Genomic DNA, 72,089 nt, shown 5'->3' on the forward strand with positions numbered 1-72,089 from the left:
CGTATAGGTTTTTTAGTAGTAACTGTAACCTGAATGGATAAAACCGTATGGCATAAGGAAATATGGCATAGACCAAGCTTATCTTAATACGTACAGTATATGTGAAATGTAAAGTGCCGTGATTTGTAAATATTAAACATCGTAGCCATACTGGTTAAATATGTATCAATCTTAACCCATTAAGTGCAGTATGTACAAGTGAAAAAGTGGTCTGTCCCCATATGTATGTTGTGTGTCCCCTTGCTAGGGGAAAGTCTGTTGTGTGGGCCGCGTGCTGTTAAAAATGTATGTGAACTATATTACCAGTTACGTATATACAGATGCATCTGCTACTGGGTAATATATGTATTTATACCAGATCTTTGATATAGTACTTGCTATGCGAATTGTTGTATGTCTTATTGAATGGTAGGGGTCAGTGAACATGGTGTTGCAAAATGCAAGTGCACTGGAGATCTGCCGAGTGCCCTATAGGTGGCAGTGTAGTTGGATACTGATTGGTATGTGAAATGTTGTTTGTCTATTGACCTATAGGTGTCAGTGTTTTGGTGTTTGTAAGACCCCATGAAAATTGCCAATGTACTTGACAGACCTGTAGGTGGCAGTGTTGATACAACCACTGTTGGTCTTGATGTGAAATTTAAATTATTGTGAATTAAAACTGAAGTTGAGCCCGTGCTGGAGTTTAATTTATGGTTATGTTTAAACCAATCTTATGTGTAATTTATATTGGCTGGTAAATTGTATATGAAATGTGAAGACAGTTTTACTGTTGACCAGTAGGGGTCAGAAATGCTGGTTGTACCCTTAAGGACCAAACTTCTGGAATAAAAGGGAATCGTGACATGTCACACATGTCATGTGTCCTTAAGGGGTTATCCTACCGTTTGACAGATAAGAGTCAATATAAAAGCGAAAATGTTGTAGTTAGTTTGTTTGCTTATGAAGTGAAATAAAGTCTGAGAAGCCTGTAGTATACAGATTGACCGGTAGGGGTTAGCATGTAGGCGAAAATGCCGTGGTTCTTTGGTTTGTACATGAAATGCAATAATGTCTGTGAATCCTGTAGTACACCGAATGACCGGTAGGGGTCAGTGTGTAGGCACAAATGCAGTGGTTCATTGGTTTGTACATGAAATGCAATAATGTCTGAGAAGCCTGTAGTACACTGAATGACCAGTAGGGGTCAGTGTGTAGGTGAAAATGCAGTGGTTTATTGTTTTGTACATGAAAAGCAAAAATGTCTAAGAAGCCTGTAGTACACCGAATGACTGATAGGGGTCAGTGTGTAGGTGAAAAAGGCAGTGGTTTGTTGATTTGTACATGAAATGCAATAATGTCTGAGAAGCCTGTAGTACACCGAATGACCGGTAGGGGTCAGTGTGTAGGCGAAAATGCAGTGGTTCGTTGGTTTGTACATGAAATGCGATAATGTCTAAGAAGCCTGTAGTACACCCACATTATAGGAGAGCCTTAGGATTGACTTCACTTACTACACAAGGATTGACCAGCTACCTGCTGATACAGTGTGGTGATCATCTCTACAACCATCAGGAACTGCTTTCATCCCCTCCAATCACACCATCTCTCACAGACTACAGGATCTTCCTACATGATACAGCATAAAGAAATATACGACATTGGTGAGATCAACCCACAGATAGTGGGGTATATATAGTGCACTATATACTGGACTGCAATTGATCAGGACTGTAGTACTTTGCATTTTTTTCATTGTTTTATTTTATTTTTTCTTTGATTTTTATTTTGTCTTTTTTTCCTTTTTTCTTTTTTTCTTTGCAATATTTTCCTTGATTGGACGTTTTTCCAATTTTTTCTTATTTTTCCATTTTTTCACTTTTTCATTTTTTCACATGATTTTTTCCTCATTTGTTTTTCTATCTTCTTTGCGCTTAAAATCACCAATTAGTGTGTACAGATATACAGACTTTGAACTGTTCATCAAACAAAGGAGGATTCTGTGTGTAGATATATGTAAATAGCTGGTGTATATAGGATGAATTATGTGTTACTTTGATGAAATACCACTATCTTTATGAATTATTCTAAAAACATCACAATAAATACTATGAAATCTAACACAGGTTTAACAATCAGATTTATTGCCTTTGTTTGAGTGCGGTATTCATATTTTGTTTATGATGTAGTACACCCAAAGACCGGTATGGGGTTTAAACGAATGATATGCATGAACATGCAATGGTTTTAGAACATACTTAGACAAAATGCAATTTTTTGTAATTATTTTTATTTATATATAGGTATTTATATATATATATATATATATATATATATATATATATATATATATATATAGTGATATTTTATGTTCAAGTGTGTGTGTGTGTGTGTGTGTCTGTATATATATATATATATATATATATATATATATATAAATTATTAAAGAAAAGAGGAGTCAGAAGTTGTAATCCAATATTTTTTTATTTAGAAAAGCAAGTGGGAGAAGCAACAAAGCAGAGATAGCCCAGGTTGTTAGGAGCAGTCCTGGGACGCAATAGTGTATATTCAGGGGAAGGATAGGGAAAACCAGGAGGAAATTGAGAATGTAACAACCTATAATGAACAGCGTCAGTTGTGTTCACATTTGTGGATGATAATGAGAAATAAACATCTGAGTGCATTCTTCCCACAGATATCTATTCATCATCATCATCCCTTCTGGGAAGACCCTGCGCACGTTGTTCAAGTACTAGGCTATCTACATCAGCAATGGTTATGCCCAAATTATGGGCAGCTTGCGCGCTCATTAAAATGCACTCTTCCTCCCTCATTTCCATAAAGCGCTGCATATTTTGCTGCAAGGAAACCATTGCTGATGTAAATTGCCTAACGCCCTCATTCAAAACGTTAGACATGGAGCGTACCTCGGTTATTACATTCTGCAATAGTTCTCGCTGATTCTCCCAATCCTGCTGTATGGACGTCTCCAATTCAGCTTGACGAGCCTGGATCATCGCATACAGTGCAGCCAACGGTGGAGGAAGTTGGGCCGACTGCATTTCTTCGGCCACTGATGTCACTGAATCAGGATCCAATGCTGTTAGGGTAATGGTACCCTCCTCTTGCAGGGGGAGAGTACCATCAGAACCTATAGGGGAGAACAGAGAAAGAACATTGTTAGCATGTGTCATATGTTGCAATGCTTACTATCATCTGTACAACAATATTATTTAAACTTGGAAATAAGTTATATGCAGTCATGCTATTAATTGATTATTTTGTCTAAGTATAGTTATGCATCTTTGTCCCCCCCTAGCCCTTTCTCCATCTGTTTGTGACCTCTCAACGCATGTCTTTGTGCCCACCTCCCTTTCGTTCTAATCTCACTACATGTATCGTGGCCGAGCGTCCCCAGGTAGAGAATCTTCTGTTTCTTCTGCATGACACGAAGCTGATCGTTGCACTCAGCTTCCTTTCAGGGCAAGTAGATGGTAGATAAGATCACACGTGGTCCACTCAGCCACAGTAAATAAAGTGAACAGAAGGAGAGGAGCGATGTGAGCTCCCCCCAACCCCTGCTGGTCACCCAGACATTGAGCCCCCTGGCCAGTGCGTGCTAGGCAGACGCTTAGTTTGCTTAGTGGTCGACCCGGCCCTGCCTGTTACATAAACTAGTATGCCTGCAAAGAAAATGTGTAGAGTTAAAGCATTTTTTACTTACGCTCAGCAGTGGATCCCTGTTCCTGGACACCAGTGGCCGGCTGTTGGAGGGAAACCACACTCATACGTGGTGAAGAAAAGTTGACAAGTTGCGAATGGTCTGAAATACATGTATGTGATAAATTAACTTCACATACAGTAAAATCACATACTTGTGTGTGTGTGTTTATGTTTAAATGCGCACGCACACACACACACACATAACATTTATCTAACAATGCTATGCAAGTACTTACGAGACGAAAGTGAAGCCAGGCGCATTTCCAGGGAGACAGGAGGTGAACCTTCTGCCCTGCTCTCCATGCAGACAGCATCTCCTGCAGTTCCTAGTGCCTCTTCTGGGGATTGAGGGGCTTGCACTGATGGCATAGAAAACACACATTGGAAGGTTAACACAAGAAAACTGATATATGTACATTTCGACTAACAAATATGAATTTAAAGGACCACTATAGGCACCCAGACCATTTCAGCTCAATGAAGTGGTCTGGGTGCCACATCCCTCTAGTTTAAAGCCTGCAGCTGAAAACATAGCAGTTCTAGAGAAACTGCTGTTTCACTGAGGGTTAATCCCGCCTCTAGTGTCTGTCTCACTGACAGCCACTAGAGGCGCTTCCGCGTTTCTCACTGTGAAAATCACAGTGAGAAGATGCTGGACGTCCATAGGAAAGCATTGAGTAATGCTTTCCTATGGGTGGTTTGAATGTGCGCACAGCTCTTGCTGTGCATTCGGAGCTGACGTCGGCAGAGGGAGGAGTGTTCCCCAGTGCCGAGGGAGCCTGGCACTGGAGAAAGGTAAGTGGCTGAAGGGGTTGGAGAAAGGTAAGTGGCTGAAGTGGGAAGGGGGACACGAGTGTTGGGGGTGGGGGACCTAATTACCCTATAGTGCCATGAAAATTAGTTTGTTTTCCTGGCACCATAGTGGTCCTTTAACAACGTACCTTCAGATGTTTCAGCGCCAGATGTCTCCTCAATCCCAAGGAGGTTGTCTCTTCCCAGGAACTGCAGGAGCTCCTCTTCATAGGGCAGCAGGTCCGGTTCTTGTGAACCGCCTCCTGTCTTCCTGGAGGCGGCTGCTGCCTTCACCTTCCTCTTCACCATCCGCCTGATGTCGTAGTAACTGCAATGACATGTGTAATTGATGAATTACTTTAATATGTTTCTATATATATGTTTACTGACATGTTTAAAGGGATACTATAGGCACCCAGACCAATTCAGCGCATTGAAGTGGTCTGGGTTCAGTGTCCCAGGTCGCTTAACTGTGTAAAGGTAACTATTGCAAGTGCAACTGCAATAATTATCTTTCTGTGTTAACTCCACCTCTAGTGGCTGGCTACCAGATGGCCACTAGAGGGACTTCTGGGTTGTTAGGCAACTTTTGGTCACCCCTCCATATCCCCCATCCCATATGTATCACCCCTATTAACCCCCTGTCCCTGTGTGTCACCCCCATTAACCGTGCATTTCCCTTATTCAACACCACATTCACCTACACTGTGTATGTTACTACACAGTGAAAGCTGTGGTACAGAAATCAGTCAGATTTGTAGATCAGATTGCAATATCTGATGGATGTGCTGCACGCATGCACAGTACACCCATCCGATTGCTATATCTGAAGGATGTGCTGTGCGCACATCCGATTGCTATATCTGATGGATGGGCTACACCCATCAGATTGCTATATCTGATGGATGGGCTGTGCGCATACGCATTACACCCATCAGATTTCTATAGCTGAAGGATGTGCCGAGCGCATGCGTGGTACACCCTTCAGATTAAAGGCCCAGCTGATCGCGTGTCATCAGAGGCGGCACACATGCTCGCGGTACCTCCACCAGAATTCTATACCTCGAGGCCTGCTAGCGCGCAGCTGATCTCGCGTCACTTCTGGTGACATGGGGGCACTGGAAGTGACGTCAATATAGAAATCTGATAGATATAGATATCTGATAGAACAGCTGCGTTTTGCAACATGATAGCCTCCCAATGCTTTCCTATGGGAAAGCATTGGATTTGCAGATCTTGTCAATTCTGAAGATCGCAGCCAAGGAGGCAGAGCACAGCTCTGCTATAAGGATGAGTAATTAAAGGGACACTCCAGGCACCCAGACCACTTCTGCCCATTGGAGTGGTCTGGGTGCCAACTCCCACTACCCTTAACCCTGCAACTGTAAATAAATATTGCAGTTTTCATAAACTGCAATATTTACCTTGCAGGGTTAACTCCTCCTCTAGTGGCGTCGCTGAAACCCCGATAGGAAAGCATTGAAAGCATTTTTCAATGCTTTCCGATGGGGAGGTCTAATGCGCATGTGCAGCATTGCCGCACATGTGAAGCATTGCCGCACATGTGAAGCATTGCCGCGCATACGCATTAGGTCTCACCCCGCCAGCATCCGCGCATGCGCAATCGGTCTCCCCCTGGGGTGGGGGGTGGGAGGGAGAGGGGACCTGCAGTGCCAGGGAAACGATTTGTTCTCCTGGCACTGGAGTGTCCATTTAATTACAGTTACATTGCTGAGAGGGAGGTTAAACTGTGTTTTCACAGTTATAGTGACAGGAATGCAAACATGTATTCCTGTCACTATAGTGTTCCTTTAAAGCTGAGCTGCACATGGTGTTCTTTTCCCTCTATGTGCTTAAGTGACCCAACCCTCACTTTTAAAAGACTTTAAAAGCATAGCTGCCACTGGTGGGGGTGTGTAGCAAAAGCACATGGAGGAAAAAAATAAGTTTAAAAAAAAACATGGCATAAAGAAAATTATTTTTTAGGAATATAAGTGCACTTACCGTTTCTTCACCACCTCCTGGGTGCGGTTGTTCCCTCCAACAGCATTCACCGCTGCCACAATCTTCCTCCACCGATTGTCCTTCTTTGCTCTTGAAGTCTTTTTGGCTGCTCCCCAAAACATACATTGGTAGTACTGGCAAAGCTTGTTTACCAGTACTGTATTCTCCTCTGCACAAAAGCTATCAGCGTACTTATTCTTCCTCCCAGGACATGCTCCTTTTAAAATTCTAGGCTGTCTTTGCTTCTTCTTGCTTCTCCCACTTGCTTCTCCTTCCTCCTGGCCGGAGTGGCCAATGCCCCCCTCCACTATATCCATGGCAATGTCACTTGAGGAGCTGGAGGAGGACATGACCACTTCTGGCAAGGTCCCTATCAAAGTGCCTAAAATGGCTGACAGGGTGGTGGGCTGGCTGACCTCCAAAATGGCTGAATGGCTGGCCTATAGAAAATCTGGATAGATTGTGCATTGAAGGACTGCCTTGAGTTGGTACTCTGGCAGTATGTAAAAGTATTTAATTGGCTACTACTTTCCCACTCTCTTATAAAATGATACTGTGTTTCCAGTACCACCTGTCAGGGAAGCATGATGATTCATGAGCCCAAGAAACTAAGCAAAAGCAATGCTTTGCATTTGCAATGTCATTCGACATGCGAATGACTATAGTAAGTGGTGTTCGGTAGTTTACTGATAGTGCCAATACATTTTCATGCGATTGGCAGCATTCACGCATTAGACGGTTCGGGAGTGAGTTCGGGAGTTTTAGGCGTAAATTAAAAGAAATACAACATTCAATGCCATGCTGTTAGATCAATATACAGCATTTTAAACGAATGGTTGTACTGAGTTCGGTTGAAGCTATTCGGTATTTAGGGATTAGTTAGGGAACATAGTTTTATGTATTCAATTCATTTGGTTCAATTAAATCGTGCTGAAGGAACAAATGAGTTTATCTGAAACGAAAATTGTAACGAATATCGTACGAAAACGAATGGAAGAATTGACGAATTTCAGGATATGACTAAACTAATTTCTTTTTCGTACGAATACATTCATACGAAACAAATATTTCTGAAGTGCCCAAGTCTAATGAGTAGTTTGGTTCGTTTTAGAGGTTTGTAGAGAAAGTATATAGTGATCATGATTTTTAGCAATATCCAATATTTTTAAGGTGCTCTCAAACAAACATAAAATGCTATATAAAATTTGTGGGAATATCAAATAGTCGTGTACAGTAAATCAGAGAGGGCTCAGAATATCGAACCATTGATTGGTAACCTGGATGAAGTAGGGGGTCTATCTGTTTTATTAAATATGCGGTAATATGCTTTTAATGGGATAGGACGTTAGGAAAGGTGTGTGATTGGGATAAGTGGTTGTGGCTGTATTTACCTTATCCTGGGACCGACCTGGCTCCTAAGCTTAAGTCGCGTGTGGCTGGATCGCTCCTGCCTCCACACGAGCCGCATGCGGCTTGATCTCCTCTTCTGACTTAGCAGCGTGGACTGACCGCAGTGATCGGTCACGTGGCCCGCCTGGCACTAGGAGCACAGCACGAGTCACGAGCTCGCTCTAAAAGGGGCAGTGGGAGCCAAAAGTTGAATCAGGCTCCCATTGGCCCACGTCATTCCAGCACCCCCACACACAAACGTTTTGGGGGCGTAGGCATGACGTGGGCCAATCACTGGTGTTACAGTAGTGTACATTACAAAAAAACTAGAAATTTGACTGTGAAATAATAGCAGTCAGTTTCCTTCACATGTGTGCGTTTCAGGGCCTGCCAGGGCACAGTGTCACACCAGTGCAACTCATATCTGGTGTAACAGTAGTGTACATTTAAAAAAAAAATACAGGGGGCTTGTTGTCACCTTTCGGGGACCCTTGGTGTTGTACATGGCTGGGTGGAGGAAGAGACCTTCAATGACATCAGTGAGGACAAGGAACGGGACATGGCTAGCTTGGTATCCAACCTTGTGCAAATGGGGAGTTTGCGGTTGTGCAAATGGACTGTTTGCAGTTGTTTGCGGTGCGTTAAACGGGGAGTTTGGTCTGTCACTGTGAAGCGGGCATAACCCTTACACTACCTGATCGATACAACATCATACCTGATGTTTTAAAGCACGTTATTCCAAACAATTTAGGAATGTTAGGTTATTTATGCCCTTTATGGATTAAAACCAAACTCTGCATCAACTATGTAATTTTCCATGGGAGTTTTGCCATGGAACCCCCTCCGGCATGCCACAGTCCAGGTGTTAGTCCCCTTGAAACAACTTTTCCATCACTATTGTGGCCAGAAAGAGTCCCTGTGTGTTTTAAAATTCGCCTGCCCATTGAAGTCTATGGCGGAATTTGTGGTGTTCACTGTTCGCGAACCGAAAATTGTCCACTTTTTTATGGTTTGGAAAGTTACAGTCAAATATAAGATGTGCCCAGTTCAGTTTTTACACATTGAAATTTGCCATATTGGTTATGTTGTCTCTGAGACCATATGGCAGCCCAAAAATTAGATTTACTCTAAGTGCATGGGCCACCCAATGGAACCCTTCAACATGTCGGCCTAGGTGCAGCGGCCCAGCTGCCCTGCATCAATTACCAAGTAAGGGAGCAATCTGCTAAATAGCACCCTAATTTGTTATCTTTAAACATGGCAATTCCATGTACGGGTACCCATTTGGAGAGTTATCCGCTAAAATGCTGAAAGAGCAAAAGTAAGAAAAGTCATTTTCTTAATTTTATTATTTCAGTTGTTTAGTATATATTATTAACTACACAATTTGTCATCTTTATCAAAACAAATGGATCTAAAATGAATTTCAGTTTCCGTCGATTTAGAATTTCAGCTGCAATAAAGTATATGCTGGATGGTGCTACCAAATGCCAAGATGGATCACAGGCCAACACTCCAGTAGGGGTGATTTTAACAACTAGAACTGGGCGCTCCTGCTATTAAAATCTCAAGTGGAGAACCGTTTGCGATATAGAATATACTTATCCACTTATTACGTGGAAGCTCTATTACCCCAGCTATGAATATTGAAATCTTTGAAGCAACCTTTAAGAAATCTTAAACGGTAAAACAAAAATAACAATGTATTTAATATAAACACTCTTGTACTCAAAGGGTTATAAATCTTAACAATCAAAACAATATAAAGTTTTTCCTGCAAAATATTTTTTTTTTTATTAAAGTCTTTAATATTTTTAAAAACAACGCATCCTTTGTTTTATTAATCCCCATCTATAGGAAGCAGTCTACGTATTTTAACTACACCGAACAAGGTTATTCTTTGTCTTGTACAGATCACATACAACTGCAGAGGTAAATGCAGCATTTCTTTTCTCCTCAGGGAACTGAATCAATATGCATGAAGGCATAAGGTTGTACATGGTGCAGCCATTAAAATATTAACCTAAGACTACGATCAAGATTATGGCTTGCAGCGATTGTAGAAGTGGCTATGTTTTTAAAATGGAAAGTGGGAAAAAATAATTTATTTCTTCAGATTTGTAGCCATAATGCTTAAGTCAACTAAAGCTGAAAATTGATTTTCAATTCAGATTGGACTGCTTTCTCAGTGTTGTGTCACTGCTGACTGCACAGAAAGATATTCAGCACTGCGGTATGAGGTTATGCACCATTGCTGCACAAAAGGAAATGTCTGTGAGGCACAAGAATAATACAGCAACATCCTCTTAAATGCATAGTTATTATATTCAGGCTTGGCTTATATTAGAGACTGCATTTAAAAACTGTGCAGCATTTCATTTCCTTTCAAAGCACAACACATCAACCATTTAAAAAAAAAAGTGCTATTTTTCCTGTTTTGTAAATATTTATGTTTGTGCATAGATTTGGTTGTGCATATATTTTTAAATGTCTATCTATCCATCTGTCTATCTATCTATCTATCTATCTGTGATACATGTATGTATCATGAAAAAATAATGTCATTGAAGGATTGTGGAGACAAGAAAATAGATGTGTAAATTTCCACAAACACAAGCTTCATCATGCTGTACTTCTTCTGCTATATTAATATTTATATATTTTATTATTCATTTTTAACCCCTTAACTCCTTAAGGGGTTCCTAGTACTTACCCTATCGACGGCGTCCCCCCGCCGGTGATCGGCGTTGCTCCCGGGCTGGGGGGACTGCGTGACAGCCCAGACAGTACCCCCTCTGTAAATTAGGCCCCCGTGGGCCATGTGATCGCTCCGGCACTCTACCATTAGTAGTTTAAATTAAATGGACCTTAAATGTGTTGTATAAAGCAATCAACATTTCGACCCAAGACATCTTGATAAAGGCCTTTTGGGTCGAAACGTTGATCGCTTTATACAACACAAATTTACTTTGAAAACCCTGTGAGTGCTCTCTTCATTCATATCTCCATATTTCCACACTATGCAGCACAGAGGTCCATTTAATTTAAACTACTAAAGGTAGAGTGCCAGATCTCCTTGTTTATATGTGTGTGTGTGTGTGTATATATATATATATATATATATATATATATATATATATATATATATATATATATATATCCAAATAGGTTATGGTGGGGAAAATTGTGTTTGAAAACCCCTTCCACCCCTTCCAATGTTAAACAAAAATCTGCACACCAGTCAAGCCATAAGACTTGCTTTTCCCACAGAAATCCCAAATCTGCAGTGATGTTACAACCGCAAAGGATTCTGGGCGTCATATGCAAATTAGTTTAACAACACATTTTTGCCTCATTCCATTTTAAACATGGATTCCTTTTAATCTGTGTTTGCAGTGTACAACTGCTTGGAACACAATTTAGGAAAAGATGCAGAACCAGTGAACCACTCAGGGACAGCTGTTTCGTTGTTTGCGGTTGTAACATCACTGCAGATTTGGGATTTCTGTGGGAAAAGCAAGTCTGACTGGTGTGCAGATTTTTGTTTAACATTGTGTTAACTATATAAATATATAAATATATAAATAAATAATGTTATTCTAACTGTATTTTGATATTAATATATATATTTATATCAAAATAAGAATGAATTATATGTATATATAAATAAATAAAAATAATATGAAATATACATGTCCATATCTATATATAAGTACATAAATAATTTCATAAATATACATGTAGACTTCAAATATATATATATTTAATTTCTATGTGCATATTTATGTAATATTTTTACATAATTAAGTAATTTTATTGATAGCAATTTGAGGGACCTGCCTGACAACCCAGGCCGAAAGTCCAGAGAATTTAATTTGCTAGCACTATATTTAACCCTGTAACTTTCCATGACACCCTGAAACCCATACATGGAGGATACTGTTTTACTCTGGAGACTTTTCTGAATACAAATATTAGTGTTTCAAAACAGTGAAACATATCACAGCGATGATATTGTCAGTGAAAGTGAAGTTTTTTGCATTTTTCACACACAGATGGCACTTACACTGATGATATCATTGTTGTGATGCATTTTACTGTTTTGAAACACTAATATTTGTGTTCAGCAAAGTCTCTTGAGTATAACAGTATCCCCCATGTACAGGTTTCATGGTGTTTTTGAAAATTACAGGGTCAAATATAAGGCTTGATTTTCCATTTTTTCACATTGAAATTTGCCGGATTGGTTATGTTGCCTTTGAGAGCGTGTGGTAGCCCAGGAATGAGAATTACCCCCATGATGGCATACCATTTGCAAAAGAAGACAACCCAAGGTATTGCAAATGTGGCATGTTCAGTCTTTTAGTAGCCACTTAGTCACAAATAGTGATGTTCCGAACGGTTCGCTGGCGAATAGTTCCCGGCGACCATAGCATGTTCGCGTCCGCCACCGCGGGCGAACACATGCGATGTTCGGTCCACCCCCTATTCTTTATCATTGACTAAACTTTGACCGTGTACCTCACAGTCAGCAGACACATTCCAGCCAATCAGCAGCACACCCTCCCTAGCAGACCCTCCCACCTACTGGACAGCATCCATTTTAGATTCATTCGGAAGCTGCAACCATTTTATTTTTTCAGTGCATATAAATGTCACAAGCAGATATTCCCCCCAGATACTCTGTATTACTGCAGATACTCCCCCCCAGACACTCTGTGTTACTGCAGATACTCCCTCCAGACACTCTGTGTTACTGCAGATACTCCCTCCAGACACTCTGTGTTACTGCAGACACTCCCTCCAGACACCCTGTGTTATAGCAGATACTCCCTCCAGACACCCTGTGTTACTGCAGATACTCCCTCCAAACACTCTGTGTTACTGCAGATACTCCCTCCAGACACTCTGTGTTACTGCAGATACTCCCTCCAGACACTGTGTGTTACTGCAGATACTCCCTCCAGACACTCCGTGTTACTGCAGATACTCCCTCCAGACACCCTTGTTAATGCAGATACTCCGTCCAGACACTCAGTGTTACTTCAGATACTCCCTCCAGACACGGTAATACTGCAGATACTCCGCCCAGACACTGACACAGAGCAGTCTACATAGGGTCACTTGGCAGATATGGATTGACACCTATCCTAAGGATCCCTGATACACACTGACACAGAGCAGAATAGGGACTGTTCCCCCTACATAGGGTCACTTGGCAGATACGGATTGACACCTATCCTAAGGATCCCTGATACACACTGACACAGAGCAGAATAGGGACTGTTCCCCTAACATAGGGTCACTTGGCAGATATGGATTGACACCTATCCTAAGGATCCCTGATACACACTAACACAGAGCAGAATAGGGACTGTTCCTCCTACATAGGGTCACTTGGCAGATATGGATTGACACCTATCCTAAGGATCCCTAATACACACTGACACAGAGCAGAATAGGAACTGTTCCCCCTACATAGGGTCACTTGGCAGATATGGGTTGACACCTATCCTAAGGATCTCTGATACACACTGACACCGAGCAGAATAGAGACTGTTCCTCCTACATAGGGTCACTTGGCAGATATGGATTGACACCTATCCTAAGGATCCCTGATACACACTGACACAGAGCAGAATAGGGACTGTTCCCCCTACATAGGGTCACTTGGCAGATATGGATTGACACGTGTCCTCAGGGACCCTGATACACACTGACACAGAGCAGAATAGGGACTGTTCCTCCTACATAGGGTCACTTGGCAGATATGGATTGACACCTATCCTAAGGATCCTTTATACACACTGACACAGAGCAGAATAGGGACTGTTCCCCCTACATAGGGTAACTTGGCAGGTATGGATTGACACCTGTCCTCAGAGACCATGATACACACTGACACAGAGCAGAATAGAGACTGTTCCCCCTACATAGGGTCACTTGGCAGATATGGATTGACACCTATCCTAAGGATCCCTGATACACACTGACACAGAGCAGAATAGAGACTGTTCCCTCTACATAGGGTCACTTGGCAGATATGGATTGACACCTATCCTAAGGATCCCTGATACACACTGACACAGAGCAGAATACGGACTGTTCCCACTACATAGGGTCACTTGGCAGATATGGATTGACACCTATTCTAAGGATCCCTGAAACACACTGACACAGAGCAGAAAAGAGACTGTTCCCCCTACATAGGGTCACTTGGCAGATATGGCGTGGTCGTGGGAGGAGGAGGATGACTTTCACCTCTTCCCCTGTTAGATTCCCGTTGTGCTGTGACATCACCCTTATACGCTGTGTAAAGCATACTTTTTAATTTATTTTGCAAAGCTGCATCCTTTCCGACTTGTAATTCGGTAACATTTCCACCACTGTTGGCTTATACCGGGGGTCTATTAGCGTGGACACCCAGTACAGGTCGTTCTCCTTCAGCCTTTTTATACGAGGGTCCCTCAACAGGCACGACAGCATGAAAGACCCCATTTGCACCAGGTTGGATGCCGAGCTACTCATTTCCCGTTTCTCCTCCTCACACAGAGCAGAATAGGGACTGTTCCCCCTACATAGGGTCACTTGGCAGGTATGGATTGACACCTGTCCTCAGAGACCATGATACACACTGACACAGAGCAGAATAGAGACTGTCCCCCCTACATAGGGACACTTGGCAGATATGGATTGACACCTATCCTCAGGGAACCTGATACACACTGACACAGAGCTGAATAGGGACTGTTCCTCCTACATAGGGCCACTTGGCAGATATGGATTGACACCTATCCTAAGGATCCCTGATACACACTGACAAAGAGCAGAATAGAGACTGTTACCCCTACATAGGGTCACTTAGCAGGTATGGATTGACACCTGTCCTCAGAGACCATGATACACACTGACACAGAGCAGAATAGAGACTGTCCCCCCTACATAGGGACACTTGGCAGATATGGATTGACACCTATCCTGAGGATCATTGATACACACTGACATAGAGCAGAATAGAGACTGTTCCCCCTACATAGGGTCACTTGGCAGATATGGATTGACACCTATCCTCAGGGAACCTGATACACACTGACACAGAGCTGAATAGGGACTGTTCCTCCTACATAGGGCCACTTGGCAGATATGGATTGACACCTATCCTAAGGATCCCTGATACACACTGACAAAGAGCAGAATAGAGACTGTTACCCCTACATAGGGTCACTTAGCAGGTATGGATTGACACCTGTCCTCAGAGACCATGATACACACTGACACAGAGCAGAATAGAGACTGTTCCCCCTACATAGGGTCACTTGGCAGATATGGATTGACACCTATCCTAAGGATCCCTGATACACACTGACACAGAGCAGAATAGAGACTGTTCCCCCTACATAGGGTCACTTGGCAGATATGGATTGACACCTATCCTAAGGATCCCTGATACACACTGTCACAGAGCAGAATACGGACTGTTCCCACTACATAGGGTCACTTGGCAGATATGGATTGACACCTATTCTAAGGATACCTGAAACACACTGACACAGAGCAGAAGAGAGACTGTTCCCCCTACATAGGGTCACTTGGCAGATATGGCGTGGTCGTGGGAGGAGGAGGATGACTTTCACCTCTTCCCCTGTTAGATTCCCGTTGTGCTGTGACATCACCCTTATACGCTGTGTAAAGCATACTTTAATTTATTTTGCAAAGCTGCATCCTTTCCGACTTGTAATTCGGTAACATTTCCACCACTGTCTGCTTATACCAGGGGTCTATTAGCGTGGACACCCAGTACAGGTCGTTCTCCTTCAGCCTTTTTATACGAGGGTCCCTCAACAGGCACGACAGCATGAAAGACCCCATTTGCACCAGGTTGGATGCCAAGCTACTCATTTCCCATTTATCCTCCTCACACAGAGCAGAATAGGGACTGTTCCCCCTACATAGGGTCACTTGGCAGGTATGGATTGACACCTGTCCTCAGAGACCATGATACACACTGACACAAAGCAGAATAGAGACTGTCCCCCCTACATAGAGACACTTGGCAGATATGGATTGACACCTATCCTGAGGATCATTGATACACACTGACACAGAGCAGAATAGGGACTGTTCCCCCTACATAGGGTCACTTGGCAGATATGGATTGACACCTATCCTAAGGATCCCTGATACACACTGACATAGAGCAGAAAAGAGACTGTTCCCCCTACATAGGGTCACTTGGCAGATATGGATTGACACCTATCCTCAGGGAACCTGATACACACTGACACAGAGCTGAATAGGGACTGTTCCTCCTACATAGGGTCACTTGGCAGATATGGATTGACACCTATTCTAAGGATCCCTGAAACACACTGACAAAAAGCAGAATAGAGACTGTTCCCCCTACATATGGTCACTTGGCAGATATGGATTGACACCTGTCCTCAGAGACCATGATAGACACTGAAACAGAGCAGAATAGAGACTGTTACCCCTACATAGGGTCACTTAGCAGGTATGGATTGACACCTGTCCTCAGAGACCATGATACACACTGACACAGAGCAGAATAGAGACTGTTCTCCCTACATAGGGACACTTGGCAGATATGGATTGACACCTATCCTGAGGATCCTTGATACACACTGACACAGAGCAGAATAGAGACTGTTCCCCCTACATAGGGTCACTTGGCAGATATGGATTGACACCTATCCTAAGGATCCCTGATACACACTGACATAGAGCAGAATAGAGACTGTTCCCCCTACATAGGGTCACTTGGCAGATATGGATTGACCCCTGTCCTCAGGGAACCTGATACACACTGACACAGAGCTGAATAGGGACTGTTCCTCCTACATAGGGTCACTTGGCAGATATGGATTGACACCTATCCTAAGGATCCCTGATACACACTGACAAAGAGCAGAATAGAGACTGTTCCCCCTACATATGGTCACTTGGCAGGTATGGATTGACACCTGTCCTCAGAGACCATGATAGACACTGACACAGAGCAGAATAGAGACTGTTACCCCTACATAGGGTCACTTGGCAGATATGGATTGACACCTGTCCTCAAAGCCCCTGATACACACTGACACAGAGCAGAATAGGGACTGTTCCCCCTACATAGGGTCACTTGGCAGATATGGCGTGGTCGTGGGAGGAGGTGGATGACTTTGACCTCTTCCCCTGTTAGATTCCCGTTGTGCTGTGACATCACCCTTATACGCTGTGTAAAGCATACTTTTTAATTAATTTTGCAAATTCTGCATCCTTTTCGACTTGTAATTCGGTAACATTTCCGCCACTGTCTGCTTATACCGGGGGTCTAGTAGTGTGGACACCCAGTACAGGTCGTTCTCCTTCAGCCTTTTTATGCGAGGGTCCCTCAACAGGCACGACAGCATGAAAGACCCCATTTGCAAAAGGTTGGATGCTGAGCTACTCATTTCCCGTTCCTCCTCCACACACAGAGCAGAATAGGGACTGTTCCCCCTACATAGGGTCACTTGGCAGGTATGGATTGACACCTGTCCTCAGAGACCATGATACACACTGACACAGAGCAGAATAGGGACTGTTCCCCCTACATAGGGTCACTTGGCAGATATGGATTGACACCTATCCTAAGGATCCTTGATACACACTGACACAGAGCAGAATAGGGACTGTTACCTTTACATATGGTCACTTGGCAGGTATGGATTGACACCTGTCCTCAGAGACCATGATACACACTGACACAGAGCAGAATAGAGACTGTTCTCCCTACATAGGGTCACTTGGCAGATATGGATTGACACCTTTCCTAAGGATCCTTGATACACACTGACACAGAGCAGAATATGGACTGTTCCCCCTACATAGGGTCACTTGGCAGGTATGGATTGACACCTGTCCTCAGAGACCATGACACACACTGAAACAGAGCAGGATAGTGACTGTTCCCCCCATAGGGTCACTTGGCAGGTATGGATTGACACCTATCCTATGGATCCCTGATACAAACTGACACAGAGCAGAATAGGGATGTGGAATAGTACCTGGGGAGCTGGGGGGGTGTCGTTGATGTGGAGCAAGACGCAGCAGCAGAAGAGGACTCAGCCGAGGAGGTTATGGAAGAGGATGGAGTAGGAGGAGTAGAGGAGGCAGCAGCAGGCCTGCCTAAATGTCGTGGCGGTGTCACCAACTCCTCTGCAGAGCCACGCATTCCATGCTTAGCAGCCGTCAGCAGGTTTACCCAATGTGCAGTGTAGGTGATATACCTGCCCTGACCATGCTTTGCAGACCAGGTATGAGTGGTCAGATGGACCCTTTCCCCAACACTGTGTGCCAGACATGCCATTACTTCCTTTTGACAGTCGAGTACAGGTTGGGGATTGCCTTTTGTGCAAAGAAATTTTGGCCGGGTACCTTCCACTGCGGTGTCCCAATAGCTACACATTTTTTGAACGCCTCAGACTCCACTATGGTAAAAGCTGGCGGGCTAATAGTTCAGACAAGCCAGGTGTCAGACTCCGGGCAAGGGGGTGACTTTCTGACGCTTGCAGACAACTAACTGCTATTCAATCTATAACAGTGAAAAAAGTTTTTTGGTTTTAAATGCACGCTATTGTAACACCAGATATGAGTGGCAATGTGCACTGGCAGAGGTCTGCAGAGTACACGCTGTAGGCCTGACACCCGCTTGCAGACAACTAACTGCTATTCAATCTATAACAGTGAAAAAAGTTTTTGGGTTTTAAATGCACGCTATTGTGACACCAGATATGAGTGGCAATGTGCACTGTCAGAGGTCTGCAGAGTACACGCTGTAGGCCTGAAACACCCGCTTGAAGACAACTAACTGCTATTCAATCTATAACAGTGAAAAAAGTTTTTTGGTTTTAAATGCATGCTATTGTGACACCAGATATGAGTGGCAAAGTACACTTGCTGAGGTTGGCAGAGCACACGCTGAAGGCCTGACACCCGCTTTAAGGACACTGACTGCTATTAGCTGACACTGAAAAAAAAATTCTTTGTAAAAGCACGCTATACAGACACCAGATATGAGTGTCAAAGTACACTTGCTGAGGTTGGCAGAGCACACGCTGTAGGCCTGACACCCGCTTTAAGACACTGACTGCTATTAGCTTACACTGAAAAACTTTTTTCTTTGTAAAAGCACGCTATAGAGACACCAGATATGAGTGGCAAAGTACACTTGCTGAGGTTGGAAGAGCACACGCTGAAGGCCTGACACCCGCTTTAGGGACACTGACTGCTATTAGCTTACAGTGAAAAAAAAATTTATTTGTAAAGGCACGCTATAGAAACACCAGATGTGAGTGGCAAAGTACACTTGCTGAGGTTGGCAGAGCACACGCTGAAGGCCTGACATTCGCTTTAAGACACTGACTGCTATTAGCTTACACTGAAAAACATTTTTTCTTTGTAAAAGCACGCTATACAGACACCAGATATGAGTGGCAAAGTACACTTGCTGAGGTTGGCAGAGCACACGCTGAAGGCCTGACACCCAGACGCTTGCAGACAACTAACTGCTATTAGCTTACAGTGAAACACTTTTTTTGTTTTTAAAGGCACGCTATAGTCACTCCAGATATGAGTGGTGGCACTGGGCAAGTGGGCACAGTATCCACTGTGAGCCTGACACAGAAGCTGGCAGGCAGGCAACTGCAATTATATTACACAGAAAAAAAATAAAAAAATAAAAAAAAGAAGACTGATGTTCTAGCCCTAAAAAGGGCTTTTTGGGGTGCTGTTCTTACAGCAGAGATCAGATGAGTCCTTCAGGACTGTAGTGGACATTGAATACCCTAGCCTAGCTATCAATTTCCCTATCTAATGAGCAGCAGCTACACTTTCCCTCCTCTCACTAAGAATGCAGCTTCAGAATGAATCTAAAATGGATGCTGTACAGGAGGTGGGTGGGTCTGGAAGGGAGGGTCTGCTGCTGATTGGCTTGAATGTGTCTGCTGACTGTGAGGCACAGGGTCAAAGTTTGCTCAATTATGACGAATAGGGGGCGGATCGAACCGCGCATGTGTTCGCCCGCGGCGGCGAACGCGAACACGCTATGTTCGCCGGGTGTTGCTTCTAAGTGTGGTTGGAGATATTCTGGAGATAAACTGGAGGTAATCTGAGGTATTCAGGAGGATAAATAAAAAGTTAAGATTTGTTTGATTTAAATTATTCACCTCATTGGAATGGCAGACTTAGTTCAATGTAATAGTTGCTGTGCGTTTTTTTCACGTTCCACTTTTTGGAGGTTTGGTTGTTGTCTAATCTGTAGACAGTTCTCTATCTTGCGGCAGGAGATTGTATTTTTGAAGACTGAGATTTGTAAATTATCTGGTAAACAAACTCTACTGGTACTGCTGAAAAGCCACTGCCGCAGAGACATACTAGGAATGGCAGATGGATCACTGTAGGATCTGGTAGACTTAGAGTTGTGGATAAAAGGCATATTGCACAGTCTGTTGCTCTACATAATTCATTTTCTGTACTTTCAGAGTGTAATGGTGATATGGAGAAGGGCACTGAGGGTAGTGGTTTTGTGGAGAGAGGCATTGAGGCTAGTGGTGTTGTGGAGAGAGGCATTGAGGCTAGTGGTGTTGTGGAGAGAGGCACTGAGGCTAGTGGTGTTGTGGAGATAGGCATTGAGGCTAGTGGTGTTGTGGAGAGAGGCATTGAGGCTAGTGGTGTTGTGGAAAGAGGCTTGGAGACTATGGTGAGGCCTAATAGAAAGCAGTTGTTGTTAGGGGATTCCATCATAAGAGGTGTGGAGATGGACAATGGTGGTCTTGTGAGGTGTCTTCCCGGAGCTACTGCTCACAGAGACAGGAGATGTATCTGTAATATTGTTAAGCGAGCAAAGCAGGAAGGCGAATTGGATGTACTTGTCCATCTTGGGACAAATGACTTGGCTTGCAATGAGGTTTCAGAGGTTAAGGACGTTTTTAGTGTTTTTGCCAATGATATACGACAGGTTGCTTCCACACTGTCATTCTCTGAAGTTCTGCCTGTGCATAACACTCAGAACGGCAGGCAGATGCGTATTAGGGACTTTAACTTGTGGCTTAGTGAATGGTGTCGGAAACAAGGATTTGGCTTTATTTCTCATGGTAGCTCTGTTTGGAATGGAAATAAACTGTACAAAAAAGATGGTTTGCATCTTTCTCAAAAGGGAGCAAATGTTCTCAGTGAGCAGTTCAGAGGTTTTGCTAGGATGTATTTAAACTAGGAGGGGGCAAAAGGGTGATAAAACATCAATCCAATTGTCCCCCAAAACAAGGACAGAAGGTGCCTGTAGCAAGTGTGTTAAAAAATGATAAGCGTCATGTCTAGAAATGCTTGCAGTTTAGGGAATAAGATCCATGAACTTGTGGCAATAATGGCAACTGATAGTGTAGATTTAGTCGCTGTTACTGAGACATGGTATAATGATAAAAATGACTGGGACATAGCAATACCAGGGTACTCTTTATATAGAAAAGACAGGGAAGGCAGGAAAGGGGAGGGTGGCCCTGTATGTGAAGGATAGCATAAAATCTAGCCTAATAAAAGTTAGTGAGGCGAACATAGAGTCTGTTTGGGTTACATTAGAATTTGGTAATCACACAGTAACTCCTGTAGGTGTGATTTATAGGCCCCCAGGACAAATTGAAGAGTTAGATAATCTACTAGTTGAGGAAATAGCTAAAATGACAATGAAGGGGGAAGTTATCATCATGGGTGACTTTAATCTTCCTGATGTGAATTGGAAAACAAAAATAGCTGCTTGTGCCAGGAGCACACATATTCTAAACTCCCTACTGGGATTGTCTCTAAAACAAGTCGTTGAGGAGTCAACTCGTAAAGAAGCAATACTAGATTTAGTGTTAACAAATGGAGATTTGGTATCCGATATTACTGTAGGTGAAAGTTTAGGATCCAGTGATTATTAGTCAGTGTGGTTTAATATAAGAACAGTGACTGAGTCACACCACACAAAAACAAAAAAATAGAATATGTGTAAAGGAGTCATTATCAGACTGGAGCAATTTAAATGGAGTCCAAGAGAAATTGGATTATTTAAAAGTTGCACTACTGAAGGCAACAGAAAATTGCATTAGACTTGTAAGTAAAAGCAAAAAATTCAAGAAACCACTGTGGTACTCAGCAGATGTGGCCAAAATAGTAAAAAAACAAAAAAGTTAGCATTTAGTAATTTTAAAAAACACACACAGAAGAGAAAATAGCACAGTCAGTAAAAAAGGGGGACAAAACTTTTTTTAGATACATAAATGAGAAAAGAAAAGTAAAACAAGGATTAGTTTGATTAAAACCAAAAGAAGGAAGGTATGTAGAAGAGGATAAAGGTCTAGCTGACTGCCTCAATTACTATTTTTGTTTGGTATTTAGAGATGAAAATTAAGGAAAGGGACCTCAGTTAAGAAAAAGGATAAATGAGTCATTTATTACAGGTGAGTTTACAGAGGAAGAGGTTCTATTTCAACTCTCAAAAGTAAAGACAAATAAGTCAATGGGACCTGATGGAATACACCCAAAGCTATTAAAAGAGCTTAGTGGTGTACTAGCAAAACCATTAACAGATTTATTTAACCAATCATTGATAACAGGAGTAGTCCCCGAAGATTGGAAGTTGGTGAATGTTATGCCCATTCACAAGAAAGGTAATAGGGAGGAGTCGGGCAACTAAAGGCCAGTAAGCCTTACTTCAGTAGTGGGGAAAGTGATGGAAACCATGTTAAAGGAGAGGATTGTTGAACATCTAAAAACACATGGATTTCAAGATCAGAGACAACATGGATTTACTTCAGGGAGATCATGCCAAACTAATCTTATTGATTTTTTTGATTGGGTAACTAAAATTATAGATCAGGGTGGTGCAGTAGACATTGCTTACCTAGATTTCAGTAAGGCTTTTGACACTGTTGCACATAGAAGGCTTATCAATAAACTGCAATATTTAAGTTTGGATTCCAATATTGTTGAATGGGTAAGGCAGTGGCTGAGTGACAGGCAACAGAGGGTTGTAGTCAATGGAGTATATTCGAAGCTTGGGCTTGTCACCAGTGGGGTAACTCAGGGATCTGTACTTGGACCCATTCTCTTTAATATTTTTATTAGTGATATTGCAGAAGGTCTTGATGGTAAAGTATGTCTTTTTGCTGATGATACTAAGATATGTAACAGGGTGGATGTTCCAGGAGGGATAAACCAAATGGCAAATGATTAAGGTAAACTAGAAAATGGTCAGAGTTGTGGCAACTGACATTTAATGTGGATAAGTGCAAGATAATGCATCTTGGACGTAAAAACCCAAGGGCAAAGTTCAGAATATTTGATAGAGTCCTAACCTCAACATCTGAGGAAAGGGATTTAGGGGCGATTATTTCTGATGACTTAAAGGTAGGCAGACAATGTAATAGAGCAGCAGGAAATGCTAGCAGAATGCTTGGTTGTATAGGGAGAGGCATTAGCAGTAGAAAGAAGGAAGTGCTCATGCCATTGTACAGAACACTGGTGAGACCTCACTTGGAGTATTGTACGCAGTACTGGAGACCGTATCTTCAGAAGGATATTGATACCTTAGAGAGAGTTCAGAGAAGGGCTACTAAACTGGTTCATGGATTGCAGGATAAAACTTACCAGGAATGGTTAAAGGATCTTAACATGTATAGCTTAGAGGAAAGACGAGACAGGGGGGATATGATAGAAACATTTAAATACATAAAGGGAATCAACACAGTAAAGGAGGAGACTATATTTAAAAGAAGAAAAACTACCACAACAAGAGCACATAGTCTTAAATTAGAGGGACAAAGGTTTAAAAATAATATCAGGAAGTATTACTTTACTGAGAGGGTAGTGGATGCATGGAACAGCCTTTCGGCTGAAGTGGTAGAGGTTAACACAGTAAAGGAGTTTAAGCATGCGTGGGATAGGCATAAGGCTATCCTAACTATAAGATAAGGCCAGGGACTAATGAAAGTATTTAGAAAATTGGGCAGACTAGATGGGCCGAATGGTTCTTATCTGCCGTCACATTCTATGTTTCTATGTTTCTATGTTTCTAAATATATGGGTCAAATATTTTTACATTGGAAATGGCCAGGTTGGTTACGTTGCCTTTGAGAGCGTATGGTAGCCCAGGATTGATAATTACCCCATGATGGCAAACCATTTGCAAAAGAAGACAGCCCAAGGTATTGCAAATGGGGTATGTCCAGTCTTTATTAGTAGCCACTTAGTCACAAACACTGGCCAAAATTAGCGTTCAATTTAGTTTACTTTTTTCACACACAAACAAATATGGACGCTAACTTCAGCCAGTGTTTACGACTAGACGGCGACTAAAAAAGACTGAAAATACCCCATTTTGAATACCCTGGGTTGTCTACTTTAAAAAAATATATATGTACATGTGGGGTGTTATTCAGAGATTTTTGACAGATAATAGTGTTACAATGTCAGTATTGATAAACTTAATGTATGTTTTGAAACCGCAATATCCTACTAGGCCCTGGGGAGATAGCGCAGCTAAGCGGACAAGGGCACATGTAGGAGTGTGGGGATAGATGCATGGGATTGGTTGGGAAGAATCTGTGGGTGTGATTATGTTCTGTGTAAGACAGTGTGGGGGAGGTCTTACCTCAGTGCCACTTGGGATTCGGGCCAGCAAACAGCTTCCTGTCCTCCAGCTCCTGTTTGCCTGGGCCTGCAGGTTTACACAGCCTGATGGTTGAGGCTTCTGGCTTCCCTCAGGGCTGCTGCAGCATGGATGGTGGCCGGCACCTATGGGAGCAATTGGCAGGCATTACTGAAGGTATGGCTACCGGTGTGCCCCCCCCCCCCGCGGCCTACCTCCCCCTGGAGCACCCCCTGCGGTCTCCCCTGCTGCCTCCCGTGCGGTCCCTGCCCCTGGGGGCCGCACCAGCACTGGCAGGCATTCCCAACCGCCTGCCAGGCTCTTCCCTGATCCCACTCCTCGGGCCCGGTTGATGAGGTGGAGCCCGGGCCCGAGGCATCAACTGGACCGCGTGTCTGGGGCTCCAGACACGCGGCCTACCTCCAGTGCAGGTGATTTGCGGCCTTCTGCGGCCGCGCGCGTGGCACGGCCTTCTGCACGAGGCCTGCTACTGCCGCGCGGCCAGCCGCCTCCATTCCCGCACGGCCTGGTACTCCCAGGCCGGGGATGCGGCCTAGTACCGCGGAAGTACTGCCTAGTACGGCGGAAGCAGCAGGCCGCGCGGCCTATTACTATAAGGCCAGGGATGCGGCCTGCTACCGCCGCGCGGCCTCCTGGTGCGGCTGCCGCGCGGCCTACACGCTGGTCTCCCTCCACACCATCCGCCCCGGCCGCCTGTGCTGGATTGCGGTCCGGGGGCGGTGGGCGGCGGATACAGCCATCCGGGCGGCAGACGGCCGCCCGGCGACGGTCTAGGTCCCCCCGCGGCCCGCGGGGAGGTGTGGTGGTGAGTAGGCCCTTGCGGGCCGCGCGGGGTACATGGGTACCGCCGTTGGGAGTCCAGGGGGGGTCCCCTTGCCCGTCGGGAGCCTCCTCTGCCAGTGAGGAAGGCTCCCAGGGCTGTCTCACCTGTGTCGTCCCCCCCCCCCTCCCCCTTTCCCCTGTTGGCTCTGTCCGTTCTGTTTGGGGGGGCCCAGCTTGCCTTGGCTGGTCCCCCCTCCTCTTGCCCGGTGTCCTCTTCCCCTCTCTCTCTGGTGGTCCCCCCCCTGCTCTGATTTCCTCCCTTTCCCCTCCTGTTTCCCCCTTCCTGCTCTATCCCCCCCCCCTGACCCTCCCTGTCTGCCTTCCCTTTGTCCCCCCCCCCCTCTTCCTATCCTGCCCCCCCCCTTTTCCTATCCTGCCCCCCCCTCTTGCTAGCCTGCCCCCCCCCCCCAACCACCACCCCACCACCCCTGTGTAGGTCACTTACCTCGGCCATCTCCTCTGGGGCGTGGGCTCTCATCTTCTCTGCTGCTTCTTCTCAGGATACTGCTGCTGTTCATGGACTGTCCAGCAGGTGGCGCTTGGATCACAGCCGATGTCTTCTGTGGATGCTGGGACTGCTGATTCTTCGCCTCAGCCTTCTGTGAGCGCAGTGCCGGGCTTGGATCGCCAGGCTGCGACCGGTGAGTACGCTTCCCCCCTCCTTTTCGCGCTTCGCGTGCATACGTTGTTCCTTCCTTTATTCAGTCTGGTCCTCTTGCACACTCAAAAAAAAAAAAAAAAGAATGCACTGTAAATTGCCAACTGGAATAAATTATCAACAAAAAAAAAAAAAAAAGAGAAAAGTAAAGTGCATACGACCTAAGTGCTATGACTTATACATGAAGATTGATCGTTCACGAAAAAAAAAAAAAAGAAAAAGAAAACTGAAGAGAAATAAAAAACAAAACATATATAAAAGAACAGCAAAACAACAATTATAAAAAAAAAAAAAAAAAAAAAGAACGAAGCGGAAGTAAACAACTGAAATAGAATACAAGTACTTAGGTGCATGGCCGCCGCTTCCCCCTCCCCCTTGAATTTCAGTATGCATCATATGTTTCAGTGCGCTTTCCTGCGGCGTCCCGAGTTCGTATGACTCTGGGTGTTGCTGGGCTTATATGGCCCGCTTGGCTTGCGCGCAATGCTAGGGAGCAGATGGTGGGGAGGGGCTTTTATTGCAGGGACGTTCCCTCCTGCCACGGGGGTCCCTTGACTAAGGGGACATTAGGGGCTCCAGGAGGGTCGTGGGGAGCATGCTCTGGTCGGTTACACCCCATGGCACATGTTCAAATGCACCCTGTGTTCTGGTTTGCATGGTCGGGGAGAGGGCTCCCCGGGCATGCGCTGCGTGGTTCTGCGGTCAGGACACTTTCCGGACGTGTATCGTCCGTGGGAGGAGCTGGGTTGGTGGAGGTACGTTTTGCACTTTAGTTGGCGGTGCAACCCTTCTTGGCCTGGGGCCGGATGGGCTCCGGTCTCTGGTTTTGCTTAGGTCTCACCTGGTGCCTCAGCACGGTGCGTTTTTCGTCCTCTCTGCGATCTGTCGGGATGGGGACGTGGGTGCTCTCGGTGCTGGACCCCCAGTCCATGGGAGAGCTCCTTCGGGTGGTGTGGGTCCAGTTTCCCAAGACCGCTCGATTAGCTTACTTCTCAATCGTTATAGGTGCCCGTTTCCTTCCGGGGGCTGGGTTTGAGTTGGTGGCTCGGCGCAGCGGTATGCGTGGGTGGGGCTGCGGGGCCTGGGGCATTGCTGACGAAGGCGGCGGTGGAATTGGTCTTCCGGCTGCTGCCGGCACGCCCGTCGAGTTGTTGTTTCTGGGCTGTGTTCTGATAGTCAGAATTGGGTGGCTATGTGCCTCCACGTAAGTTGCTCCCGATGTCGCTTATGTGGGGCCGTCAGTGTCGCATGTACGCACTCTGCTGTTGCAGTGGTTTTCTTGGGATAGTGTTTTGGAGTTTCTGAGTTCCATGGCCAAGGCCTTATTCGTGGGTCGGGATGTGTGCTCTTGTCTCCTGGATAGTGGGATCAATTCCTGTGAGGGAAACGCCGGTGCCCCTGGCTGCGGTTTGGGGCATCAGGCAGGAGGCGTCGGGGGCTTGGAGGGGCGTTGTGGGTTTCGGCTGCGCTACCCGTGGGCTCTCCGGGGTACGCTGGGTTTTGCCTGTTGGGGTTGCCCTTGGGACTGTATGGGGTTCCTGCTGGGCCTCCTCTAATGCTGGCTTGTGCAATCTGGCCCCCTGTGTCCTTTTCTGCTGGCTTCCAACTGTTTCGCCGCAGCAGCAGGTTTTGGGCCATTTGGGCTCTCGGGAGTGTGCTGCCTCTTGCCAATACGCTGGCTCTGGCGGACGCTGGTGTTCTTGGAGGTCCCCCTTTCTGGTGGCATGGTAGGCATGTGGTACCCAGCTCACGAACAAGGGGGTGGGTTTTCCCTGGGGACCATCGTGGGGTGATGCTGGCTGTCTTTCACATGTTGCAGTACCCTATACCCCGGAGGTACTCTGGTACTCTGGCTCGGTGCTGTTTGAGGCTAGGGGAGGCTGGTCAGGGTTTGTCCGGTGGTTAACGATATGATGGCCGATGCTCTGTCTTGTTCATTATGGAGCGTACTCGGGTGGAGGTGTCACGGGTTCGATTTGTATGGCAGTGGAGGTGTGGTCAGTTGGTCCAGCGGTCTGCTGAAGCTGGTCTGTAGGCAATCTCTGGGGCGGCGTGGGGCCCGCTCCAGTAAGGTTGGAGGGTTCGGGACGGATGGGTACGTTTCTTTTTTGGGTTCCGGGATTTGACTGCTCATATACATGTTTGGTTCCGTTGAGTAAGCGTTGGAATGGACTTCCTTCAGGTTTCGCAGCTCGATGGCTGTTGTCATTGGGAAGGGTAAGTTGGTTGAGGTTGGCTGTTTCATCGATAGAATCTGTGCAATTCTTGGATGTTGCAGGGTTGACTTTCTGCATCCTCCTGGGGTAGGTGGGATGCACGGGGTTATGGTTGGGCTCCTACCAAGCTGTGGAAGTCTCTACCTACCTCTATTGAAGTCTCATTCCATTTTTGGTCCGCTTGGAGTTCCAGTGGAGAGTGGAGACGTCCAGCCGCCCAAGCTTATCCGGGCAGGCACATGTTCTGGTGATTTATTCACTGTGATATTGTGAGTGCAATCTTGTTTCAGCGCATTATCTTTTCTTTTGCGGTATTACACTAGGTAATTTATTTATTTAATTTTTTTTTCTGTTCCTGTTTTCGATTATGTACAGCCGTATCTCATTCCCCTCTGTGTCTATGTATATGTTGTAAAAGGTCGGGAACTGGGCCACGACCTTGAGAGGCTGTTGTAACTACACCAGATAAGTGTGGGTATATCTAGATGCCATTGTCACTAATTTGGAGGTATCATATGTAGATATACTGTTTGTATTTTGTCCTGGCAAGCTGTAATGGGTTTCCAGGATGGTCTGTATTATACCGTTCCGATCGGGGGCGGTGCAGGGTTCCGTCATTTGCCTGTTTTCGTTGGGAGTACTGTTCCGTCCCTGGGATTGTTCGGCCTCCTCCCCGGTTTGTTTCTCGGAGATGGGTTTTTTCACCCCCGCGTCCATCTAGTCGGGGTGTTCCTCTTGGGGGCTCGACTTCCTGGATAGGGATGGTGGGGAATTCAAAGGGCATTTATTTTGGTTGGGGGCGGCTACAGACACCGCCAGGCTGGGCGTGCCTGCGCCGATGGTTCAGAGGGCTCGAATGGCTCCGGCTACGTGAAGGGGGTGTGGCTCCTCCTCATACGGGGTCAGCTGCCCCGCCTCATGGGGTCCAGGGGTTTTGTCATCCCTGGGTGGAATGACGTGGGTCGGTGGTGGTTTAGGACTTGGGTGCTCTTCGATCGGGACATGTTATGCATTCTGTTTCTTCCCTGAGGTTCCCAGGGGCTAGGCTGCGCCTATCGCCCTTTCCTGTTGGCAGTGCACTCCGCAATGTGAGTGCCCTGGTGCGCTGCCGTCGGTCATCAGAATGGATGGGTTTCTAGGTTTGTCATGGCCATAACAAAAATGACTACACGTATAACAGACAAAATGAATAACTAATACATGAACACTTCCAGTTCGCCTTTTGGGTTTGGCCAAAGGTGGCCTGGGTATCTTGAAAGGAGGGGTGCGCTTGCTGGAGGTCGGACTTGACCTCTGTTACTCTAGCGCTGCGTGAAGTGGTGGAACAGGCCATGGCTGGTTGTGGTGGGGTCCCCCGCTGATTTAGGCGTAAAACAGCGGGGTTGTGGCGGGGGTATGTCCTTGCCAATTGAGTTTGAGGTTACGTTTAAGTAGATGGAATGAGATGAACAAGTTTTTTAAGGTCTCAAACCTCCCCTGCTCTAAAGGTTTAACTTTAGGTTGCCTGAGGTCTCGTGCCCATCGAGCGTGGATAAGGTCGGCTGATGGCAGGCATTGGAAGGATTTTTATGACGAGGGGGGAGGTGAGAGGGAGTGGTGATTAGGAACCACTCCATGTTTTTATTGGCAAGGACGGTTGGGTCACTGTATAACACTATGGGTGGAGTTATATATGTATATATGTTAATTTATGCTTATTTATGTCTAATGTTTTGGTTACAGAAAAGAAGAGATTTAATAAATAAAGTTATGGATGTGTTATGCAGTAATTTAGTTGTGATAATAAATGTTGTGGCCTGTTTCATCCATACTAAGTGGTCTGTCGTTATTGGGGGGTTTAATGGGGTTAGATTTTGTTCTAGGCTGCATCGCGATTCCCCACTACGTACATACAAGGCCCTGGGGAGATAGCGCAGCTAAGCGGACAAGGGCACATGTAGGAGTGTGGGGATAGATGCATGGGATTGGTTGGGAAGAATCTGTGGGTGTGATTATGTTCTGTGTAAGACAGTGTGGGGGAGGTCTTACCTCAGTGCCACTTGGGATTCGGGCCAGCAAACAGCTTCCCTCCCGCCCACCCTATACTGTATTTTGTCGCAGCTAGCCGGGGGTATGTCCTTGCCAATTGAGTTTGAGGTTACGTTTAAGTAGATGGAATGAGATGAACAAGTTTTTTAAGGTCTCAAACCTCCCCTGCTCTAAAGGTTTAACTTTAGGTTGCCTGAGGTCTCGTGCCCATCGAGCGTGGATAAGGTCGGCTGATGGCAGGCATTGGAAGGATTTTTATGACGAGGGGGGAGGTGAGAGGGAGTGGTGATTAGGAACCACTCCATGTTTTTATTGGCAAGGACGGTTGGGTCACTGTATAACACTATGGGTGGAGTTATATATGTATATATGTTAATTTATGCTTATTTATGTCTAATGTTTTGGTTACAGAAAAGAAGAGATTTAATAAATAAAGTTGTGGATGTGTTATGCAGTAATTTAGTTGTGATAATAAATGCTGTGGCCTGTTTCATCCATACTAAGTGGTCTGTCGTTATTGGGGGGTTTAATGGGGTTAGATTTTGTTCTAGGCTGCATCGCGATTCCCCACTACGTACATACATGTACCTATAGCCCTATAACTTGCAAAAAAAAGCAAAAAAGCATGTAAACACTGGGTATTTTAAAACTCAGGCCAAAATTTTTAATCTGTTTAGCAGTTTTTTTTATTTGCTTTTGTAGATGAGTAAAAGATTTTTCAAGTAAAACTAAAAAAAACATATCTTTTTTAATTTTTCATCATATTTTTTTTAAATTAAATTACATGAGATTATATAAATAATGGTATGTAAAGAAAGCCTTTTTTGTCCTGAAAAAAACAATATATAATTTGTATAGGAACAGTAAATGAGAGAGCGGAAAATTACAGCTAAACACAAACACCACAAAAGTGTTAACCCTTTAAGACCGGAGGGCGTACTATTACGCCCTATTTTAAGCTGCTCTAAACGCAGCCGGGCGTAATAGTACGCCCTCCAGTTTTTTGTTACTTACCCGGTCGCCGGCGATCCCACGCCGCAATCGCGGTTGGGGGGACTCCCAGGGAGCCCCCCGCGGCACGTCCTTAATCCTGCCCCCCCCCCCGCCATGTGAGAGTGAGGTCCTTGCGAGGACCTCACAATCACATGGCCGGGTTAGCTGGGTCAGGCATTGCCAGCAGAGGGACTGCCTGTAATGACAGTTAGTCTCCCTGCTGGCTGGAAATAAAATAATGTTAAAACAGTGTAAAAAATAATAATAATATACTTAGATCACATATATAAATTATATATATATGATCTAAGTACATATATACACATATACATACACACACACATACACTGTCTAGGTGTATTTTACTATTAATATATATATATATATATATATATATATATATATATAATTATAAATACAGTATTAATATCAAATTACACGTAGACTGATACTGATTAAATATATATATATATATATATATATATATATATATATATCTATATTTATTTATTTATATGTAATATAAAAAAATATGTAAATACATTAAAAAATTAAATAAAAAAAATATAGACGTGTGTTATTTCGTTCTAACTGTATTGTGATATTAATACACACACACACACACGTCATATTTTTACATAATTAGGTATCTTAATTAATTACAATTAGCGGGACCTGCCTGACAACCCATGCCGAAAGTAAAGGGAATTTAATTTGCTAGCACTATATTTAACCCTATAACTTTCCAAGACACCATAAAACCTCTACATGGGGGGGTACTGTTTTACTCGGGAGACTTCGCTGAACACAAATATTAGTGTTTCAAAACAGTAAAATGTATTACAACGATGATATCGCCAGTAAAATTAAAATATTTTTGCATTTTTCACGCACAAACAGCACTTACACGGACGATATTATTGCTGTGATCCTTTTTCATGTTTTGAAACACAAATATTTGTGTTCAGCGAAGTCTCCCGAGTACAACAGTATCCCTCATGTACAGGTTTTATGGTGTTTTCAAAAGTTACAGCGTCAAATATAAGGCTTGTGTTTCATTTTTTTCACATTAAAATTCGCCAGATTGCTTACGTTGCCTTTGTGACCCTATGGTAGCCCAAGAATGAAAATTACCCCTATGATGGCATACCATTTGCAATAGTAGACAACCCAAGGTATTGCAAATGGGGTATGTCCAGTCTTTTTAAGTAGCCACTTACAGGGCCGGACTGGCCCACCGGGATACCGGGAAATTTCCAGGTGGGCCGTCGGCACCTGGGGCCGGTGTGACCAGCGGCCGCATGGAGAGCTGTGCTGGCGGCCGCAGGGGAAGCTCTTCTTGCGTCCGCAGGGGGAGCAGGCTGTTCTGTCTCTGCTCTCCCTCCCTCGCGCGCTAGAAAGAGACCGGGGCCGTAATATGACGTCATATTCCGGCCCCGGCCTCATTTAGCTGCACGCGAGGGAGGGAGAGCAGAGACAGAACAGCCTGCTCCCCCTGCGGACGCAAGAAGAGCTTCCCATGCGGCCGCCAGCACAGCTATTCCCCCACCCATGCAGATGTAAGGCAAAAGAGTAGAACGATGTTCAGATACTTTGGTATTTGGTCTTCTGCCAAAAAAGGAATTGGGAGGAAGTTTTTTTTTTTTTTTTAAAGCAAGGGAAATAAGCGGCCTACCAAATCTCCTGTTCAATCAATAGGTGAAAACGATGATTGATGGCAAAGGGACAGCCAAGAGACAGATGGAAGAAAAAAAGGAGGAGCAATTAAAAAAATATATATATACTTCCAAGAAGAAGTCCAGATAGTTTTGATTTCAGTTATTGCCTGATTTTACCCTTGCCTGCCTGTGAGTGTCATTGAGTGTCAAGTGTAACTGTCCTAGCAAGGTAGGTACAGAGTAACCTAAACCTAATCAGTAAAACCAAGGTAAAACCTACCTTGCTGTGACAGTTTTACTTTGAGTAGAAGATAAATAGCCAAGGTCATTGAACCTAGTCTGAGACTGGGTATGTCACTTCTGTGCCTAGTCAGTCACTTTGATTTGGAAATAGATATATCCTGTTTAATGCATTAATACTAGTGTGATACTGATGGTTAGGTTACTGCTGTGCAGTGGCAGTGCAACTTATACTAAGCTTTATTCACTGATTTTGAGTTTGACAAGTCTTTTTTGTTAACTGTAGATGTAGAAAGAAAATAAATTTCTTGTGTTATTCAGTTAAAAACAAAAGTGTTATTTGTGACTTTTTTATATATATACTGATTGTTGTAAACATAATTTGATATCAAAACCACAAGGCATTTAATGCAAATTAACTTTTGTTACTACAGTAGTAAAATCAGATTGTGTCAGTATGTGTGTTTTTGGAAGTTGGCTTGCACAGTTCTCTACTTTCAAAGATTTGGGCTCCTAAAAAGACAGATTAATGCTGAAAATCGGATTATGAGTTCTAAAATATGGCACCAAACAGCCCCAAACTGAAACTGGTGGTGGATATTTATTCATAGTTTGATAACTGTTTTGCAATTTGTTTAGGCAGAATCATTGAAAAGCTAGGTTTTATATGGCTGTGTTAAAAAATCTCCAGGTTGATTATGTTGCTCTTCTTCTTTAAAGTTGTCAACTCACTATAAGTTATTGTTTAGAAAATGGTCTAGCATGGGCAGCAAGCCCTTCTCCAGGAATGTATATACATATCGATTCACTTGGTGGTTTTGACTTCTTAAAAAGTGTTTAAATAAAAGTAAGCTATAAAAAGTTGCTTAAATTTTTTCTCAAGTCAGGTGCATGACACCTTCCTATGGTCTTACAAGGGCCCATGGCTCAATTTTATTAGTACCTTTGTCTACTAGTATCATGGAAAATGAACTCGAAATGCTATTTACTAGCTTGCGTGCATGTGCCATGATGCTTGGACAGCCTACAGGAGCAAAAATAGGGTACAACCGAAATTGCAAAAACAGTGGGTATTTAGCAGAGCGAGTTGCCCATTTAAAAAAAATAAAAAAAATTGTGAGGGAATACTATAATAAGTGGGAAAAGGCATAACATCTCATTAATCATACAACTCCCACAAACAGGCTATCTCTGTGTTATGCTCAGCTCTCCATACTACATGAGTATCTCTGTACTGTATGGGGAGGAGTTAAATTCTGGGGGAATCTTAAAACTTATGACGTCATAATACGGCCCCGGTCTCATTAAGCTGCACGGGAGGGAGGGAGAGCAAAGACAGAATACAGCACAGCTATCCCCCCACCCCCAGGTACCAAAAAGTATGTATGTCAGTGGGAGTGTGTGTGTGTCATGCTGTGTGTGTCTGTCTGTCATGGTGTGTCTGTCATGGTGTGTGTCTGTCTGTGTCATGGTATGTGTGTGTCTGTCTGTGTCATGCTGTGTGTCTGTCTGTTTCATGCTGTGTGTCTGTCTGTGTCATGTTGTGTGTCTGTCTGTGTCATGGTTTGTGTGTATGTGTCTGTGTCATGGTGTGTGTGTGTGTGTCTGTCTGTGTCATGCTGTGTGTGTCTGTCTGTGTCGTGTGTGTGTCTGTGTCACAGTGTGTCTGTATCATGGTGTGTGTGTGTCTGTCTGTGTCACGGTGTGTGTGTGTCTGTCTGTGTCATGGTCTGTTTCATGGTGTGTCTGTCATGGTGTGTGTGTGTCTGTCGTGGTGTGTGTGTGTGTCGGTCGTGGTGTCGGTGTGTGGTTTTAAAAATAGTGTTTTACTCATCTTTATTTTTTTACAACGTCGTGCTGGTCTCTGCCTCTTTGACTGAGATCATCAAGCTTGATGATCTCAGCCAATCTGCACTGACACAGGAAGCGCCTCTAGTGACCGTCTGAGTGTCTGTCACTAGAGGTGTCACTAGGAAGCAATGTAAACACTGCCTTTTCTCTGAAAAGTCAGTGTTTACATTCAAAAGCCTGCAGGGACAGGCTATAGACACCAGAACCACTACATTAAGCTGTGTGTGTGTGCGTCTGCTAGTGAGTGAGCTTGCTTGCATCTGTGTGTGTGTGCCTGCTAGTGAGTGAGCTTGTGTTTTTATGCCAATGAGCTTATGTATATTAGTGAAATTGTTTGTCTATGAGGCTGTGTATCAATAAGTGTCAGTGAGATTGTCTGTGTCTGCATGTGAGTATGCTTACTGTATAATTAAATGTTTTACTCTGAAAGGACCAATACTTTATATTGGAAAAAGCAATATATATATATATATATATATATATATATATATATATATAAAACTCAATCATCTGGGGTGGCAAGACATAGCCCTACATCAGGGGTAGGCAACCTTCGGCTCTACAGATGTTTTGGACTACATCTCCCATAATGCTTTTACAGCCATATTGCTGGCAAAGCATCAAGGGAGATGTAGTCCACAACATCTGTAGAGCCGCAGGTTGCCTACCCCTGCCCTACATATTACATGCGACAATATATGGCGCAATGACTTATGGGGCTGGCATAGATTTTTTTTTCCATGGCTGCTTTGTATCCCCAGTCCGGCCCTGGCCACTTAGTCACAAACACTGGCCAAAATTGGCGTTTTTTGCATTTTTCACACACAAACAAATACTAACGCTAACTTTGGCCAGTGTTTGTGACCAAATGGCTACTAACAAAGACTAGACATACCCAGTGGCGTACACATGACCTATGGGGCCCCGGTGCGAAAATTGATCTGTGGGCCCCCCCGATCCCCGCACACTTAATCTGCGCGGGCCGGGGCCGCAACACATGGCGGCGGGCACCTGGTCGCAGGGATTGCAGGGCTGCGACCCCTGTATGTACACCAGTGCATGCAGATGCACACACACTTAAAGGACCACTACAGACACCCAGATCACTTCAGCTCAATGAAGTGGTCTGGGTGTCAGGTCCCTCAAGTTTTAACCCTGCAGCTGAAAGCATAGCAGTTTCAGAGAAACTGCTATGTTTCACTGAGGGTTAATCCAGCCTCTAGTGGCTGTCTCACTGACAGCCGCTAGAGGAGCTTCCGCGATTCTAAGACACTGAACGTCCATAGAAAAGCATTGAGTAATGCTTTCCTATGGGCGGTTTGAATGCGTGCACGGCTCTTGCTGTGCATGCGCATTCGGAGCTGAGAGGCGGAGGGATCCCCAGCGCCAAGGGAGTCCGGCGCTGGAGAAAGGTAAGTGCTGAAGACACACACACACACACACTCTCACGAACAGACGCATACACACTAGCTAACAGACACACACATTTACTGACAGAGACACACTCAGCGACAGACAGACATACATACACACTCACTTACAAAACATACACTCTCACTGACAAACACACACTCACTAACAGACATCAAACAGACTCACTAACACAAACACACTCAGTAACAGACACACACAGTAACACACTCACTGACACTCACTAGCAGACACACACTCAACAGACACACTCACAGTAACACTCACAGTAACACTAACACTCACAGTAACACACACACTAACACTCACAGTAACACACACACTAACACTCACAGTAACACTAACACACACACACTGTCACAGTAACACACACACTAACACACACAGTCACAGTAACACACACACTAACACTCACAGTAGCACACACACACACTAACACATTTTTTTTTTTAAATTTAATCCCCCCAGCCTCCTTACCTTTTGGAGTGCTGAGGGGATTCCCTGGGGTCCAGTGGTGCTGCTGGGCTCCTGGGGGGGGCGGTCACCCGGCAGGCAGGCTGGCTGGCTGGCTGGTCTTGCGGGCGCGTGAGGGAGCACTCTCCCCTGAGTGCTTCCTCTTCAGCTCCCTCGCGCGCCGCGTAATGATACCGGCACCGGAAGATGACGTCATCTTCCGGCTCCGGTAAAATTGCGGTGCGCGAGGGAGCTGAAGAGGAAGCACTCAGGGGAGAGTGCTCCCTCGCGCGCCCGCAAGACCAGCCAGCCTGCCCGCCGGGTGTAAGCAGGGCCAGCCTCGGGGGGCCCGGAGGTGGCTGGCTCCTGGGCCCCCCAGGAGAAGAGGCTGGCCCAGTGACATACATACCGGGTCACAGGGGCGGCCGGGCCCCCTGGTGGGCCGGGCCCGGTCGCAGCCGCGACCCCTGCCACCCTGGTATGTACGCCACTGGACATACCCCATTTGCAATACCTTGGGTTGTCTACTATTGCAAATGCTATGCCATTATGGGTGTAAATTTAATTCCTGGGCTACTAAACAGTCTCAAAGGCAACATAACCAATCTGGCGAATTTCAATTTCAAATGTAACGTGCTATATTTGACCCTGTAACTTCCCAAAACACCATAAAACCTGTACATAGGGGGTACTGTTTTACACGTGAGACTTTGCTGAATACAAATATGTGTATTTTATTGCAGTAAAAGCAAACAGTATTATGACATTGACAGTTAAAATGTCATGTAGAACTAAAAAAATAACAAAATTTCTTATTTTCTCCCATTTTTTTCATATTAAATTATGTTTCATAGCTAAATATTTGATATTAAATGAAAGCCCTGTTTCCCCTGAAAAAAATGATATATAATAAGGGGGGGGTGCATTTAATTTGAAAGAGGTGAATTACGGTTGGACAGACATATAGCGCAAATGCCAGGTTTTGTTCACAACGTGTACATTTGGCTCAGTCCTTAAGGGGTTAATAAGAGGCCTGGTCGCAAATGTACAACATCGCAAAAACAGTCCAGTCCTTAAGGGGTTAATTTCTCAAGGTAGGTGTGTATCTAGCTACATTATACGAAAGAAGATGGTAAGAAAATATTTTTTGCAACGGAAATTGCTTACGGCAATGCTTACTTACTACTTTATATGTTTGTATGGAAGAGCTCTGACTTTATGGCATGTTCACTAATTTTCATGTTGCTGCCTGCTAGCACCAAAAAGGGAAGTCATGTAAAGCAGAATCTTTATAGTTAAAGGAACACTCAATTGCCAAAATAAAAGTTCAATTAAAAAGCATTGTGTTGTCAGGTATACCCCAATAAAAACATGCATGCATTTACTTATACATTTTTTTATCTGGAGTTATATCTAAAACCACTTGCAAAAGCTGCAGATCTCTTATCTGCAGCCTTTGCCAGCACGCCCCCTCTAACACAGCCCAGACTTTCTGTGGCTGTCCAATCACAGACTTCCCAATACAGCTTATTGAGAAGTCTATGCAGGCAGGTGCTCTGGGCAATTGCTGACTCTTGAGTTTAGCTACATTGCGCTAACCAAACCAGGAAATATCAGGAAAGCCAGGAGGTGTTACAAAGCTATTTTATAAAAGTGCCTTCTGAAATCTGCACTTTTAGTAAAATGAAAAAAGATGACACTCTTCACATATAAAGAAAACTGAAGTGCTTTAGGACACTGGAATGTCCTATTTTGTTCAATTTATTTTGATACATTGGCTGCATTATGTATTCATAGGGTAGAATTAATGTTGTTTTGTATGCTTTCTTTATCTCTGTACTTATTTTCCAGGATGCTATTTTTATAAAGCTCAAAAAAGGGAACAAGGAAAATGATTTCTATAGGTATGAAAGTACTGTCATGGTGGAAGACTCTTTAAGTTCATGGTATCCTGAATGATGGAGATATCTAACCCATAGTTTATAGAAACTGCGGAAGTATCCAACACCAAGTAACAGAGGTATCCAACCCATTGTCTCCAGAAAAGTTTGATTATCTGTGTTTAGGCTTACATGTATAAGTTGTGCAAAGGGCAGCACATAGCCATAGAAACACAAGCTTAAACTACAACTGCTTCATTTCATTGAAGTGGCTACAGTATCTGGAGTCCCCTGACACCATCCTTACCATCGTTCCATTCAGTCAAAGCCGTCTTTAACATGGGGCAACACCTGGGGGATCCCAGCAGTTGCTCCGTGGGTTTTGCTGCCTAAAATGTATTTAAGCAGCCCCATGGACCTGGCGGTGCGACTGCACTGGACCGCATAAGCCCGCACACTAAGGAGACTGTGCTGTGGCTCTAACAGCGCGATCTGGCCCCTTTATTTTTGGCAGCACTGGGAGGAAGGGACAGCTATGAGTTACTTCCTCACAGAGAGATCGGAGGCGCACAGGAGGGGGAAGGCATTGAGGAGTGGGCTTGCCTGGAGTTACAGAGCCTAACTTCCAACTGCCTCCGCCTGCCACCAGACCCCAGGGAAACAACCCTCCAGCAAAAGGTAAGAACCTGGAGGATGGCCAAGTATCAATTTTGCATGTGTGAGTCAGTATGTCCATCGGTGTGGGTCTGTGTGTCAGTATGTATGTGCGTGTCAGTATGCATGTCTGTTGGTGTGTGTGTGTGAGTCAGTATGTATGTCAGTGTGTGAGTCAGTATGTCTGTTAGTGTATGTGTCTGTGTGTGAGTCAGTACATCTGTGAGTGTATCTGTATGTGTTTGTATATCTGTGTCAGTATGTTTATATCTGTGCGTGTTTGTGTGGCAGTGTATGTGTACATGTGTATACATCCCAGCATTCAAACACTAACACTACACACAAAAGCCTTAGATTCAAACTTCAACACTACATACAAGTACACTCCTTCATTGAAACATCAACACTACATGCAAACACACCTCTCTGTTAAACACGAAAATTATATATAAACTCACCTTTGCATTCAAAACCAACACTACTCATAAATGCATGCTTGCATTCAAACACCAACACCACATACAAACATATCCATACATTCACACAAACATACTCCATACAAAAACAGGTTTCCATTCAAACACAGAAAAACTGCTCAGTGCTAAATACAACTATGCAAGCATGGGAAAAATGGTAGAGCCACAGCTGTCAAAGCATAGTTGGAGCTACACATCAGATTGGGATCTACCTTTTGGCCACCCTTGCAAAAGCCCCTCCTCCCCCACAAAAAAAATAATCTAGCACCGGGTCTACTTTAGTTCTATCACTGTGTTGGGGTGGATGGTGTGATTGCATGCCAGTGAGTGTAGGGGACAAGGGTCCAGAGGGCGCAAGCTAATGTTTGCCAAGGGTCCTGCATTCAGTGTTAAACTGCTTTTAATGTTTTGCTGCTAAACTAAAGTCCCCAGCAGACCATCACTTCTGTGCTGTTCTGGTTAATTAGGAAGCATTAGCCTGAGCAGCAGTGAGCAGTTGTGATGGGCTGATTATGACAGCTGACTGCTTTCAGCCTTTCACAGTGCCAATTGAGGCATGGCTAGAACAAAAATGTGTATTTTTTGTTTTGGTCATGCATCCAGTGGGGGCAGGGCTATAGGAAGCCAGGGACCCTCATGTATGGTTTAACATTGAATGGAGGGAAAGTGCCCTGAGACTCCATGCACTACAACCAATTCAACTAAATGAATTGGTTATAGTGTCTACAGTATCCCCTTAAGAGTGCTATATTTCTATTCGGCTGTTGGGTCTACTCACTATTTGTAGCTGTTAGTTTTCTACATTGATTTAACTGATTGTTTTCCTATGTTGAACTAATCTATATAATACTGCATTGATTAGCACTCACTACTAAACTATCGGTGCATTAATATGTCTTGAATTTTATTATAACTTATTGATCATTTTTAAGGCAGATAGAAATAAAATACTTTTTTTTAATCTCATAATGATTCATTATGTCTTAAGCAACTCATTGCATCAGCAATTATATTAAGAATGCTTTGTCTAAACAAATCTATAAATTCCAAGTTTCATTTATAGTCTTCAGTTATCAATATTCTCTCATTTTAAAAGTACATAATCTGTCACTAGTGATGTCGCGAACACGAAATTTTCGGTTCGCGAACGGCGAACGGGAACTTCCGCAAACGTTCGCGAACCGGCGAACCGGGCGAACCGCCATTAACTTCAATGGGCAGGCAAATTTTAAAACCCACAGGGACTGTTTCTGGCCACAAAAGTGATGGAAAAGTTGTTTCAAGGGGACTAACACCTTGACTGTGGCATGCCAGAGGGGGATCCATGGCAAAACTCCCATGGAAAATTACACAGTTGATGCAGAGTCTGGTTTTAATCCATAAAGGGAAGAAATCACCTAACATTCCTAAATTGTTTGGAATAACGTGCTTTAAAACATCAGGTATGATGTTGTATCGATCAGGTAGTGTAAGGGTTACGCCCGCTTCACAGTGACAGACCAAACTCCCCGATTAACGCACCGCAAACAACCGCAAACAGTCCATTTGCACCACCGCAAACTCCCCATTTGCACATGTTTTAGTGCAAACTAGTCTAACTACTAATATAGTTGAAACATGCTACTTTTATTCATGCCATACAACCATGCAGGCCAGACTAACAAACATGCCAGGGCCAATCATAGTTAACCACCTCAGATAGTAACATGGCTCCCTCTATATACAGAGTAAACATGGCTCCCTCTATATACAGTGTAACATGGCTTCCCTCTATATACCGTGTAAACATGGCTCCCTCTATATACAGAATATCATGGCTCCCTCTATATACAGAGTAACATGGCTTCTCTCTATATACAGAGTAACATGGCTTCTCTCTATATACAGAGTAACATGGCTTCCCTCTATATACCGTGTAAACATGGCTCCCTCTATATACAGTGTAAACATGGCTCCTCTCTATATACAGAATAACATGGCTCCCTCTATATACAGAGTAACATGGCTTCCCTCTATATACCGTGTAAACATGGCTCCCTCTATATACAGTGTAAACATGGCTCCCTCTATATACAGAATAACATGGCTCCCTCTATATACAGAGTAACATGGCTTCCCTCTATATACCGTGTAAACATGGCTCCCTCTATATACAGTGTAAACATGGCTCCTCTCTATATACAGAGTAACATGGCTTCCCTCTATATACAGTGTAAACATGGCTCCTCTCTATATACAGAGTAACATGGCTTCCCTCTAGATACCGTGTAAACATGGCTCCCTCTATATACAGAATAACATGGCTCCCTCTATATACAGAGTAACATGGCTTCCCTCTATATACCGTGTAAACATGGCTCCCTCTATATACAGAGTAACATGGCTTATCTCTATATACAGAGTAACATGGCTTCTCTCTATATACAGAGTAACATGGCTTCCCTCTATATACCGTGTAAACATGGCTCCCTCTATATACCGTGTAAACATGGCTCCCTCTATATACAGAATAACATGGCTCCCTCTATATACAGTGTAAACATGGCTCCTCTCTATATACAGAGTAACATGGCTCCCCTCTATACAGGGGCGTACCTGGAGCATTTGGCACCCGGGGCGGATCCTTTATTTGGCACCCCCCTCCCCAACTTTGAAATGTAAAAAACAACTGCAATTTTTTTAAATGTATGTTTATGCAGTGTGTGTATAGTGTGTACAGTGTGTGTATATTGTGTGTATAGTGTGTGTGTATAGTGTGTGCAGTGTGTGTAGAGTGTGTGTATAGTGTGTGCATAGTGTGTACAGTGTGCGCATAGTGTGTGTATAGTGTGTGTATAGTGTGTGTATAGTGTGTGTAGTGTGTGTATAGAGTGCGCAGTGTGTGCATAGTGTATGCAGTGTGTGTATAGTGTGGGCAGTGTGTGTATAGTGGGTGCAGTGTGTATAGTGTGCGCAGTGTGTATAGTGTGTGCAGTGTGTATGCAGTGTGTGTAGTGTGTGTATATTGTGTGCAGTGTGTATGCAGTGTGTGTAGTGTGTGTGTATAGTGTGCGCATAGTGTATGCAGTGTGTACAGTATGTGTATAGTGTGTACAGTGTGTGTTTATAGTGTGTGCAGTGTGTGTATAGTGTGTATGCAGTGTGTGTATAGTGTGGGCAGTGTGTATAGTGTGTATAGTGTGCATGCAGTGTGTGTATAGTGTGTATGCAGTGTGTGTATAGTGTGTATGCAGTGTGTGTATAGTTAGTGCAGTGTGTGCATAGTGTATGCAGTGTGTATGCAGTGTGTGTATAGTGTGCATAGTGTATGCAGTGTGTGTGCATTGTGTGCAGTGTGTGTATAGTGTGTGCAGTGTGTGGGGGCCCTAAATGAAAATCCCCCCCTCCCCATCAAAGGTGACTAGGGGTCCCCAAGCCCCTAGTCACACAACCAAATAAAAAAGCCCCTACCTACCCTAAAAATAGTGAGGGGGGAATAAAATTAAAGTAAAATTCAACTTACTATTCAACGTCTTCTTTTTTTCTAAAATCTTCATTTTTCAGCCCCCAAAAAAGCCAAATAAATAGCCATCATACCCGTCGAACTTAAAAATAAAATAAAAAACCCTAGCGCCCAAAAAAAATTAATCCATCTTCACCCATGGAGGGCTCCGTGTCAGTGTTTATCAGGGATCCTTAGGATATGTGTCAATCCATATCTGCCAAGTGACCCTTTGTAGGGGGAACAGTCACTATTCTGCTCTGTGTCAATGTCTGGAGGGAGTATCTGCAGTAACACAGAGTGTCTGGGGGGAGTATCTGCAGTAACACAGGGTGTCTGGAGGGAGTATCTGCAGTAACACAGGGTGTCTGGAGGGAGTATCTGCAGTAACACAGGGTGTCTGGAGGGAGTATCTGCAGTAACACAGGGTGTCTGGAGGGAGTATCTGCAGTAATACAGAGTGTCTGGGGGGAGTATCTGCTTGTAACATTTATATGCACAAAAATAAATAAATAAATAAAAATTATAAATTGAAAAAAAAAAATGGTTGCAGCTTCAGAATTAATCTAAAATGGATGCTGTCCAGTAGGTGGGAGGGTCTGCTAGGGAGGGTGTGCTGCTGATTGGCTGTAATGTGTCTGCTGACTGTGAGGTACAGGGTCAAAGTTTACTCAATGATGATGAATAGGGGGCGGACGTGAACATGCTATGTTCGCCAGGAACTATTCGCCAGCGAACCGTTCGGGACATCACTATTTGTCACACATGTAGGGATACACTGTGAATAGATATGGTAAAATAATTGTTAGGGTAGTTCCTGTCAATGCTGCAAAGCAACGGGGATGTTTTATGCTCATTGGCTAAACTCCTTAAAGGATTGACACAGGGTGCACACATTGACATCAGCAACAAAGCTCCAAAAACAAGCTGCCTGCTAAAATCCTCCTTCTTAGATAAGAGGAGACATCAACAGGAAAACACATTTACATTCACTCTGAACAAAAAATAATATCATCAAGGCCATATAAAAGTAAGCAATGCTCGACATTTTCTAATCTCATCATCAGAGCTGGATTACCCATAAGGCTGTGCACCTGCAGACCACTGTCTGGGCCTGAAATACCAGCTCTGTCTTCGTTGACCTGACATGCCCTGTGCCCGCCACTTCTGCGAGGGAGACTTGTGATCTGCACCTCTACCTCCACCACAGTCTCCCAGTGGTTCTTTTTCTAGACTCAGAGAGCTGCAGCCATCACTCTTCGTCGATGACTTAGCATCAGGACAGCGATGGAGCACTTAAAGTGATATGCATCCGATATTGGTGCAGAACACAATGCTCCCCCACTGAGCTAACAGGGAATGCTCTGACCACCAGACCACCATGGATTATACCCCCTCGTACCAGGAGATAAGCAAATAAAACCTCCCCCAACATCACACAACACAGAATCCCCACACACAAAGCATCCAGCTACACTCAGATTCCCTTCCACATACACAACATTCAGCCACCACAAATTCAACCAGTACACACAACACTCAATTCCCCTTCCCAAGGACATACAACATTCACAGAACAGTACCAGGACTCTTGGATAAGGCCCTAATCTGACATCCTGTATTGTGCATGAATTACCTTGGGGTAATCCTGCTTAACGAGACACAAAGGGCACAACATAGTGTAAAACCATACATAAACTTCAATAAATATATATATTTTTTTGTAAATATGATTTTTATTGTTATTTTTCCTTGACAAAGATAGAAAGGCATAAATCATTTAGACTCGCAGGTCTATGCGTTGTCTATAAAGCTTGAATAACAGTTATAACGCAGGCGCGCAGGCCCATCAACAAGGTGGACTCGCAGGTCCAATGTAGCTTCAGTTATAGGAACCTATTACATATGGGCCCTTTGGCCCTTCTTCAGTATTTTATCTTTTGTCAATCTATACTTTGATGTGGGTGTCGTCAAGAATTTCAACAGGTATAACCAACATTGCGGACGCGCAGGTCCAAGTAATAAAGAGCAAAGAAATATTCCGGTCTTATGCAAGACACCTATACGTAGTCATGTTTCAATGGTATTGGACCCACGGGTCCTTAATTGTGTACGATATGCTAGGCGTACCCCCGACTTCCCAGTGCTCGTGCTATTCCCGGGTTTAGCGGTCGTCTTGGGGTTTTCATTAGGGGTCTCTTGGGTTAAGGGTGGGTGACCCTCGTGATGGGAGAGGGTGGGGGGGAGGAGAGGCAAAGCATGGTGTTTCTTGGGGCTGCTTGCACCACTGGCTATATTGGTTGATCTGCGTCCCCCGTTCCCTTTCCTTTGATCGTCTACCCCTCATTGGTGTCCCTCCGTAGCGTGTGCTCCGGTTCCATGGTTCAGAATGTCTTCCCCCTCCCATGCCAATGTGTCTGGGAGCCCACCCCGTCTAACATCTGCATCCCCTAGTCCGCCATGCCTTATGTATCGTATTTGAGTCTGTCTATCCGTGGTGTCTCATCTATCAGTTCCGTTTCTTTGCGTGCTTGTCCTTGCCCCCCGGCCTGTAGGGAGGGGGGGAGAGGGGAAGGGGTGGGAGAGGGGAAGGGGGGAGAAGAGGGGGGGAGAGGGGGGGGTCTCTTCCAATCTAGCGGAAAACCGGTCTGTGTTCGTCTAGTGTAACATTTGCTGGAAGTCCGGCTTTCCGGTAGTCACTATCCAGTGTGTCCATATCATCTGATATGTCTGTGATTTCCCTTCTGCCTGTAGGGAGAGCTCCTCTAGTGTTCTGAGTTCCTCCATTCGTTGGAACCATGTTCCCATTGATGGGGCGGTCTGTTTTTTCCAATAGATGGGGTTGAGGCTTTTAGCCACATTAAGTATTCTGATCGTGAGGGTTTTTTTATATAGTGATGCTTTGAGTGTAGTGTGGTGTAGTAGGAACGTTGCAGGGTACTTCGGTGGCGGGGTGTCTGTGAATCTCTTAATGATGTTATATATGTGTTCCCAGAATGGTTGAATGAGTGGGCAGTCCCACCATATGTGGAGGAAGGTACCTGTATGTCTTGCGCATCTGCAGCATGTGTCGTCTGTCGTGGGGTCATATATGTGTGTTTGATACGGAGTGCGGTACCATAGAGTCAGGATTTTGTAAGACGTCTCCTGCGTCCCGCTGGACGGTGCGCAGTGTAGTGTGAGGGTGCACATCTTGTCCCATTGGGCAGGTGTGAAGTTTGTGTTTAATGCCACTTCCCATTTCCCCATGAAGCTCGGGGGCGGCCTTCTCCTCAGCTGCATGAGCATGCCATAAAGCGTGGACAGACCTTTTGTCAAGGGGTCAGGGTCCATACATATGCCCTCAAACGATGTCAGTGGTCTGGTGGCGCTTTGTGTGTGGAATAGAGTTTGAGTGAATCTGTGTAGTTGTCTATACCTGAACTGTAACATAAATGAGTTGTGTGGATTCCCTGTCATTGCCTCAAGGGTCTTGAGTCGGCCATTGATGGTCGCGTGGTAAAGTCGCGGGGTCCTCTGTCCCAGAAGCCGGGTGAACGTCTTTGGCTCGGTCCCCGGAGGGAAGGCCTCGTTATGTATCAGCGGGAGTAATGGGGATGGTGTGGAGGTGAGAGTCAGTGGTGTGGCCAGTCTGTGCCACACCTGCATCGTGGCTTGAGGGGCCGCCAGTCGTCAGCCCTGCTGGTGGTCTAGCCAGGGAAGGACCGAGATGGGTCTGCCTATTTGTGCAGTCTCTATGTCCTTCCAGGGCTTGGTCACTTCTGATTTAGTCCATTCCACTATCCGTTGAATGTGTGACGCGTTATAGTACCTGTGGCAAACCTAGCCACTTCGGAACTATAATATGGGAAGGTTGTCTGTAGGCTGTAATGTGTGCCGTGTATATTTGATGTGTGCATGTTATGCTATGGTGATTCGCATGCTGGCAGCCGTAAGCTACCAGCATACAAGTACTTCGTTCCGCGAACAGCGGCGATCTAAGCCGTTCGCCGAACGAATACGGGCCCCCCTGGTAGATCACACACTTAGGGTCGTGTGGCACTTGTTAACCGATTGCAACAATGTTGCAATCGGTAATTATAGACTACCCTGGGTGGCCGTCGTTCGACTACCGACCATGCGGCGGTCGGCCATCTTGGATTCGTCTATTTCGCAGCGGTGTTTGGTCGTCGAGTGCCTGGAACTAAAAACGGCTACTCGATGATGCGAACACCGCTGCACTTCCAGGCCATTCGGTAGAATCGTTCCCCTAGATACGTTCGACAGATTGAGGGGAACTTCTATGTAAAACTGTATTTGTGCGGCGTTCGGTCATTTCAGCTGGGATCTGAGCGGTATTCTCACAAAAGGTGCGCTCAGACCCCAGCTATCTACCGAACGTTCGGTCATCTCAAAGTACCGAATATTGTGTAAAATGTAGATTTTAAAGTAAATTTCCGGTTCTGCTGCAGGAGGGGATAATCCACTTAATCGTCCATTTTAGTGGGAGTATCCCTCTCGTGCAGCAATGCCTGTTGGGAAAAGAACAATGCATGTTGGGAGAAATCCCCTGGATTATCTGTACGGAAACCCCTTGCATGGGGAACTGCTTAAATATGCCAGCTTGTGAATAAAGCGAGTTAGTTGACTCCCAAACTGTGTTTCGTCCGGTTATTGGGAGGATTTGGGGACTTGTCTTACTTTTCAGCGCTGACTGTGGATTTACTCGTGGAACCAGCGGAGATCGTGGTCTTTAATACTGCCCTCCGCTACAGTACCCTTTAAAGTCTGGGAGGGTTAGCCCCCCCTTGTCTTTTGGTAGTGTGTCGTGCTTTATCCTCGCTTTTAATTTGTGCCATGCAATCAATAAATATATTTTTTCCAATTGGCCACTGACACATTCCGTGCCTAAATTAAGCCTTCTGAGTTATAATCCAATATGGATGTCTTCTACTGTTCTTGGCCTTGTATTCAAACTCAGTGTCATGTACCATATAGTAAAAAAAAAAGTGTTAAGTATATAGCAAATGCAAGGTAGAATGCAGAAAAGTGTATTCACTTACATATAAGAAAAAGACAGCAGGTTTAGTTTGTCACCACAAGTCCTACGCATTTTTTCCCCCTAGGGACTTCCTCATGGACAGTGCTGCTATACACAAACCAGGAACTCATGATAAAAAGACCAGACCACCAACAAACATAAATTAACTGGTAAACAAGAAAGGGTTGAGGCTGAACTATATAGGGAGAAGTTAATTAGAAAGTAAGGCCAGCTGGAAACAGAATGAGATTTCAGTCTGGGTGCAGCAGCCTGGAATAGAACCACAGACAGGTAGTGGCACTGTGAGGTGCTGCATCAGACGGAGAATAAACTGAATCATGACATATACATTTGTAAATCTACTGGCATCAAGTATGGTGCTTACTTGCAATTAAAATAAATACAAATAAAAAAAATGCCCAATGGGCTTGTTCAAAAAATTGTCATAATATCATAAACTGACCTTGGAGCATGGAATTATAAATAGTTCTCATAATTTAGTCAATAAATATATCTCTATTAAATATGTTTATTTTAAAATGTTCAAGGTATTCAGATAGGATGATATTCTTAATAGCTTGTAATTTTAAATATTTATATATTGGAAGGAGGGTTGAATCTTTAATAAAGTGACTGTAGAAACACTAATTGCACACTTATCTTGTTGGATTGTTGGAAACCCTTGGAGATACTTTACTTTTTTGGTATACATGTTAGTGCTATCTGGCACCGGGTCACAAAGGCTGTAAGTAGGAGTGCAAAGTTACCTTTTTTTTTTTTTGTGTATATATATATATATATATATATATATATTTTTTTTTTTTTTTTTTAATTAATATTTTTCTCTCTTTTTATACAAGGGATTCACCATTGCACTGTTTTTGGTCTTGACTGATCTTCGATATAGATAGATGTATTTTGGAAGGTAGCTAGACACACTGCCTAGAAGTGTTTATCAATTAGCACAGACTGAGTATGTCGATAGCAGCTTCTTGGAGTGCAGAGATAATGAACAAATAGTGCTTTGGCACATCATCCTCCCCCAGTCAAATTACTTCTACTTCATTCAGTCATGGTATCCTTCAACTGCTAAACAATTATTACTTCTAGCTGCAGAATTCCTTTATGTTATATATTTTGCATCATCTCTAACTGCTTGTATTTGTCTTTGTTGTCTGTAGTCACCTACAAATTAATTTGCCTTATATGTTTAAGTTGTTTGAGAAATCTAAAAAAAATCTGAAATAATTCACACACAACAGCCAAATTCAAGTTTTATACACACCTCCCTTCACAAGTCAGATCACGTCTATTTGTGGTTTACTCACTCCCTTCATCATCTAATGAGTAGTAGGACATACAAGATAGTCTGTGAATTAATTATGTCATTATTAGACCTGTGTTTTCACTTTCAAAGGAATCACGATTCGTCTGAATTTTGGGCTATCAGTGATTCATTCAAATTCTGGAACACCGAAATGTCATATGGATGTATCACAAAACAAATTAAACAGGCAATGAACCAGTTATTTCATTCCTTTCGTGATTTGGAGTTCCATCCATGGTGCCAGAAAACAATGGAAATTATGATTTGTATTATATGTATATTTAAAATGTGTGCTACAATGTTTAACATAGGTTTGAGAAATTGGGCTGGAATTGCTGATTATTGTTACCTGATAACAAATTAGTGGTACAATGTCGAGAGGGAATGTTGAAGAGTGAGTAAAGAATGAAGGGATATGGTGGTGGTATCTAACATAACATTTACAGTAGGCTTTGTAATGATGATTACAAAGCAAAGACTATGATGATGAGTGTATTCACAATGATCAACCTAGCATCAAGGTTGTCTATTATGAATACCAAAATGAGGTCTTAATGTGTGCTGACTGAAGATGCAATCAGTAATCATAGCACTGGCATACTAACAGTGGAAACAAGGAGGTCAAAATGGTAGTATGACAGCATGTATGATAGTCAGATTTATTCATAGCTGAGGACAACAGCAGGAATAACCAAGTATACACCATTGAATAATGTTGGGAACATTAATAATAAACCTATTAAAGACTGGGAAGGTCAGCCTGGGTGAAACCCATTTACAGAAGGTAAAAATAAATTGAGTTTGGGTAGCTTTGTCCAAGACAGATAAGGATTTGAGATGTTATCGTATTGTAACAAGATATGTGCTTGTATTTCGGTAGGATCATGTACAGCTGTAGGTTCTCTAATGATAGGCAGAAACAAAACTAAATGGGTATTCACTTGAACAAAAGTATATTGAATCCATCAGCCTTATGAGCAGGTGTGGAACAATGAGAAGCCAGAATATGTGAGGATGAGTAAGTGGGGAAAAACTGACATACAATCAATACTGGAGTGTTGATGATCAGAGAAGCCATGGAACACATGAGTACCAGAATAGCAAAATCAATAACAGTCTCTGGGAGAATGTAACATTAAAGAGCAGAGGGTGAACAGGTTACTGAGTTCCTCATTGACGATGCAACAGTCACGTATTAACGGTGATGTAAAGCAAGAATAGCAGAGTCTCTACTGCCACAGGTAAGTAAACACTGAATATCTCTTTGCAGGTATGCTGTTTAACTTGATGACTCTATGGTTTCAGAAACATACAGGTAAGACTTTGCAAGAGATGGCGAGCTTTAAGAAGTATAATAGTTTTGATTTCAAGTAAAAATCTACGAAAATCAAATGAGTAACTTGTTCCGAAAGGTGTACCAGGATTTGTCAGACAGAATAATTACAGCAACTTCACTTTACAGTTAATTACATTACTCTGATTGCCGAATTTTCAGAACAAAAAAAAAAACCTTCATGCCACAATAGTGGTTGCTCCCTGGCACGAAGAGATTATGTAGTAATATAAAAAACGGTTAGATCTGTGCAAACACGTGGTACCTTAACATCTGGCTCAGATAATTTTATATCCAATTTATGCTTATGATTGGACTGTTAAAAGTACAGTTAATCCTCCTAATGTTAGCAAATATTTTGAAACATTAATAGAAGGAATTTAGCAAAACCTTGGCATTCTGAAGAACAAATATTAAGAGAGGTCAACTGAGGTTTATCTTATCATCTAAGAAAAACACAAACACACAACTATGCAGAAATTGATGCAATTAAGAACCAGGGATTAAACCTTCATGCAGCAGTAATGTGTTTAACTTATTTCATTAAGATGGTTATTAGAGGCATGGTCCATCTTACATTGTTACAATAACATCAAATATATAAGTAGCAAACTGAGGTTTTACAAATATGAGATTATTTGCCATTAGATAAAAAATGTCTTGTTTTCAATGTTTTGTTAAGTTTTATTGACCAGCCGGTTGCCTTTATAGTGGTTGCCATAAATTTTAGCCAGTATTGTCTTTTTCCTAACTATTCCAACTATTTCTCACTATTAGTGACAGAGAATTATTAGCTGACATTACTGTTAATGATTCCCACAGTGGAGAAAGAAAGTAATTAACTGATAGTTAACAATATATTCCCTACTAAAGGACTATGATCATCTATCTAGTCAACAAACATGTAGAGAAACTACATTTCCGTTATGCTAAATCTGTCTATGGGACTGGATACATGACTCAATGGGTGAATTTGGTTAAGTGAATGGATAGACAGGTGTACATGAGTGGGCGTATGTATGTGACAGGTTGGGGTAGTGCAAATAGCTTGGAGGTAAGGTAGGTGTAAATTGGTGGGAAAGGGTATGGAAAAGGTTGTGAGTGTAAATGAATGGAACAAGAGCATGAGGGAGCAAAAGATTGTTTATGCTAAGCCCTTTTGGGAAACGAGGATGACAGAATAGTACTCCTGTATCTGCCAACCTCTGCTTTAGCCGTGGAGGTATATATGTTTATATAAGATATATATGTATATATATCTTATATATATCTTATATATAATGTCATACTAATATTTTTTATGTTATATAAATATAAAAATACACTTAGAGTAAAATTACACACGTGTATATATATATATAATAACTATATATATTGTATATATATACAATATATATATATATATATTATTATTGATTATTGATATATATATATATATATATATATATATATATATATTATTATTATTATTATAAAAAAGGAAATAATAGGGGAAGGGGCCTGACCGTCATGAAGGAAAGACACATTTCTCTTGGGCTCCTCCAAAAGTTTGACTTTTAATGCTATTTACAGCCCCTTGCAGCTCGAGTAAGAGAGGGGAGAGATCACGGTCCACCCCAGGAGGACTGCTCTCGCTTGAGGAGAGGTGGAGGTGAAGCCATGCAGGGCAATGACAGATGCAGAGACTCACCAGACATGGTGAACACCATGTGTCCTTGCTGCCCTCAGGATCTTCACTCCGCACTGCAGACCAAGCTGGATGCTGTCTTCAATGCCTTTTGGCTCAAGGTGGAAAACCGGGCATGTCAGCATGCCATTTTGCAGACAAGCAGCCACTTACCTGAGACGTACCCACAATATGCTGAGAATAAGCCTTACAAGTGTGTGAGGCAACTCTCAGCAGGAAAAGTTCCAACATGGCTGCGGATCAAGCGCCGTACTTCACCCAGACGCAAGGTGGCCCTACAAAAATAACTCCTGAGACCCAAACAAGGGCACAATTTCAGCCTGAGGTAAAAATTGCGGCCCCAACTGTGAAACACAAATATTAGTGTTTCAAACAGTAAAACATATCACAGCGATGATATAGTCAGTGAAAGGGACTTTTTTGCCTTTTTCACACACAAAACGACACTTTCACTGATGATATCATTGTTGTGAAACGTTTTACTGTTTTGAAACACTAATATTTGTGTTCAGCGAAGTCTCCCAAGTATAACAGTACCCCCCATGTCCAAGTTTTATAGTGTTTTTGAAAGTACCATTTTCAAAAGAGGACAAGGTATTGCAAATAGGGTATGCTCAGTATTTTGTAGTAGCCACTTAGTCACAAACACTGGCCAAAGTTAGCATTCATAATTGCTTTTTGCATTTTTAACACACAAAAAAATGTAAATGCTAACTTTGGCCAGTGTTTTTGACTAAGGTGCTACTAAAAAAGACTGGACATACCCCATATTGAATACCCTGGGTTGTCTACTTTAAAAAAAATAGGTGTGTGGTGTGATTCAGAGATTCATATCAGATAACAGTGTTACAATGTCACTATTGATACATTTTAAAAATATATATTTTGAAATAGCAATGTTCTACTTGTACTTATAGCCCTATAACTTGCAAAAAAAAAAAAAATAAGAACATGTTAATATTGGGTATTTCTAAACTCAGGGACACAATTTCAAAACTATTTAGCTTGGGTGTTTTTTGGTGGTTGTAGATGCGTACCAGATTTTGGGGGTCAAAGTTAGAAAAAGTGTTGTTTTTTTAAAATTTTTCCATCATATTTTGTCATTTTGTTTGTAGTAAATTATATGATATGATGAAAATAATGATATCTTTAGAAAGACCATTTAATGGCAAGAAAAACAGAATATAATATGTGTAGGTACAGTAAATGAGTAAGAGGAACATTACAGCTAAACACAAACACCACAGTAATGTATAAACAGCCCTGGTCCATAACGTTAAGAAAATTTAAAAACAGTCTGATCACTAAGGGGTTAACTTGTTGCAGTATGGCTATGCTATTGATAGACTCTCTAAGCACTAAAACATATGAGCTAAATAGATTTGTTTATGCAGACTAGGCCACTCACACAGCCTCCCTACACACTTCCTGAAAGTCTACATTTTTTTAGTTTACCTTATTGCACAGTGTATTTAATTCAGGATTTCATATCCTCTGTTCTTGTGTGCTAAGTACATTTAACAGAGCGGGAGATAAGAACTTTTAAAGTGAACACACTGTGCTGTAATACATAGCAAAACCACTTCATTAAGCTAAAGTTGTGTTTTGTGCACATAGTTTCCCTTTAAACCAAGATAAGCTTTGATCATATAAGATACGTTTTGTCATATCCCATATTAAGGATGCCTAACCTTGGCATCCCGATTTTTTTTACTTTCATTACATAAAGACAACTTTTAGTTAATAATTACTGATCTTTGCTGTTCATAGAAGCATTTGCACATAGTCAGTATCAGTATAAATTAACTAAATCTAAGGCTTGTGAGTAAGATTTTATCATATACTAGACTCTTGAAATACATTGATATGTGATCTTGAATAGTTTAATAACTTTAGTTGAGAGCCTGTAATTAATTTCTAATTAGGCTAAAGGAAGGAACATGTTTTCCCTAAAGAATACAAATATATCTAAACTGTAGGCTTTAATTACACGTGTTTTTGAAGTTTAAATATGTATTATATATTTAGATATAATCTTGAAGGCTATTTAATGGTAACTCCTGACCGCACCACCTGGAAAGATTCAATCAAACAAAATTACTCCTTTAAATTACATTAACTAGGTGGGTAAATATTTTTTTTTTTATTAGGCTTAATTTTAGTTCATAGTATAAGGCAGGTTATTGCTTATTTATGTTTGCCTCCACCTTTTTATTTTTATAATAACATTCTAGAAAACGTTGACTTGACTTTGCATTTCTGTGTCTATAATCCTGATGTATAGAATACTATTTCATTGTTTCATGTTGCTCTTTCCCTCCATCCCTCTCTCCCTCCTATTGTCTATTTTATTTTTTTCGGCTTTGATTTTGCTTAGTCCCTGTCCTCTCTGTAATGCTTTTAGTACCTGCCCTATTTTTATGCTACATTCATTCTTTAACTACAGCAACTTTTGCCTGCCATCAGAATTTTCTTCATACTTGACTTTTGTTCATTCTAACTCCTCCAATTCTTTCATTATTTATATTTATTTTTTTTGCCATGTATAGGATACATACAAGCGTGTCTTGCCCCAAGAGCAGATGACAAGCTATTTAAAATACAAAGGTGACGTGTGGTCAGGCATTCAGAAAAACATGCACAATTTTAAATATTATAAGACAGGCCAAGGAACAAGCTATATATACATCTAGATTGAGATTATAATATGAGCTCGGAAAAAGATGAACTTTTCCAGGCATGAAGATTAAGATAACCAGGCTAAGCATACATGTCTAGTACTCATTACTAACAACAAGATATAACAACTAGTGGTGATAGGATGGTGAGAGTTGAAAAAAAAATGCCTAGACAGCTCTAGAGACATAGCAGAGATACATCAGTGATGTCCCACGTAAGTAGTAGCCAAAAAGGGAAAAGAAAAATTCATCTGGAGTGTGCAGATTCATATCAATGAGAAGAGGAAGCAAAAGTAAGTAATGTAAAGTAAATGAAAAAACAAGAGAGAGCATGTTATGATGAAAGTGGGCAGACTGAGGTGTAACATGGAGCAGGAGTCTCAGCATGGCAGTCAGCCAATTCCTATTGCAGAAAAGTGACAGTACTACTTGGCTTGGATCTTCTGGCTCAGAGTTAAAAGTGACAGCTTCATGGTCTTGTGTCTTCAGTTGCTGTCCTCCCATCTCTCTATCCTTTGCTTACCTATAATGCTTGTTTTGGAGACATACAGCTTCAAAGCTTGCCAATTACTTGCTTGTTTTGTGGTGCGTTGATGTGGCCCCCACCATATCCACCACCTCTGGCATGTCAGGCCCTTGATGAAAGCTGGAGGATGGCTTGGAGTGCAAATGGACAGCTTAGAGGGAGCTTCTACGATTTCAGGTAGGGCCAGCTTGTTCTGCAGCTTCCTCCAGAAAGCATCAAAGAGGGCAAACATGATCTGAGCCCTGTTGGCGTTGGTCTGTGAGATTGGCCACCTCTCCCCTTCACTGTCTTTGCTAGGCATCATTGAAATTTGGCACCCAATGTGCTCTGGACGACTGCTGGAAGTATTTCCAAATCAGTCTGATGGCATGTGCAGCATACAATATGAAACACAGATTATAGCTGGAACAGCAAAAAAAGACAATTCATACAGTGTCTCAAAGAGCTCTTCAGAGAAACATTCAGATGCCATGATGGTATTTCCCCCAACTCCTCCAAATCTATATGGTGTTGACCTTTTATTTTTTTGTACCATTGAATAATATATGGCTCAAAGTGCCCTACAGAAACCATAAAAACAAACTAAAAAATCATTCTCAAAAGACTCTGAGTCCCAATCTTCTTTAACACAAGTTCAGTTTCACTCTGAACCTAGACTCATCCCTTAGACCCAGTACTTAAGTACATGATAGCACTCTACAAGGGACGTTTCTCCTGTACTACTCCTGCTTTCAAGAATTAAAAAAATATATACAGTGAGGAAAAAAATATTAGATCCCCTGCTGATTTTGAACATTTGCCAACTGACAAAGAAATGACTAGTCTATAATTTTAAAGTTAGGTGTATTTTAACAGTGAAAGACAGAATAACAAAAACAAAATCCAGAAAAACACATGTCAAAAATGTTCTAAATTGATTTGCATGTCAATTGATTTGCCTGTCAATGAGTGAATTAATCAGCAAGATTTCTGGCTCTCGTGTGACTTTTATACAGGTAACGAGCTGAAATTAGGGCCACTTTCTAAAAGAGAGTGCTTCTTATCTCGGTTTGTTACCTGTATAAAAGACCCCTATCCACAGAAGCAATCAATCAATCAGCTTCCAAACTCTTCACCATGGGCAAGACCAAAGAGCTGTCCAAAGATGTCAGGAACAAGATTGTAGACCTACACACGGCTGGAATGGGCTACAAGACCATCGCCGAGCAGCTTGGTGAGAATGTGACAACAGTTGGTGCGATTATTCGCAAATGGAAGAAACACAAAATAACTGTCAGTTTCCCTTGGTTTGGTGCTCCATGCAAGATCTCACCTCGTGGAGTTTCAATGATCATGAGAACGGTGAGGAATCAGCCCAGAACTACACAGGAGAATCTGGTTAATGATCCCCCTGCTCAAGAAAGAACATGTACAGGTCCGACCTTCTGAAATTTAATTTGCCCATGGACATCTGAATGATTCTGTGGAGGGAGCTGAAGGTTCGAGTTGCCAAACGTCAGCCTCAAAATCTCAATGGGATCTACAAAGAGGAGTGGGACAAAATCCCTCCTGAGATGTGTGCAAACGTGGTGGCCAACTATAAGAAACGTCTGACCTCTGTGATTGCCAACAAGGGTTTTGCCACCAAGTACCAAGTCGAAGGGGTCAAATACTTATTTCACTCATTGACATGCAAATCAATTTATAACTGTTTTGACATGAGTTTTTATGGATTTTTCTTTTGTTATTCTGTCTCTCACTCTTAAAATACACCTACCATTAAAATTATAGACGGATCATTTCTTTGTCAGTGGACAAACGTTCAAAATCAGCAGGTGATCAAATACTTTTTCCCCTCACTGTATTGTCTCGTCTCTGTTTCAAATCCCGGCTAATAGTTCAAAATTCAAGGCATAATTCAGGCATATTCTTGCTGTTCTTACCTTATCCACAGGGCTTTAATTCTTGACTCTTGAGTTAAGTTTCCTGGCAACAGTTAATTTGGGCTGTGGCAAAGCTCCATTACTTTGGCATTACTTACCTATGAAAAGTACCCTAAAGCCATTTGGGTTACAATATAACAGAAATAAACAGTGTCTTCATCAATAGCTTGTATGCCAAGGATTTCCTTTGCCCCCATTATTATTAAATATCTCCCTTGATCCCTTAATTCATTATTTAAAAGCTCTCCCCACATGCTCTGGTAACTGGGTAAGTTTCACTATTTATATGACTGTGTATTCAGCTGACCTGGCCACAAAAAATCCTGTGATTCAAATACCAAATTTTGCACTTTCTATTCCTTCCACTTAAAAAAAAAAAAAAAAAAAAAGGTCTGGATACACTCATTAGATATTATTATTCTATCATTTACCGTAGCCCTTTACTTCATTTCTATACTATATTTAATTGTTAAATTAACCTTCTCCTCATAATCATCTAAATCTGATATCTCTCAATAGACCACACTTCTCCCCTACCTGGATACCACTGCTCATTCCGATTGTCATTTAAAACTGTGCAAACAGCCTACAGCCTACAACCTTCTGTCATGAAATGTCAGGAAATATTCTTAAAGGGAAACTATAATCATCCAAATTACTTTAGCTTAATGAAGCCATTTTGGTGTATAGGTCATACCCCTGCCGTCTCACTGCTCAATTCACTGCCATTTATGAGTTAAAACATTTTGTTTATGCTGCCTTAGTCACACCTGTTTGTGTTTCTGACCCTATAGTGCTCCTTTTAGCTAAAGTTGATTCAGTGAGTATAGTTTTCCTTTAACTGTGTTTATTTTCCACACAAACAGCTTTTGATTGAACTGAGGTTCTCTGATGCTTGCTACTGATTTAAGTTACCTAGCTACCTCATTTGTATGGGCTACTTCATAGTTAGCCAACAATACTAGAAACTAGACTATTTCAGACTCTTGCAACTTTCAGACTGAATCTAGCACCCGATTACATGGTAAATGATTGGGGATCCTCTCTGTAGTAAACAAAGGAGAAGGCACACATTCCAATTACCACCCAGTTGCATACAGCCCATACTACACTACAATCCAGACTCAACAAAAAGAAGACTTAGTGCTTAGAGAAAAGGGAGAGATTTACTATTGCTTGGATCTGGACATGTGAAGTGAGACCTATAAAGCATGAATGAAGATGAGACCCATTCATATGACGGTATTTACAGCCAAGAGGAGCAAAGGACTGAGATAAGGGGTGGATAGAGCAAACATTTTTTTAATACAATTGGAAGGTTTACTGTACAAATTCTATAGTATTCAAATTTTTTCCTCGTCAAGTCATAATTGATGGCAGGGAAGTAACTGCACTCTTAAGATGTCTATCTGAGGTGAGTATGGGCCAGTACTTCTCAAGAATCCTCTGCATTGCCTCCCAACCTGCATCAAACATACCAATAAAACGTATAGGGCTGATTTTCACCAACTTCCCAATGTCATCGGTGATAAATGTTTCATGATTTGCCTGTAGTGCATGTACAAAGGCCCTTGTCAGGACTATATTGGGGTAACCCTTTTCACAAGAGGATTTCCTCAGTTCACTTGACTCTAATTTAAATTCATCTATCGATGAATAATTTTGTCTCAATCTCAGATACTCACCTATAGTTATTCCAGATTGCAATGATGTGTGGGGGTAACTAGACCAATTCAATGGGTTGTTGGTAGCTGTTTTCTTCTTCAAAAGTGTAATTGCTATCCTACAATCAGCATCTATTCTCAGATTTAAGTCAAGGAAACTGAGGTTAGTGCCACCAATCTCACTTGTAAAGCGTAGGTTTAAAGAGTTGGAGTTAAGGCACTGGTTAAAAGCATTGAATCTACCAGCTCTATCCAGACATTTCACCAGGATATCGTCGATGCACCTACTCCAACAAAAAAAATTAAGTCATAAATTGTGTTAAAGAAGGGCCAGCCATGATATTCCTCTCCCACCATCCTAGGTATAAATTGGCATACGGTGGCACACAAGGAGTACCTTGTCAACACAAATCTTAAGAGGTTCGCAAGGAAATCAATATATGTTGTTGCTGTTTTGCCACCAAGTTGGAGGAAATGGCACACATGTTCTATTCGTAGGTGGTGGGGTATCGAACTGTATAATGCCTCCACATCCAGGCTGCACAACAAAGCATGTTTGGAGATGGCCAGCGATGGGAGAAAATTCAAAGTTTGTTTTGTATCCCTAAGTAGGAGTGTAATTTCACTACAAAAGGTGACAGAATTCTATCAGTGTAAATGCTTTTGGGTCAGGTTTTCCAGCCCTAACACTATCGGTCTTCCAGATGGATTATCTAGTGACTTGTGAACTTTAGGTAGGCTAAATTTTTTTGCAAAAATTGGTTGTTTTGTATATATTAAATCAAATTAATCTATAGTAATGAGATGAGAGTATAAATTAGGTTGTTTGGGCAATATCATTTCCTTGGCGCTTTCTGTCCTAGGTGGACAGGGCTTAAGGCATATAGCTTCTCTGATTGGCTGGTGCTTCAGCGTTTCTATGGAAGGAGGTGATTCATGTTGGAATGGAGACCCATGTGGCCTCCCCCCACAGTAACACCCCTCCCCACACCCTGGAATCGATTGGTGCAAGTACTAATTCATTTTAGATTCCAATTGGATGGATGCACATGGCCAATTAACTGCTCAAGTACTTAAGTACGGATTTTACGATCAGCTCTTACAGTTGCCCCTGACGATGGTGTGTGAGCATGCCGAAACGTGCGTGGCACATTTTCTTGTTCCTTCTCTTTTATTTTTCACAGTATGGGTAGCACTTTCTTTCCACTTTAATGTTGTGTCGTAGTAGTCTTCTTTGAGAGAAACTTGGTTTAGGTAGGCACTAACTATTGTGATGCCAAGGTAATTTAGGGACAGTATTGGTGGACTCTCTCATCCCAGTATTGGTGGCTTGTTTTGCCAGATATATCCTTTTGGGAGGGTGGGTTAAGTGTTTGGATATTTTTGTTCCTCTTTGTATTGTGCCCAGAAGTGCTTGCCATACTGTTCCATATAGTTTTCTTAATATAAGATAGGCAGCCAAGATATTATAGGAAGAAATAATCTTATTTTCTCTTCAATAAGGGTACTGCTACTATCTCTATGGTGATGTTGACATTGGGTGGATACAATTAAGTTTACTTATTTCCACTCTTTCTTCATTTACCTCAGATGAGATATTTAAATCACTATGTAATGAACTTATTGTTCGGTTTGTGATTTTATCCTAGCTCCAAATAAAGTTTTAGTTTTCTTTTCATTTTACTTTTCCTCCAATTCTCACTGTGCACTCGCCAGCTTGTTCTACCTAATTTTTGGGGTGTCTATTGGGTTCTTTGTTTTTCTTTACTAACACAGGTGAGCTCACCACTTTCTTTCTTTTTCTTTTTTTTTTTTTTTTTTGCCATTTTATGCTTTATTTTATAAGTGACTGTTCTCTACATATTCCTTTATATTGGATGTTGCTCAATAATTTTTATTTTAACAAGAACAGATTTGGAATCTCTATACACGCGAGAACGTGGCATTTTTTTGTAATGTGATTTGAGCAATGTCAAAAAGTTAGGTTATATGTCTATAAGGTGGAACTTCTAAAAAATCCTAATGTCTGTAAGTCATTATGCTTAAATTAATGCGTGAATCCTATGTACAGTTGCTTTTTGTTCAGATATTTCTATGATTTACTAGGTGTATCCTGATGCCTGGTTAATAGATCCTACTAATTTATTGAAAGTGCCCTTGTGCACTTCTTTTGAAAGACTTTGATTATGAATGCTTTAAAATATTTTCACAGACTTCTGATGAGAATGTGCATGGCCCTAGGTGTTCATTCTAGTAAATGTCTTGAATAATTTGTCTACATCATAAACCTTTCAAACGCCAAATTTTCCACATTTGCATAAGTTATTCCTGCATTTCTATTTAGATTGCACTTTCCTGATGGGCTTCATTTAAAGAATTGCAGACATTTTAATTTTTTTTTTAATGTTTATATTGAAGCCTATTTTCAAGGAGCTGTTCAATAATTCTCTAACAAAATGTCTGCCAAATAAATGTGTTGAACAATTTGAGTGCATCTTCACTCCTAAGTCGTATTACCATTGCAATAAGAAAAAGCTAATAAATAAAGCAAATATGTATTAAAATGAGTTTAATTTTAGGTTAACTGTAACAAGTTAAATTTTAATAGATACATGCAAAATGAGGCCCTCAGCTTAAACGCCCACTACCCCTGGGCGGCAGTAATGACTACAGCATACATCAGCTACAATACATATAATTTAAAAAGCAACGAAAAGAGTCCATGAAAAGTTAAGGGAGATTCTTGTAAATCTAGAGATGAATGTTTATAGATAAGTAAATAAACTTATAAATAAAAGAGCTGTGATAATGCTAATATTCAATATAAAGTAAGTGAACATTTGGTCTTCATCCATTCATGCAACACATTGATTGATGTCTTGGTGTTACAATGTTGTGGTGATCTATCCATCAGATTTCTAACTATGAAATGGAGAGACATTTGGCAGATGTCTAAATAGAGCTCTTCAGTCTGCATTAAATTTAGCCACAAAAAAATTGCTTTTACCACAAGCTTACAGTTCATGTTGAGCAGAATGAGGCATCATCATTATTTATCATAACATATAATCCACTTTCAACTATACAAGGAAGACAGTAACCTTGAGTGTATATATATCTCAGGCCCCAAAGGCCATCTGCAAAGATCTAATAAGATACCAATACCTTGCAAATGCACAAAAAAAACTCATTGGGATATTTTGCTTTATACGTTTAGTTAATAACGTTTATGTGAGTCTGTATAATATGCTGCACTGGTCTTCCGATTATAGCTTTGTTAACTGTAAGTTGATCTGCCTTGAAAACTATTAAATACATCTTATCTGTCATTAAACACATCATTTTCTTTTACACAACATGATTACTCATATTTATAATTATATTTTTCTCCTTTTTTAAAGAGTCTTTAGCTGTGATACTATTTTGATGGTACAAATGGATGAACTGGACTTAAACTGAAACTAGTTCCCCATGTTTCCAGCTGAAAGGAATCTAATTCAGACTGAAGTTGCCATGTTGAATGCCATCAATCTGTATTTGTCATTTGATTAAACTTAGAACTGAACATAATTATTACGTAACACTATGCTGGTTGGTATCCATGTTCTGCAGATATTGCATCAGTATTTTAAACCAGAAAAAGGAAAACGTGAGCCCAAGCTGGAACGGCTTTAGGGACACTAGAAAGTAGTACTGCAGTAGCGATTGTATCTGATGAGAAGACCTTAAAAGATAATGAACTTTATTGCGGGCATCATAAAAAATATATGATCCCAGTAAAATATATAGAGGAAAGGAAACTTAATACACCATAACAACTATACACCAAACTAGATGATGAGCTGAGAGTGGTTAACCTGTCAGATGTTATTCTAACTCCCATACAGGTTAAGGTACTCACGAGAGGGCTATCCTTTGTTCCAACCCCTCCGTTCAATCACTTTGAGTGGATAAAGGATATTAACCTCTTTGGGAGGAAATTAGCCCTACACAAGTTCTTTAACCCCTTAAGGACCAAACTTCTGGAATAAAAGGGAATCATGACGTGTCACACACGTCATGTGTCCTTAAGGGGTTAAATTAAAAGATGATAAAAGAGCTAAAGAACTTGGTTTTAACCCCAGGGAGTACCAATGCCTACAGGAATTAGTGCCTCTCCTAGAAGATAACGACACTAATCTCACAGCTCCATACACTGATCTCCGTCAACGTATCAAATTTACACCTAACTTTAGAGAATTTAAAAATATTGAGACGTTTATTAACTCAACTACGAATTTGATCAAAACATTAAACACCGATATGCTGACAGTCAAACCAAAGGGTAATTTGTGAGTGACAAGCATTATGAGTGAGTGAGTGGCAAGCATTATGTGAACTCAAGGACAACGAGAAAATCATAATAAAGCCTGCAGACAAGGGCGGCAACATTGTCCTACTTAATAGACTACACTATGTACAAATGGCTGAGACCATACTACATGATGAGAAGACCTACAAACTAGTGACGTCAGATCCCTCTATAAAGTATCAAAGTGAATTTAAGAGTCTCCTGGATCAAGCTTTTGACCAGGGGGTACTCTCCAAGGAAGAACATGGTAGCATATACATCAAGAATCCAACAATTTCCACCTTCTACTGCCTCCCGAAAATTCACAAACAACAGGAAATTCTGAAGGCAAGACCAATAGTTTCAGGTTCAAATAGCTTCACAAGTAAGGGCAGTATATACGTGGACAGGATTCTACGCCCTTTTGTAGAAAGCCTACCATCATATTTAAAAGACACCCTTAAATGTCTAGCACTACCCAAAGTACCAAAGGGATCCACACTCTGTAGTCTAGATGTGGAGGCCCTTTACTCCTCCATACCACACCCTAGTGGTCTGGACCATGTTGAGTATTTTCTGAACAAAAGAGGCACTGAACACAGTACCCACACCATCTTCGTGCTAGACCTACTGAGGTTTATCCTCACGCACAACTTCTTCCTTTTCCAGAGTAAATACTACCACCAGGTGCAGGGGACCGCGATGGGGACATCTTGTGCCCCATCGTATGCCAACCTGCACCTAGGTTGGTGGGAAAGTGAGATAGTATTCTCTGAGTCCCTCACGAACTTCACCGACTGTATCTTCCTTTGGAAAAGGTACATTGACGATGTCCTTATCATCTGGACAGGTACCTCAATACAATTTGAAACATTTGTAGAGACACTGAACAAGAATGACCTGAATCTCAGGTTCACCATGGAATTTGGGGATCAGGCATTGAACTTCTTAGATTGCACACTCAGGATAACTGAGGATCTAAGGATTGAGACCACCCTATACCGCAAGCCCACATCCACAAACAGCCTGTTGCATTGGGAAAGCTACCACCCTACCCCCCTCAAGAGAGGGATTCCCGTGGGCCAATACCTTAGACTAAGAAGGAACTGTTCATCCATTGAAGATTTTAAACTTAAAGCTATGGAACTGAGATCTAGATTCAAACAGAAAGGCTATCCTAATAGATGCCTAAAACACGCTTATCAGAGAGCACTCAACTGTACACGGGACGATCTGCTTAATGATAAGCCAAATCCGAACTCTCAAAATATAATTAGGTGCATAGCAAGTTATGACGCTGGATGGAATGAGACCAAGAAGGTGATGGGCCGCTTTTGGCCACTACTAACTCAGGACCCTCACCTTAAGGATATCATCTCTACTAAAGTATCCATTACAGCCAGAAGAGGCAAAAAGATGAAGGAGATACTTGTACCAAGTCATCTCGCTGCACCTAAAAGGAGTAACACCTGGATGAATATACACGGCACATACCAGTGTGGTAAGTGCGTTGCATGTGTACACATAGCCAAGGGATCCAAAACTTTGACTGACTCAACGAACTCTACTGTGATCCCCATAAAGCAGTTTTTCAACTGCAACATCTCAGGGATGGTCTACTTACTGATGTGCAAGTGTGGCATGAAATATGTGGGCAAAACCATACGCCCATTCAAAAGACGTATTATGGAACATGTCCACTCTGTAACTTCCAACAAAGACACACCAGTAGCTAGACATATTAGAATCCATCATATGGATACCCCCAAGTGCATCAAATTTGCAGGCATTGAGAGGATTCAGCTAGGTAAAAGAGGCGGAGACCTAGACCAGACCCTCAAAAGGAGGGAATGCTACTGGATATACAAACTGGATACACTATCCCCGAAAGGTCTAAATGAAGGCTTCACCTTCACCCCCTTCATTGTCACATGATGTTCTACTTCCGTGTATATATGTATATAGATATGCCGTACAGATTCATTTTGATGTTTTTTCTTCTTCCTTAAGGGATCGTTTTCTCTTTCTTTATTACTATTGTTAATATAGAGTTGAGCATAACCATGTACCTACCTACATTGTCACACTAGACTGATTGGCACTATTACCGATCAAACAAGCCCCTTCTTCATGGTGTAGTATAATGTCATGACCCCCTAAAGGTGTTCTCATAGAAACTCACCTCTCTACGCGGAAGTTCCATAGTCCATTAAGCACACACACAAAAAGCTCTCTCTTGTGGCTCTCCCCTAGACTCGCATATATACGAATGTGATGGCTCTACATACCAGGAGGGTGATTTCACGTTCCTAGAGGTAACAAGAACCCACTATGTATATATATATATATATGGAAGTCATATTCCCGCGAGCAGGGTGACGACCATATATAGAGTTGGTCACCACAGCGCTTGTCACCTGTATGATAAGTGTTCCTTATTTGGCATAAGGATGTATGCCATGATGAATTTCCGCATGGCTACTATCTAGCACAGCATCCCTTAGGCATGCTCCCACCACATTGGCCACAATGTCCTCCTAGTCAAGTCCTAGAAATGGACAAAGGGCTAATGATTAAGTGTGACCCTATGGCAACCAATAACTGGTATGCTTCACTAGCCATGCTTTACTGGACACTGTTGAAATGAGAGACCAGTATCCTCTGATCTCATCTGTTAATGTGGATATCGCTTTAAGCACTATCACATCGGAACTATGCTGGCGCACAACCACTTCTTCCTTGCTTCTATATCTGACTATAATATTTTTCAAATGATTAGAAGAGTGAGCTGTCTATTCATTCTAGCAGCCCACTGTCTGACATATCTTCCTCCAGCGATAGAAGTTGATCGGACCCTGACCAGTCAGGGGTAGCCGACCTACAAATCCCTGTATATACGGCAGGTACCCTTCAGATATCCTTCATGTGATAAATAGTTGAGTGAGCCGTTTATTTATCATCTGTCAGGGTGGCGGTCCGGTGCCCGGGACCCAGACACAGTATCCAGGCGGCGGGGCGTGGACCGGGACCCATTATGCCTGATGTTAAGTGGGAGTCTTCAGCGTGGAGGTGGATTAGCAGGGTCTGGTGCAGGGTAACCGCACGCCCCCTGGTGTTGAGCACTAGCGTTTGTGCAGCCACATACCAAGACCCTGATTCAGCTTGTGCGGATAACAGGAACTAGGAGCAAGGAAATTAGCAGACCTCCCAGGAGCTGAATAAGGAGGCTCTGCAGCAGGATTGTATCCAGTACTAGAAACAAGGCAAGACTAGAGATAGGCACCAAACATGAAAACAAGACAGAACTAGTAGAACCCAGAACCAGAGAAGGATAGTAAGCTAAACCCAGAACATATACACAAGACATGAGGAAAACATGAACATAACATGGGCATGACTAGACAGGATTATACATGGACTGTTGATACAAACTAAAACAAGACAACATAGGCAAAACAAGAGGAGAAATAACTAAGTACTACATATGGAAATCATGGGGATTTAGTCACACTATATGATCATACATTGCATAAGCCTGCCAACAACGCCAATGTACCCCATATCTGGCAGGTCCTACACTGCCTAATGTATACTAAAACAACCACAGATTAAGAGCACATATATAGCACTTACCTGCAAGAAAGGACAGAAGCTTTGAGCCGTTGCCTGCAGGAACTCTAACACATAAGCTGAAAACAAATGGGTGTGTCACATAAAACAAACATTTAAAGGAAACCTGGAGACTGGGAAATCCAGGGACGAACTATAGGAATGAACCCAGAAATCCCAGCATAAAGAAAACCAGATATAGAATAGAAAACCAAAAACCAAGAAAACTAAGCAAGAATAGCAAAAAGAGTACTGGATACCAGAAGCCAAGTCCAGACATCAGAACAGAGCAGAGCATGACATCATCAGCTCACTATCTGACAACTTCACCTAACGGATTACTATCAGCTTGGATGAGCCGGCGAAAAATTTCAGTGCCTGCATGACTCCGCCCCGTTTACTCCCATGTGGGCGGCAACAACATTGAGTGACAATGTATCCAGCAATCCGCAGCTTGGCGCCAAAAGGCATTACACGCCCACTGCCCAGATTGGCTGTTCGAGTCACCTGACTCGCTATTTAAACGCTGTAGGTTCAGGTACATGCTTTACCTTTGACAAAGGCGCTTTAGCAGCGCCGAAACGCGCGTTAGGTCCTATGCTTTTTTTGTTTTACCACACAGTTTGATGTGATCACCAGGGGGTGGGTAGCTTTTGGTATTAGAGCTAGTCTTCAGTTCGTGGCAATTTCATTATTGCAGTGTAGAAATATTTTTTCTCTTTACAGCTCATTTTACTAGCTCTTTACTATACAGGAGAAAGGAGTTTGATCCAGCTGATATTTTGAAACTATGCAGCACTTATAGTAACATCATAGTGTGATACAGGAGGCAGCCTTTATGCGTTGAGTGAGTGCAATATAGAAATCTTTTTTCCTTTGTGCACAATCACACACAGATCAGTGTGTACTCTCTAGCATAGCCTGGCAGCTCGCATTAAGATTAAGCCATTGTATCACGGTTACTCTGCTGCAGTCCTCGTTTCAGCTGAAGCTTTGCAACATTTTCAGAGATCTATACTATGGGATCAAGTACACTTTGTTGCAGAATGTAAGAGACACAATTCTCTCTTTTTCCTCATACTCTGTTATTCCTGGTATCCAGCTACCACAGAGTCCTATATCCGTTACTGTCTGGTGCCGTATTTTTAGCCCTTGCATATATATATCTAGCCTCCATATATAGACTTTATCTCTACAGAGGCATACTCAATATTTATTTAGCTGGGCTACCCTCTAGAGGCATTTTTTCAGTCCCCTGTATAGACAATCTATATTTTCCTATAGACCCTGTCTTACTTCAGCTCCCTCCCCCCCCCCCACAGTTTTGGTGTATAGTTGTTATGGTGTATTAAGTTTTCTTTCCTCTATATATTTTACTGGGATCATATATTTTTTATGATGCCCGCAATAAAGTTCATTATCTTTTAAGGTCTTCTCATCAGATACAATCGCTACTGCAGTACTACTTTCTAGTGTCCCTAAAGCCGTTCCAGCTTGGGCTCACGTTTTCCTTTTTCTGTATATATACAAGGGTTATGCCCTACTAGTACTGCAGACACACTCTAGTTCCCAACTTTTGGGAACCTCAGCACTTTTGTGCCCTCCTTTTCAGTATTTTAAACCATCCTATTCTTTTATTCTAAAATTATTTTATCCCAGATGTGACGGACGGCCTGGTACACCGACCGGGTACCTCCGTTAGTCGCTGCTTCCTAGTACTTGCCAACACCATAAGCACTGCACTGGAACACCATAACCACAGTAAACCCAACAAACCGCAGCAGCTTAGTTGGGGTCTCGCTGTCCTCCACCCACCCTGGACCCAAGACCAGGATCCAGCTTCCAGTGGGTAGACCTCTCCTAGTCCAGAGAGTGAAGCAGGCGGCTCATACTAGAGCAATTGTTGTGATCCAAGGTAGTATAGTGATTGCAGCAATCCCCAGAGTGAATATAGCTCTCCAATCCCCCAAACATGAGCCAATACTTCATGAAGGGGTAAATTGTTCTGTTTAATGGCAGCCACAACTGGCCTTTTATGACAGTCCCCATGCAAGGGGCACTCCCCCCTTAGCCTTGAGAGTAGACTACGGTTAAAATATACACACAATTGCATTGGCTCTCAGGTCCAAGCCACTTCCATACAAAACAAGACAATCCCTCCCCTATGCCTGGGAGATAATTGAGTCAGGAACTGAACTAACTCAATTATCTCCAAGCACAAAAAACACAACTTTTAACAACACCCCGAAAGTACCCCCAATACCCATGGAAACCCCAGAAAAGTTACATTCCCTGATAGCCCTGATCTGCGTGACCAACAAATCCAAAAATCATCCAGATAGGTTCGGGATTTCCATGGAAGTCATAATTTTGACCGACCGTGCATATGGTCCTATGCCCAAAACAGTTCCAGGGAATTATTATTATTATTATGTTATTTATATAGCGCCATCAAATTCCGCAGCGCTTTACGGTCGGTCTCTCTATCTGGAGTACAAAAGTACATAACGCACATGAACAGAGTCTTTTAAAGTGCATTGGGCAAGGTATATTTCAGGGCCCATAGTACTGAGTGAAGCGGCTGGCCAGCAGGCCCCTCCAAGAACCTCTGACGAGGTTCATTTTTTAACACCAGACTTCCATCCACTATCCACTACACTAATCTGTCCATACTAATCTTTACCTTATGGTGACATTGCTTTTAAACCCTTTCTTTATATTGTAGCACATACATTTAACCAGTCTTCAATTGCATATGAATAGCCACCTTTTTTACAGTATGCCTTTCTTGTATACAGACACTCCTACTCAGGTTCAATGCATATCCCTTTTAAGGGAACACTATAGTGTTTGGAAAACAAATATGTAGTCATTTTTTCATTGACTTGAAGTGGTCTGGGTGCCTATAGCATTCCTTTAAGGTTGGCTCTCTGCTCCCTGCAGTGCTGCTGATCAGACCTCTCCATATTGTCCCAATGACTGTGTGTTGACAAGTATATACTGACGGCTGCTAGTGTTAGTCAGTTATTGTATATGGCAATGCGTACTTGCTAAGGGAGTTTCTTGCTAGCTAATTTATTATTTCTCTGTAAGTAAGTGAGACTGCCTGCTTGTATTATGACAAGGCATTCTCAATAAATATACACTAATATAATGTTTGGTAACAGCTTCCACTCTTCTGGGAAGGCTTTCCGCAAGATTTTGGAGTGATTTGGAGTGATTCTGTGGGTATTTTTGCCCATTCATCCATTAGTGAGGTCAGGTACTGATGTTGGATGAGAAGGCCAGGCTCACAATTTTTGTTCCAGTTCATCCCAAGGGTGTCCAAAATGTTTTGGCATGCTGCATCATTAATATTTCCCTTCACTGTAAGTCCAACCCCTGAAAAACAGTGCTATACTATTATTTCTCCACCACCAAACTTTACAGCTGGCACAATGCAGTGAGGCAGATAATTTTCTCCTGGCATCCACCAAACCCAGACTTAACAAATCAAACTGCAAAACAGAGAAGCGTGCATCACTACACAGAACAGAGTCCAGAGGAGTCCAGAGGACTCCAGAGTCCAACTTTAAACAATCCAGCTCTTGGCATTGCACTTGGTGATGTAAGGCTTGCATGCAGCTGCTCAGCCATGTAAACTTATTCCATAAACCTTCCGTTACACAGTGTTTGTGCTGATATTAATGCCAGTGAAAATGTGGAACTCTTCAGCTATGGAATCAACAGAACATTGCCAACTTTTACGCACCATGGGCCTCAGCAATTGGTAAGCCAACTCTATGAATTTTTGTGGTCTACCGCTTCATGCCTTTGTTGCTGCTGTTCCTAAACTCTTCCACTTTCCAATAATACCGCTTACTGTTGTCCATAGTGTGACGGACCGCCTGGCACCCCAACTCGGTGCCTCTGCCAATTGATGCTTCACGGTGTACTCCAAGCACTCCACCAGATACCATCAGCACTGTAGACCCTTAGCTGCCGCAGCTTAGCTGGGGTCTCGCTGTCCTCCAACCACCATGGACCCAAGACCAGAATCCAGCTTCCAGTGGGTAGACCTCTCCTATTCCAGAGGGTATAGCAGTATAGCTCTTACAAGAGCTAGTGATATAGCTGTTAAAGCTGTTCCGTACAAGCATGAGACAAGGCTCTGTGTTTAGGGTGATGTAGAACTGTTTAATTGCAGCCACAACTGGCCTTATATACCCCATGCAAGGGGTTTTCCATAACATATTCCAGGGGCATTCCCCACTGGAACTGAGAGGGGACTGTGACAAAGTGCACACTGTAATCTCAGGTCCAGGACACTCCCACACAAAACAAGATAATCCCTCCCCTGTGCCTGAAAGATAATTGAGTCAGGAACTGTAGTATACATAATTATCTCTCGGCACAGAACACATATATTTTACAATAACCCAAAAGTACCCCCAAAACACATGGAAACCCCACAAATGTTATATCTCATGATAGCCCCGATCTGGGGGACAAACATATCCCAAAATCACCCAGATCGGTTCAGGGGCTTGGGATTTCATGGAAGTCATAATTTTGACCGACCGTGCACATGGTCCTATG

The sequence above is a fragment of the Pelobates fuscus genome, chromosome 1, assembly GCF_036172605.1.
Source record: "Pelobates fuscus isolate aPelFus1 chromosome 1, aPelFus1.pri, whole genome shotgun sequence".
Taxonomy (NCBI): domain Eukaryota; kingdom Metazoa; phylum Chordata; class Amphibia; order Anura; family Pelobatidae; genus Pelobates; species Pelobates fuscus.